Genomic DNA, 72,089 nt, shown 5'->3' on the forward strand with positions numbered 1-72,089 from the left:
TAAACACTTAGGCGAGCACTGGGCTGCAGCTAAGCCTCCGAGTGGGAGGTTTGCTCTCCACTCGGTAGGATTTTTAAACACTTAGGCGAGCACTGGGCTGCAGCTAAGCCTCCGAGTGGGAGTCTGGCTCACCACTCGGTAGGATTTTTAAACACTTAGGCGAGCACTGGGCTGCAGCTAAGCCTCCGAGTGGGAGTCTGGCTCACCACTCGGTAGGATTTTTAAACACTTAGGCGAGCACTGAGCTGCAGCTAAGCCTCCGAGTGGTGAGCCCTAGAGGCAATAATAAAGTTATTTTTTATTTCCTTATTTCATGATAAATGTTTATTATTCATGCTAGAATTGTATTAACCGGAAACATAATACATGTGTGAATACATAGACAAACAGAGTGTCACTAGTATGCCTCTACTTGACTAGCTCGTTAATCAAAGATGGTTATGTTTCCTAACCATAGACAAAGGAGTTGTTATTTGATTAATGGGATCACATCATTAGTTGAATGATCTGATTGACATGACCCATTCCATTAGCTTAGCACCCGATCGTTTAGTATGCTGCTATTGCTTTCTTCATGACTTATACATGTTCCTATGACTATGAGATTATGCAACTCCCGTTTACCGGAGGAACACTTTGGGTGCTACCAAACGTCACAACGTAACTGGGTGATTATAAAGGAGCATTACAGGTGTCTCCAAAGGTAGATGTTGGGTTGGCGTATTTCGAGATTAGGATTTGTCACTCCGATTGTCGGAGAGGTATCTCTGGGCCCTCTAGGTAATGCACATCACTTAAGCCTTGCAAGCATTGCAACTAATGAGTTAGTTGCGGGATGATGTATTACGGAACGAGTAAAGAGACTTGCCGGTAATGATATTGAACTAGGTATTGGATACCGACGATCGAATCTCGGGCAAGTAACATACCGATGACAAAGGGAACAACGTATGTTGTTATGTGGTCTGACCGATAAAGATCTTCGTAGAATATGTAGGAGCCAATATGGGCATCCACGTCCCGCTATTGGTTATTGACTGGAGACATGTCTCGGTCATGTCTACATTGTTCTCGAACCCGTAGGGTCCGCACGCTTAAGGTTACGATGATAGTTATATTATGAGTTTATGCATTTTGATGTACCGAAGGTTGTTCGGAGTCCCGGATGCGATCACGGACATGACGAGGAGTCTCGGAATGGTCGAGACGTAAAGATTAATATATTGGAAGCCTATGTTTGGATATTGGAAGTGTTCCGGGTGAAATCGGGATTTTACCGGAGTACCGGGAGGTTACCGGAACCCCCCGGGAACCATATGGGCCTAGATGGGCTTTAGTGGAAAGGAGAAAGGGGCAGCCCAAGGTGGCCGCGCGCCTCCCCCTTCTCCCTGGTCCTATTAGGACTAGGAGAAGTGGCCGGCCCCCTTCTCTCTCTTTCCCCATTGGGAATCCTATTTGGAATAGGATTGGGGGGGGAGTCCTACTCCCGGTAGGAGTAGGACTCCTCCTGCGCCTCCATAGCGCTGGCCGCACAGCATGTCATACTTTGGTTCGGCTTTGGTTCGGCGGCATTGTTGGACGAGACGACCCGGACCAACATTACGCGTACGCTTACACGAGACCGGTTTCCCCGACGTGCTTTGCACACAGGTGGCTTGCGGGCGACTGTCTCTCCAACTTTAGTTGAACCAGGTGTGGCTACGCCCGGTCCTTGCGAAGGTTAAAACGGAGTCTATTTGACAAACTATCGTTGTGGTTTTGATGCGTAGGTGAGATTGGTTCTTGCTTAAGCCCGTAGCAGCCACGTAAAACTTGCAACAACAAAGTAGAGGACGTCTAACTTGTTTTTGCAGGGCATGTTGTGATGTGATATGGTCAAGGCATGATGCTAAATTTTATTGTATGAGATGATCATGTTTTGTAACCGAGTTATCGGCAACTGGCAGGAGCCATATGGTTGTCGCCTTATTGTATGCAATGCAATCGCGATGTAATGCTTTACTTTATTACTAAGCGGTAGTGATAGTCGTTGAAGCATAAGATTGGCGAGACGACAATGATGCTACGATGGAGATTAAGGTGTCGCGCCGGTGACGATGGTGATCATGACGGTGCTTCAGAGATGGAGATCACAGGCACAAGATGATGATGGCCATATCATATCACTTATATTGATTGCATGTGATGTTTATCTTTTATGCATCTTATCTTGCTTTGATTGACGGTAGCATTATAAGATGATCTCTCACTAAATTATCAAGTGTTCTCCCTGAGTATGCACCGTTGCCAAAGTTCGTCGTGCCCAGACACCACGTGATGATCGGGTGTGATAAGCTCTACGTTCAAATACAACGGGTGCAAAACAGTTGCACACGCGGAATACTCAGGTTATACTTGACGAGCCAAACATATACAGATATGGCCTCGGAACACGGAGACCGAAAGGTCGAGCGTGAATCATATACTAGATATGATCAACATAACGATGTTCACCGATGAAACTACACCATCTCACGTGATGATCGGACATGGTTTAGTTGATTTGGATCACGTGATCACTTAGAGGATTAGAGGGATGTCTATCTAAGTGGGAGTTCTTAAGTAATATGATTAATTGAACTTAAATTTATCATGAACTTAGTACCTGATAGTATCTTGCTTGTTTATGTTGATTGTAGATAGATGGCTCGTGCTGTTGTTCCGTTGAATTTTAATGCGTTCCTTGATAAAGCAAAGTTGAAAGATGATGGTAGAAATTACACGGACTGGGTCCGTAACTTGAGGATTATCCTCATTGCTGCTCAGAAGAATTACGTCCTGGAAGCACCGCTGGGTGCCAGGCCTGTTGTTGGAGCAACACCAGATGTTATGAACGTTTGGCAGAGCAAAGCTGATGACTACTCGATAGTTCAGTGTGCCATGCTTTACGGCTTAGAATCGGGACTTCAACGATGTTTTGAACGTCATGGAGCATATGAGATGTTCCAGGAGTTGAAGTTAATATTTCAAGCAAATGCCCGGATTAAGAGATATGAAGTCTCCAATAAGTTCTATAGCTGCAAGATGGAGGAGAACAGTTCTGTCAGTGAGCATATACTCAAAATGTCTGGGTATAATAATCACTTGATTCAATTGGGAGTTAATCTTCCGGATGATTGCGTCATTGACAGAATTCTCCAATCACTGCCACCAAGCTACAAGAGCTTCGTGATGAACTATAATATGCAAGGGATGAACAAAACTATTCCCGAGCTCTTCGCAATGCTGAAAGCTGCAGAGGTAGAAATCAAGAAGGAGCATCAAGTGTTGATGGTCAACAAGACCACTAGTTTCAAGAAAAAGGGCAAAGGGAAGAAGAAGGGGAACTTCAAGAAGAACAGCAAACAAGTTGCTGCTCAGGAGAAGAAACCCAAGTCTGGACCTAAGCCTGAAACTGAGTGCTTCTACTGCAAGCAGACTGGTCACTAGAAGCGGAACTGCCCCAAGTATTTGGCGGATAAGAAGGATGGCAAGGTGAACAAAGGTATATGTGATATACATGTTATTGATGTGTACCTTACTAGAGCTCGCAGTAGCACCTAGGTATTTGATACTGGTTCTGTTGCTAATATTTGCAACTCGAAACAGGGACTACGGAATAAGCGGGCACTGGCAAAGGATGAGGTGACGATGCGCGTGGGAAACGGTTCCAAAGTCGATGTGATCGCGGTCGGCACGCTACCTCTACATCTACCTTCGGGATTAATATTAGACCTAAATAATTGTTATTTGGTGCCAGCGTTGAGCATGAACATTATATCTGGATCTTGTTTAATGCGAGACGGTTATTCATTTAAATCAGAGAATAATGGTTGCTCTATTTATATGAGTAATATCTTTTATGGTCATGCACCCTTGAAGAGTGGTCTATTCTTATTGAATCTCGATAGTAGTAATACACATATTCATAATGTTGAAGCCAAAAGATGTAGAGTTGATAATGATAGTGCAACTTATTTGTGGCACTGCCGTTTAGGTCATATCGGTGTAAAGCGCATGAAGAAACTCCATACTGATGGACTTTTGGAACCACTTGATTATGAATCACTTGGTACTTGTGAACCGTGCCTCATGGGCAAGATGACCAAAACACCGTTCTCCGGTACTATGGAGAGAGCAACAGATTTGTTGGAAATCATACATACAGATGTATGTGGTCCGATGAATATTGAGGCTTGTGGCGGATATCATTATTTTCTCACCTTCACAGATGATTTAAGCAGATATGGGTATATCTACTTAATGAAACATAAGTCTGAAACATTTGAAAAGTTCAAGGAATTTCAGAGTGAAGTTGAAAATCATCGTAACAAGAAAATAAAGTTTCTACGATCTGATCGTGGAGGAGAATATTTGAGTTACAAGTTTGGTGTACATTTGAAAAATTGTGGAATAGTTTCGCAACTCACGCCACCCGGAACACCACAGCGTAATGGTGTGTCCGAACGTCGTAATCGTACTTTACTAGATATGGTGCGATCTATGATGTCTCTTACTGATTTACCGCTATTGTTTTGGGGATACGCTCTAGAGACGGCCGCATTCACGTTAAATAGGGCACCATCAAAATCCGTTGAGACGACACCTTATGAACTGTGGTTTGGCAAGAAACCAAAGTTGTCATTTCTAAAAGTTTGGGGCTGCGATGCTTATGTGAAAAAGCTTCAACCTGATAAGCTCGAACCTAAATCGGAGAAATGTGTCTTCATAGGATATCCAAAGGAAACTATTGGATACACCTTCTAACACAGATCCAAAGGCAAGACTTTTGTTGCTAAATTCGGAAACTTTCTAGAGAAGGAGTTTCTCTCGAAAGAAGTGAGTGGAAGGAAAGTAGAACTTGACGAGGTAACTGTACCTGCTCCCTTATTGGAAAGTAGTACATCACAGAAAACTGTTCCTGTGACACCTACACCAGTCAGTGAGGAAGTTAATGATAATGATCATCAAACTTCAGAACAAGATACTACTGAACCTCGTAGATCAACCAGAGTAAGATCCGCGCCAGAGTGGTACGGTAATCCCGTTCTGGAAGTCATGATGCTAGATCATGATGAACCTACGAACTATGAAGAAGCGATGATGAGCCCAGATTCCGCAAAGTGGCTTGAAGCCATGAAATCTGAGATGGGATCCATGTATGAGAACAAAGTATGGACTTTGGTTGACTTGCCCGATGATCGGCAAGCAATTGAGAATAAATGGATCTTCAAGAAGAAGACTGACGCTGATGGTAATGTTACTGTCTACAAAGCTCGACTTGCCGCAAAAGGTTTTCGACAAGTTCAAGGGATTGACTACGATGAGACCTTCTCACCCGTAGCGATGCTTAAGTCTGTCCGAATCATGTTAGCAATTGCCGCATTTTATGATTATGAAATTTGGCAGATGGATGTCAAACTGCATTCCTGAATGGATTTCTGGAAGAAGAGTTGTATATGATGCAACCAGAAGGTTTTGTCGATCCAAAGGGAGCTAACAAAGTGTGCAAGCTCCAGCGATCCATTTATGGACTGGTGCAAGCCTCTCGGAGTTGGAATAAACGTTTTGATAGTGTGATCAAAGCATTTGGTTTTATACAGACTTTTGGAGAAGCCTGTATTTACAAGAAAGTGAGTGGGAGCTCTGTAGCATTTCTGATATTATATGTGGATGACATATTATTAATTGGAAATGATATAGAATTTCTGGATAGCATAAAGGGATACTTGAATAAGAGTTTTTCAATGAAAGACCTCGGTGAAGCTGCTTACATATTAGGCATTAAGATCTATAGAGGTAGATCAAGACGCTTAATTGGACTTTCACAAACAACATACCTTGACAAAATTTTGAAGAAGTTCAAAATGGATCAAGCAAAGAAAGGATTCTTGCCTGTGTTACAAGGTGTGAAATTGAGTAAGACTCAATGCCCGACCACTGCAGAAGATAGAGAGAATATGAAAGATGTTCCCTATGCATCAGCGATAGGATCTATCATGTATGCAATGCTGTGTACCAGACCTGATGTGTGCCTTGCTATAAGTCTAGCAGGGAGGTACCAAAGTAATCCAGGAGTGGATCACTGGACAGCGGTCAAGAACATCCTGAAATACCTGAAAAGGACTAAGGATATGCTTCTCGTATATGGAGGTGACAAAGAGCTCGTCGTAAAAGGTTACGTTGAAGCAAGCTTTGACACTGATCCGGACGATTCTAAATCGCAAACCGGATACGTGTTTACATTAAATGGTGGAGCTGTCAGTTGGTGCAGTTCTAAACAAAGTGTCATAGCGGGATCTACATGTGAAGCGGAATACATAGCTGCTTCGGAAGCGGCAAATGAAGGAGTCTGGATGAAGGAGTTCATATCCGATCTAGGTGTCATACCTAGTGCATCGGGTCCAATGAAAATCTTTTGTGACAATACTGGTGCAATTGCCTTGGCAAAAGAATCCAGATTTCACAAGAGAACCAAGCACATCAAAAGACGCTTCAATTCCATCCGGGATCTAGTCCAGGTGGGAGACATAGAGATTTGCAAGATACATACGGATCTGAATGTTGCAGACCCGTTGACTAAGCCTCTTCCACGAGCAAAACATGATCAGCACCAAGGCTCCATGGGTGTTAGAATCATTATTGTGTAATCTAGATTATTGACTCTAGTGCAAGTGGGAGACTGAAGGAAATATGCCCTAGAGGCAATAATAAAGTTATTATTTATTTCCTTATTTCATGATAAATGTTTATTATTCATGCTAGAATTGTATTAACCGGAAACATAATACATGTGTGAATACATAGACAAACAGAGTGTCACTAGTATGCCTCTACTTGACTAGCTCATTAATCAAAGATGGTTATGTTTCCTAACCATAGACAAAGGAGTTGTTATTTGATTAACGGGATCACATCATTAGTTGAATGATCTGATTGACATGACCCATTCCATTAGCTTAGCACCCGATCGTTTAGTATGCTGCTATTGCTTTCTTCATGACTTATACATGTTCCTATGACTATGAGATTATGCAACTCCCGTTTACCGGAGGAACACTTTGGGTGCTACCAAACGTCACAACGTAACTGGGTGATTATAAAGGAGCATTACAGGTGTCTCCAAAGGTAGATGTTGGGTTGGCGTATTTCGAGATTAGGATTTGTCACTCCGATTGTCGGAGAGGTATCTCTGGGCCCTCTCGGTAATGCACATCACTTAAGCCTTGCAAGCATTGCAACTAATGAGTTAGTTGCGGGATGATGTATTACGGAACGAGTAAAGAGACTTGCCGGTAACGATATTGAACTAGGTATTGGATACCGACGATTGAATCTCGGGCAAGTAACATACCGATGACAAAGGGAACAATGTTGTTGTTATGTGGTCTGACCGATAAAGATCTTCGTAGAATATGTAGGAGCCAATATGGGCATCCAGGTCCCGCTATTGGTTATTGACCGGAGACATGTCTCGGTCATGTCTACATTGTTCTCGAACCCGTAGGGTCCGCACGCTTAAGGTTACGATGACAGTTATATTATGAGTTTATGCATTTTGACGTACCGAAGGTTGTTCGGAGTCCCGGATGCGATCACGGACATGACGAGGAGTCTCGGAATGGTCAATACGTAAAGATTAATATATTGTAAGCCTATGTTCGGATATCGGAAGTGTTCCGGGTGAAATCGGGATTTTACCGGAGTACCGGGAGGTTACCGGAACCCCCCGGGAACCATATGGGCCTAGATGGGCTTTAGTGGAAAGGAGAAAGGGGCAGCCCAAGGTGGCCGCACGCCTCCCCCTTCTCCCTAGTCCTATTAGGACTAAGAGAGGTGGTCGGCCCCCCTTCTCTCTCTTTCCCCCTTGGGAATCCTATTTGGAATAGGATTGGGGGGGAGTCCTACTCCCGGTAGGAGTAGGACTCCTCCTGCGCCTCCATAGGGCTGGCCGCACCCCTCCCCCTTGGCTCCTTTATATACGGAGGCAGGGGGCACCTCTAGACACACAAGTTGATCCACGTGATCTATTCCTTAGCCGTGTGCGGTGCCCCCAGCCACCATATTCCTCGATAATACTGTAGCGGAGTTTAGGCGAAGCCCTGCTGCTGTAGTGCATCAAGATCGTCACCATGCCGTCGTGCTGACGGAACTCTTCCCCGACACTTTGCTGGATCGGAGTCCGGGGATCGTCATCGAGCTGAACGTGTGCTCGAACTCGGAGGTGCCGTAGTTTCGGTACTTGATCGGTTGGATCGTGAAGACGTACGACTACTTCCTCTACGTTGTGTCAACGCTTCCGCAATCGGTCTGCGTGGGTACATAGACAACACTCTCCCCTCTCGTTGCTATGCATCACATGATCTTGCGTGTGCGTAGGAAATATTTTGAAATTACTATGAAACCCAACATCTGGCTCACCACTCGGTAGGATTTTTAAACACTTAGGCGAGCGCTGGGCTGCAGCTAAGCCTCCGAGTGGGAGGTTTGCTCACCACTCGGTAGGATTTTTAAACACTTAGGCGAGCACTGTGCTGTAGCTAAGCCTCCGAGTGGGAGGTTTGCTCTCCACTCGGTGGGATTTTTAAACACTTAGGCGAGCACTGGGCTGCAGCTAAGCCTCCGAGTGGGAGTGTGGCTCACCACTCGGTAGGATTTTTAAACACTTAGGCGAGCACTGGGCTGCAGCTAAGCCTCCGAGTGGGAGTTTGGCTCACCACTCGGTAGGAATTTTAAACACTTAGGCGAGCACTGAGCTGCAGCTAAGCCTCCGAGTGGGAGTCTGGCTCACCACTCGGTAGGATTTTTTTTTACAAACTTAGGCGAAATGGATTCGCAGCTAAGCCACCCACTGGGGGATTTCACATGCAAACAAAAGCGACAACAATTATAGGAAAATTTGTAACACTCTTGTCTTTGATAAATAGACTACAGAAGTTTTTCTTATTACATCTCATCCGAGTGAGAATTCAAGTGTGAAAGGGGCGGAGCAGTTTTGCATTCCAAGCTCGTGGCTCATCGATCTGGCGATCAACATTGTAAAGGTGATATGCTCCATTGTGGAGGACTCTGGTGACGATGAAGGGGCCTTCCCAAGTAGGAGGGAGCTTGTGTGGTTTCTATTGATCCACTCGGAGGACCAAATCTCCTTCTTGGAAGGCTCGACTCTTCACATTTCTGGCATGGAATCAACGCAAGTCTTGCTGATAAATGGTCGATCGGATCATAGCCATTTCTCTTTCTTCTTCCAGGAGGTCGACTGTGTCTTGCCGGGCTTGTTCTGCTTCATCTTTGGTATAAAGCTCGACTCGGGTGCATTGTGAAGTAGATCACTCGGCAGGACTGCTTCCACTTCGTAAACCAGAAAGAACGAAGTTCTTCCAGTCGACCGATTCGGGGTGGTCCTCAATCCCCACAGAACTGACGGAAGCTCGTCGACCCAAGCGCCTGCTGCGTGCTTGAGATCACGCATCAGCCGAGGCTTTAGTCCTTTGAGGATTAGACCATTTTCCCTTTCTGCTTGTCCATTCGACTGGGGGTGGGCGACCGATGCGTAGTCGACTCGTGTGCCTTGAGAGGCGCAAAAAGCTCTGAACTTGTCTGAATCAAAGTTTGACCCATTGTCGGTGATGATGCTATGCGGGACTCCATATCTGAATGTTAACTCTCTGACGAAACTGATAGCAGTGCAAGCATCAAGATTCTTGATAGGCTTAGCTTCAATCCATTTGGTAAACTTGTCGACTGCCACAAGCACATGTGTGAAACCACTCCTGCCTGTTCTCAATGGGCCAACCATGTCCAGTCCCCAAACAGCGAAGGGCCAGACGAGTGGAATGGTCTTCAGGGCTGATGCAGGCTTGTGCGACATGTTGGAGTAGAACTGGCACCCTTCACACTTGCTGACTATCTCTTTTGCCATTTCATTCGCTCTTGGCCAGTAAAATCCCGCTCGGTATGCTTTAGCCACAATGGTCCGAGAGGATGCATGATGACCACAGGTCCCCGAGTGGATATCATCAAGGATTACCTGACCTTCTTCCGGTGTTATACACTTCTGATCGACTCCAGTCGCGCTTTCTCTATACAACTGTCTCTTTATGACTGTAAAGGCCTTGGATCGACGAATGATCTGTCGAGCCTCTTCTTCGTCCTCCGGGAGTTCCGTTCTCAGGATATACGCGATGTACGGTATCGTCCAGTCAGGGGTGCTTGCCAAAACTTCCATGATTAGGTCGACCACTGCCGGAATTTCAACTTCAGTCGGATCTGTGGCACTCTTTGGCTGCGGGGCTTCATCTGTAAAAGGATCTTCTTGGACTGATGGCGAGTGGATGTGTTCCAAAAACACATTGTTGGGGATGGCTTCTCTCTTGGAGCCTATCTTTGCCAAATCATCAGCCGCTTGATTTTTTATTCGGGGATGTGATGAAGCTCTAACCCCTCGAATTTCTTCTCTAACTTTCTCACTTCATTGCAATAACCAGTCATAGCTGGACTTCTGACGTCCCATTCTTTCATCACCTGATTAACCACCAAATCTGAGTCGCCATAGACCATGAGGCGATGGACGCCGAGTGAAATGGCCATGCGCAACCCATACAAAAGTGCTTCATATTCTGCTCCGTTATTGGAGGAATCGAAGTGAATCTGGAGAACATATCTGAGCTTATCTCCTCGGGGGGAAGCCAATACTACCCCAGCACCGGAACCATTCAGCATCTTAGATCCATCGAAGAACATGGTCCAGTGCTCCGAGTGAACTTGAGTTGGAAGTTGCTGTTCGATCCACTCGGCAACGAAGTCTGCAATTGCTTGGGACTTGATAGCTTTCTTTGCCTCAAACTTGATATCTAGGGGAAGAAGTTCAATCGCCCATTTGGCCACTCGACCAGTTGCATCTCTGTTGTGCAAAATCTCTGATAGTGGAGCGTCGCTGACGACTGTAATGGAATGATCAGAGAAGTAATGTGCAACCTTCTTCGTGGTCATATAAATCCCATATACAAGCTTCTGGTAATGAGGATATCTTTGCTTTGAAGGAGTCAAAACTTCAGAAACATAATATACTGGGCGCTGAACTTTGAAGGCCTTTCCTTCTTCTTCCCGCTTGACCGTGAGTACTGTACTGACAACTTGTCCTGTGGCTGCAATGTAAATCAGCAAAGGCTCCTTGCTGATTGGGGCAGCAAGCACCGGCTGGGTGGAGAGCAGAGCTTTGAGCTCTGTAAACGCTGCATCAGCTTCTGGAGTCCACTCGAACTTGTCGGACTTCTTCATCAGTCGGTAAAGAGGCAATGCCTTTTCACCGAGGCGAGAGATGAATCGACTTAAAGCTGCCAAGCATCCTGTAAGCTTATGGACGTCATGCACACGCACAGGATGTTTCATCTAGAGTATAGAACCATTTTTTCAGGATTGGCGTCGATTCCCCGTTCGGAAACGAGAAAACCGAATAACTTCCCACCTGGAACTCCGAACGTGCACTTTGACGGATTGAGCTTGATATCATACCTCCTGAGGTTGGCAAAGGTTTCAGCAAGGTCAGTCAGCAGGTCGGAACCCTTCCGTGACTTGACCACAATATCATCCATGTATGCCTCCACATTCCGACTGATTTGAGTGAGCAAACACTTCTGAATCATCCTCATGAACGTGGCTCCGACATTCTTGAGGCCGAACGGCATGGTGACATAACAGAAGCACCCGAATGGAGTGATGAAAGCTGTTTTGATCTCGTCGGGCCCGTACAGACGGATCTGATGGTACCCGGAATAGGCGTCTACGAAAGACAAACGCTCACATCCCGCGGTCGAGTCGACTATCTGGTCGATGCGGGGGAGAGGAAAATGATCTTTCGGGCAGGCCCGATTGACATGCTTGAAATCAATGCACATGCGAAGTGACTTGTCCTTCTTGGGGACCATGACAACATTGGCGAGCCACTCGGAGTGGTAAATTTCTCGGATGAACTCCGCTGCTAAGAGCCGAGCCACCTCCTCGCCAATGGCCTTCCTCTTCTGGACGGCGGACCGTCGAAGATGTTCTTTCACAGGTTTAAATTTTGGGTCGACTCTTAGACGGTGCTCAGCCAGCCCCCTGGGAACTCCAGGCATGTCAGCAGGCTTCCATGCGAAGATGTCCCAGTTCTCACGGAGGAACTGGATGAGCGCTTCTTCCTATTTGGAGTCGACCGTCGTTGAGATGTGAGTCGGAGTAGCGTTTGGATCGGTCGGGTGAATGTGAACTGCCTTCGTTTCACCGGACGACTGAAAAGCTGATTCTGAAGCGGGCTTCTTAGCTCGTAGCAACTCACTCGGATCTGCAGTCTTCTGATACTCTTGCAGCTCGACCACCGCCATCTGAGCATCAACAATCTTTGAGCCTTTCTGAAAACACTCTTCTGCTTTCTTCCGATTGCCTGTAACAGTGATCACACCTTTGGGACCAGGCATCTTCAATTTGAGATACACATAACATGGTCGAGCCATGAAGCATGCATAAGCTGGCCTGCCCAAAATAGCGTGATAAGCACTTTGGAAATCCACAACTTTGAATGTCAACTTTTCCTTGCGGTAATTCTTGGAATCACCGAAAACCACATCAAGAGCAATTTGGCCGAGTGACTCGGCTTTCTTCCCAGGAATGACTCCATGGAAACTCATGTTACTGGTGCTGAGCCTGGACATCGGAATGCCCATCCCTTTCAATGTTTCTGCATACAGTATGTTCAAACCGCTGCCTCCATCCATCAGGACTTTGGTCAGTCGAGTGTCTTCGACAACTGGGTCGACCACCAGAGCTTGCCTCCCAGGGGTGGCAATGTGCGTAGGGTGATCAGACTGGTCGAATGTGATGGCAGTCTGGGACCACTTCAGATAATTGGGTGTTGCCGGAGCAACCATATTTACCTCACGGTTAATAACCTTCAGTCGACTTTTGCTCTCAACATCAGCAAAAATCATCAGGGTGGAATTGACCTGGGGGTACCCATCGTCACTATCTTCCTTGTCCTCAACTTTGTCCGACTCCTTTTCCTTATCTTTGGACTGCTTGCCCTGAAACTGCTGGATCAGAAGCCGACACTGTCGAGTGGTATGCTTTGGGTAAATGAGTTTACCCTCTTCATCTTTCTTGGTGTGGATGTGACACGGTAGATCCAAAACATCATTTCCATCTTGGTCTTTAACTTTCTTGGGGTTCCAAGGTCCTTTGGGTTTTCCCTTAAATTTTCCCTGGGTTACGGCCAGGGCCTCCCCAGGAGCGGCTGGCTCGGCTTTCCGCTTCTGTTTCCGACTGGAATTTCCTCCGGTTTCCTGGGCGACTGCTTTATGCTTGCCACTCTGGAGTCGATCCTCATCTTCACCATTAGCGTATTTGGTGGCAATCTCCATCATCCGATTCAGAGACATCTCTCCGGTTCGACCGAACTTCAGATCAATTCTCTGTACTTAATGCCTTCTTTAAAGGCACAAACTGCTTGATGATCTGGTACATTTTCAACCGTGTGATGCAATGTGATCCACCTTTGGATGTAATCCCTCAGAGTTTCATTCGGTTTCTGCACGCAAGACCGCAATTCCGTAAGGCCTGCAAGTCGCTTGCATGTTCCTTCAAATGTGGTGACAAACACTCGGGAGAGATCCTCCCAAGTGTAAATGCTGTTGGGTGCTAACTGATTCAGCCACGCTCTGGCCGAGTCTTCTAACATGAGAGGCAGGTGTTTCATGGCTACCTCGTCATTCCCACCGCCAATCTGGACAGCCACTCGGTAATCTTCGAGCCAAGTATCGGTCTTGGACTCACCGGTGAACTTACTAACTCCAGTCGCCAACCTGAAGTTGGGAGGAATTACAGCGGATCTGATGGCTCGACTGAAACACTCCGGCCCTGAAACATGTACTCTCCTACTGGTAGGCGCATCTCTGTCATGGCCTTCTCAGTGAGCTCTATTCCTGTCGACCAAACCTTGAACGAGAATGGATCTCGCATCAAAGCCTGGTTCCCTGGGGTCGACTGGAATTCTCCGCCCAACACTATGAGGGCGTCTGTCCACCTGCTGTCGAGGCACATATGATCCACTCCTCGGGGGAGGGGTTGGCACTCAACGTCGATCATAACGATCGAATCGGTGATCATACTGCTCATTCCTTATGTACTGATCACGCCGGTCTCCATGTCCCTCACGCCTCGAAGGCGATCTTGGGCTGTGAGCCGACTGGACTGTATCCGCTGCAACGGATCGACTGTGGATCCTGTTCCGCGACTGAGAAACAGCGGAATTCTGGTATCCCGCTGCCCGGAGCAACGCTCTGATTTGCAACAAGCCCCTGCCAGCCTCTGACTGGGAGGGCTGAATCGACTCTGCTACACGGGCCGCAGCCGCCAAATTCTGAATCGGAGTACGATATACCTGCGGGGGCGGAAAGATTTGACGTCGACTGGATTCTGGAGCCCGTTGACGCGCTCGCCCGTCGAGTATTCGCTGGAGATTTTCTAGTCGAGTGTGCTTGGCCAAGTTAGCCAAGCGCGCGTCCTCCAAGGCTCGGGCCTCGGGGGTTTCTCCAATGATAGGAGTGTGGATTGCATCCATGTTCCGGCGGTGAAGTTCCTCCCGCTGCAACGACATGAGAGGCTCGGGGAGATACTCCTCGTGAGGACGCGACGGGTCGCCCCCATCCGCGCCTTCGTCGGCGCGGGGGAAACCGGGAGGACTGTGTGGCCCATCGATCACCAGAACCTCTGCAGCTGGGTCACTGCTGTCGCATTCGGATGCGGTCTCTGCGGAGCCAGTCGACAGGTCAAACAGGCCGTAGAGGGATTCGTCGGGCTCGATTGCCGTGACTTGTGGGGTGGCCGACTGGCGGGCCACCGCATGCCTCACCCACCTCTGAAGCCTCGACCGATCGGAGCGCTTGCGCCGGCGAGAAACAGGGCGGGAAGATGCCACGGGAGCCGACTGATACTGGGTCGACGGTGCCGCAGGAGGACACCACGGACGCATGCGCGAAAGTGCGTCGCCCCACGAACGAGGAGCGCGTCGACGTCGAGTGGAGCCTCCGGAAGCCAAGCAGAGTCGTCGGCAATGAACGTGAGCGCGCCGAGACGGATCTCGCAGCCCTCCACCAAAGCTCCACACGAAACCATGATCAAGGAGATCGAAAAAAATCGCAACTTCTCCAACTAGGCGCTAAGACTCCTAGCCCCATGGTGGGCGCCAACTGTCGTGGTTCTAACTCTGACAGTGATGCAGGGGGGTAAGTATGGAGAGGCGAGGTCTTAGCTATGGAGAGGTTGTAAGGACGCAAGGTTTACGAGTTCAGGCCCTTCTCGGAAGAAGTAAAAGCCCTACGTCTCGGAGCCCGGAGGCGGTCGACTGGATTATGTGTGTATGAGTTACAGAGGTGCGAACCCTTGTCTCGGAGGAGGGGGGTGGCTTATATAGAGTGCGCCAGGACCCCGGCCAGCCCACGTTACGAAGGGTTCAATGTACATTAAGGTAGGGCGTTACTGATAACGCTAGTAATAAAGTGCTATGATGACCATAAAAGCTACTTAATGACCGACCGTTAGCGTGCGGAGTGACTTTAGGTCTCCTGGCCGTCGAGTGGTTGGATCTTGGTCGAGTAATTGCTTCTTGGTCGAATGTCTTCGAGTCTGTCGAGTGGAACACCTCCAAGTCGATTGAAAGGTGATTTTTTCTAGAGGTGTCCTTGGGTAGGGCAGTTAGGACAGGTCCGTGACCCTACCCTAGGGACATAGCTTCATCACCGGGCGTAGCCACACTCGGTTCAACTAAAGTTGGAGAAACTGAGACCCGCTAGTCACCTGTGTGCATAGCACGGCGGTAAAACCAGACTCGCGTAAGCGTACGCGTAATGTCGGTCCGGGCCACTTCATCCAACAATACCGCCGAACCAAAGTGTGACATGCTGGTAAGCAGTATGACTTATATCGCCCACAACTCACTTGTGTTCTACTCGTGCATATTACATCAACGCATAAAACCAGACTCGGATGCCACTGTTGGGGAACGTAGTAATTTCAAAATTTTCCTATGCACACGCAAGATCATGGTGATGCATAGTAACGAGAGGGGAGAGTGTTGTCCACGTACCCTCGTAGACCGAAAGCGGAAGCGGAAGCACAACGCAGTTGATGTAGTCGTACCTCTTCATGATCCGACCGATCCAAGTACCGAACGCACGGCACCTCCGAGTTCGGCATACGTTCAGCCCGTTGACGTCCCTCAAACTCCGATCCAGCTGAGTGTTGAGGGAGAGTTTCGTCAGCACGGCGGCGTGGTGACGATGTTGATGTTCTACCAACGCAGGGCTTCGCCTAAGCACCGCTACAGTATTATCGAGTTGGACTACGGTGGAGGGGGGCACCGCACATGGCTAAGAGACGATCAACTTGATCAACTTGTGTGTCTAGAGGTGCCCCCCTGCCCCTGTATATAAAGGAGCAAGGGAAGAGGTGGCCAGCCTAGGAAGAGGGCGCGCCAAGGGGGGAGTCCTACTCCCACCGGGAGTAGGACTCCTCCTTCCCTTGTTGGAGTAGGAGAGAAGGAAAGAGGGGGAGAGGAACAAGGAAAAGTGGGCTGCACCCCTTGTCCAATTCGGACCAGAGGGGGGCGCGCGCCTCCTTCCTTTTGGCCTCTCTCCTCTATTCCCGTATGGCCCAATAAGGCACATATACTCCCCAGCAAATTCCCGTAACTCTCCCGTACTCCAAAAAATACCCGAATCACTCGGAACCTTTCCGATGTCCGAATATAGTCGTCCAATATATCGATCTTTACGTCTCGACCATTTCGAGACTCCTCGTCATGTCCCCGATCTCATCCGGGACTCCGAACTCCTTAGGTACATCAAAAATCATAAACTCATAATATAACTGGCATCGAAACCTTAAGCGTGCGGACCCTATGGGTTCGAGAACAATGTAGACATGACCGAGACACGTCTCCGGTCAATAACCAATAGCGGAACCTGGATGCTCATATTGGCTCCCACATATTCTACGAAGATCTTTATCGGTCAGACCGCATAACAACATACGTTGTTCCCTTTGTCATCGGTATGTTACTTGCCCAAGATTTGATCGTCGGTATCTCAATACCTAGTTCAATCTCGTTACCGGCAAGTCTCTTTACTCGTTCCATAATACATCATTCTGCAACTAACTCATTAGTTGCAATGCTTGCAAGGCTTAAGTGATGTGCATTACCGAGAGGGCCCAGAGATACCTCTCCGATAGTCGGAGTGACAAATCCTAATCTCGAAATACGCCAACCCAACAAGTACCTTCGAAGACACCTGTAGAGCACCTTTATAATCACCCAGTTACATTGTGACGTTTGGTAGCACACAAAGTGTTCCTCCGGTAAACGGGAGTTGCATAATCTCATAGTCATAGGAACATGTATAAGTTATGAAGAAAGCAATAGCAACAAACTAAACGATCAAGTGCTATGCTAACGGAATGGTTCAAGTCAATCACATCATTCTCCTAATGATGTGATCCCGTTAATCAAATGACAACTCATGTCTATGGTTAGGAAACATAACCATCTTTGATCAACGAGCTAGTCAAGTAGAGGCATACTAGTGACACTCTGTTTGTCTATTTATTCACACATGTATTATGTTTCCGGTTAATACAATTCTAGCATGAATAATAAATATTTATCATGATATAAGGAAATAAATAATAACTTTATTATTGCCTCTAGGGCATATTTCCTTCACTTTCGATCCTGCAGCATCGGTACATACTCTGAAGATGGATCGGTGGAAGATGGCGGCGACAGCCTCTGAGAGGTCGCCGAACCGGTGAGTGCCCCAGAGCATGTGGCTTAGTTGGGGCCTCAGGTTTTAGATGTTAGGCTTTGGTGTGAGGTCTGTTTGGTATTTGGCCCGGACTCTCGGCACCCCCTTCATCAGTTAGATAGGAGTAACGACAGATGTTGCGAAGATGGTAGCTTCAGACTTATTGATGTATCTCTTTGTAAGGTCTTTGTAAATAATCAATAAAATGACCGCATGCATCTTCCAGGTGCAGAGGCCGTGAGTCATCCTCCTTTTCTAAAAAAAATCTTCTCATTGGGTGCATGCTCGTCCGCATAACTTGGCATGCGACACTTTCTTTGTGCCAGATCATGGTGGCGCCCTCCCCCCCCCCACGATGGAATGGTGGACTTCTTCGAATGGTGGTCATCGGCAATGAAAGCCTCCCCAACATCCCTGCGCAAAGGTCTTGGCTCCCTTGTAACCCTCACACCTTGGGCAATCTCGAAGCATCAGAACGCTTGCATCTTCGACAACGAGCAACCCTCGGCTTCGCTCCTAATTAACTATATCAAAGAGGAGGCAAGACAATGGGTGACGTCATGTGCCTCCGCCGGCTGGATCATACGAGGACCCTATAGTCCGCACCGCCAAGCAGCAGTCGCTGGCCTCCAAGTAGCCGAACGTATGGCGTCGCCGCCAAATCAATGTCAAGACCCTTGCCGAGGGCATTGAAGTGTCGTGCCTCGAAGCAGAGAAGAAGGCAGAAGAGGATGCATGTGCCTGATTCCTCGCGAAGCGGCAAGCCAGGCCGCCAGTGATGTTTGCAAAAGAGCAAGCCCAGGTTGTTCATGCCTTCGCCAAGCTGCCCCCAAAATCAATGAGAACATATACAGTGCCTCCTCCGACACATCCAGCTCTGAAGGGCAAGCACATCTACCTCGACCCCTAACTCGCCTTCGAGCGCTACTTACTGACAATGACGGAACGGGGCAAGAGTGGCCATTGGTGGGCTTTCTCTATCTAGTCTTAGTTTATTTATGCTATTGAAGTATCTAGTCTTAGTTAAATGTTGTCTTATGTTATCAAAATATCGAGTTGTATGAACATCTTTTTTAATAATTTAATAAAGGGTTGTGGGGCTTTTGCCTCACAATATCCAGTCAGAAAAGGGTATCTAGTTGTAGTTAAATGTTTTCTTTTGTTGTCCTATGTCTTCCGCTATTTGAAATATGTCCTATGTATGCTATTTACGTATATTAATGATGTTGCATGATTTGTATGGATTTGAGCATTTGGCTACAAGGGGGGGTGACTGCGGGGATGGACAATTAGGGGCCACGCCCTCCAGTCCATAGACACGTCGGCGGACAAATGAGAGGTCAAAATAGGCCAGTCCGATTGGCAAGGAAAATATAACCTTTGAAAACATTTTAATACACATGCTTCAAAACGTAGGCATGTTTCCCGTAAAAAAAAACATAGGCATGTTGCTCGTCCTCTCACGCGATGCTAAAACAACCTTCGGGAAACAAGGGAAACCATCGACTAGGGTTCTTTCAGTGTTGTTGCTCTTCACATATGACATTTGTTTCAAATGTTTTTGAGAAGAGTCCTACGGATGCCACTTTAACATGTACTAACTATAACTATACTCAAAAAAGTTCACTCGGCATGCAATTATGCATGGAGAAAATAACCCATCTTAACATTCAACCATGCATACTATTAATTCAAATGTTCATAGTCACATAAATATTTAACAGTGTACAATAATCAGATACAACAAAACAACAGTATTTATGCATTTCCCTTGTAATTCTTATATATTATTTTTTTTCGTACAAATAACTGTACAATAATCAATTATTTTTTGCTCTAGTAAGTTTTGAGATATCTTTTTAGTTTTGTCATGTAGGTCCTTACCTGGCTTGTACTTTGCTTTTTATAATATGAATAAGACACGTGTTACCATGCAAGAAAAAACTTCATGGGCTTGTTGTTTTATTGAATCTCGCAACCTCCACGGGAATCTGAGCTTTATTGAATCTGCGGTTACCTTCCTGGGCTTTTCCTTGCTGGGCTAGCTAAGAATCTTTGGGAATCAACATTCACAAAAAACACATAGGCGTCAGAAACCCCCGCCGATTTGTATAAACCGCGGCCCGCATAGCGACCTTCTTTTCTGTTTTCTCCCTTTACCTTTTCCAGGTTTTTATCCTCCTTTTGATTGAAAGCTAGCACAGCCTGTGTGTGCGTTAGGCTTTCGATGTGTTTGCCTTAGGGAGAGGGACAGCGGAGTAGTTGTCTCAAAGCGACAATGCTCAGATCTGCTTTTCATGCTGCTCCGTGCAGCTCCTTCTTGTTCTTATCCTGCTAAACAAAGTATAGTCAATTCCACTAGTTCTTTTTTTTTTATAATCGTAGGTATGTCCATGGTTGAACACATAGGAGTAGATGCATGGACACTGGAGCATTTGGGACCACGGCTCTGCCCTCTTGCTCTTGTTTTCGCTCTTTCCACTTTCTCAACTTTCAAGTTTGAACAAAAGATGCAGCTCTAGGTACCACGCGAGTAGCCATGTACTGCGTACTGTAGCTGTGTAGCAGTTAGCAGATGAAATAGTTTTACAAATCCGAACAGTACGAGGCATTTGACCGGGTTTACTGCACATGGTGGGCTATACTTGTTTGTGTTTGCGCGTTGATCCACGGCTCAGCTCGCTTTGGTACTCGGTCGTGCGATTCATTTCAGTAGTGGCGAATCAAACAGATGATCGAGATCGTCTTTTGTATGCCCAAAGGAAAAGGTGCACGTACAGAGCTACACGTACAGTGATTTCTGCAACAAGTGGCATAAACCGAGAAGAATGGCGCAAGTCATGCCTGTCAGTCAGGGGATGTTCCTGGCCCTGGCCGTGGTCGGTCCGTTGGCCAGACCTCAATATAGATGTGTACTGTACTGTATACAACATTGGGGGTGACAAGCCTGCAGCTGGTAGGTGCGCTCTGAAAGTGTCTCAGACTCTCAGCTCTGGACTCCATCTCGGCTTGGAATATTGTTACGGCCAGCTACGCGAGCACGTGCATGCATGCACGCACCTGTAAGCAGGAGCTCACAAGGGAAAGCGCGTCATCTCTAGCTACGTACGTGCATGTGCATGCGCTTCGATCGATGGCCGGCGAACAATACAATGTGGCTTTGGCGCGCCCGGTGGCCGTGGCGCCGTCGAGGCATATTCGATCCTGCCCGTGACCGCTACTGCGTGCCAATGGACACAACAAGCTAGGCAGCGCAAGAATGGAGCACATGCCCGCGTCAGATCACGGGCGGCCCTATCACCGCGCCATATAAGGCATCGGCCACGCCGATCAAATCACAGCACCACACACACCAAGCCGCCCAGATCCTACCTGCGCGTACGCACCTAGCTCTAGCTCGATCCGAGACGATGGCCGGGAGCAAGGTGACGATGACCAGCGCGGTGGCCGTGGCGCTGCTGCTGGCCATGGCGATGGCGGCCGCGTCGGTGTCGGGCACGGTGTGCGGCGTGGACCTGGGCAGCATGAAGGACGCGTGCGGGTCCTACTGCGCGAGAGGCAGCAGGGAGGCCCGGCCGAGCGGCCAGTGCTGCGGCGTGCTGAGGAAAGCCAACCTCCAATGCCTGTGCAAGCTGAAGCGCAGCTACGGGAGCTTCGGCAGCATCGACCACTGGTGGAAAAAAGGCCTTTGGTCGCGGTTCGCAACTGTCATTAGTCGCAGTTGCGCAACCGCGATCAAATAAGCGCGACTAAAGCCCCCCACGTTTAGTCGCGGCTGCTTAAGAACCGCGACTAACGGCCCGTCCACGTGGGCGCCAGGCGGCCGTCGGGGCGGAGGACCTTTAGTCGCGGTTCTTCTGGCCAACCGCGACTAAAGGCCGCCACAGGTTTAGGGTTTTAGCCCCCCCCCTAAACCTGTTTTCTGTTTAATTTGTATTGTTTTATTTCTTTTGTGCTTTATTTTAATTTTGAAGGAGTTTCATATATTCTACGGTACTACATACATGCATATGAATGTACAATTTCAAATAAATTTGAAATTAGAACCAAAAAGAATTCAAGAGGAATATACAATATATATTCAATATCATCGGATGACCATATACAATTTTGAACAAGTTTCCATACATGATTTAATGCATATAAAGTTCTACGTCCTCGTAATAGTGTTCTCCTTTAGGATGGAGGACTTCCCTGCTGAACCATCCAGCTAGTTCCTCTTGAAGTGGTCGGAAGCGAGCTTCTGGACTAAGCATCCACCGGAGGTTATTCCTCTGAGCATTGGTATCACTCGGAACCCGCTCAGAGGTGTATCTCCGGATCATCTCACAGACATAGTATCCACATAGATTGGTCTCCGGTGGCTGAATATCCCCAGCATTCTTAGCCTTTAACATTTTGAATTCTAGCTCTTTTTTGAATTCACCGACCTTTGTATCTACGAACCGTCTCCAAACCCTACGAGGCAAAGAAAATTAAATGAACAAGAGAGTTATTAATTAGTTACTTGATATTAGGAAATGAACGAAATAGGCCGATCGATATAGAGCGCAAATGAATGAAAATAATTACTTCTGCAGCATTCTTCTCATGCCGCCCCAAAGCTTTGGATCCATATTCACAGAGTCGTGGACGAGACATTCTGAGGTGTTAACTTTAATTACTAGCAGAATCTAGTGGAACCTGCGGACACGATGCATGCACAGTACGTCATGCATAACTCATCGATTAGCCGGCCACATACCATGCATGGAGTAAACAAAAGAGAATGTGCTCAAGACAGAAACACTCACTCAAAATGGTAAGGAAATAGAATATCACTTTTGAGTTCCTGCTTTGTAAGAAACTGCCACAGGTCTGCCTCCACGTCGGCGGGGTGACGCTCCAACACATGTCCATTAACGATGTGTGGGTCAATGAACCCAACATCATGGATGTTCCTTACTCTGCATTCCTTAATCTTCATTCTGCATGTATAATAGCGGACACAACAATATAGTTAGGACATATATATAGTGCAGGCAATATGAACGAGATGGGGTAGAAATTAATAAATCACTTACAGAACGTAGCAACTGATGATAGATTTATCGAGCTCGCGCAGATTGAAAAGCTGGAACAATTCACTCAGTTCAATTTGTACATAGTAATGTTTGAAGTGATGCTCATGTCTAACTTCCGCATAAATATATTCTTTGGCGTTTTTATTTTTTATGTAACCCTTGTACCATTTCAGCAGACCTTTCATTTGTGGAGGTAGATCCTTTTCCTGCGCAGGCTCGACGAGAGGCCCATTCTTGACATATGTAATTACTACCTCCTTCACTGGCGCCTCATCAAGGCCTAACAGTTCACGAAGAGTAATACCTAAGTTGGCCGCTTGTTCTCTGGCACTCGTTACAGTCAATCCCTGTGCTGCCGCAGCTTGTATGATCTCGGGGGCATCCGGACAGAAGGCTTCCACTATAAGCGGGGCAATCGATTGTTTACTTTGTTCCCCGAGCTGGGCAACTTGTTTCCCGCTTTTTTTACTTTCGGCCTTCTCCCGCTCTTTGTTCTCCTTGAACATGAGTGCCTGCCTGCGAAGTTCACGTGCATAGTCGTTAGGCAGATTCTTCGCGGCTTGGGACGGTGTGCTCAAAAATGACTTAGCCCACTTCTTTTGCTCATCAGAAAATACTGGCTTGGGCTCGGGCTCTCTTTTCTTCTTGCAGTCCGCCTTCCATTTCTCCAAATCAGCAGCCGCGGCCGCGTCGACTTCCTCGGCACTACGTTCCCAAGGCCTTGTGGGGAGAGGCTTCAGTGATGGCTCCGGTACCTTTGTGGTCTTAGGTACATAAGGGTCCGGGTTAATAATCCAGGACTGCTTCTGCTTCTTTGCCGGAGGTGGATTGGGGGGCGGCGTCTGATCACCCGCCGGACGAGGACTGGGGGGCGGCGGCTGATCACCCGCCGGACGTTGTGGACTGGGGGGCGGCGTCGGCTGACGTGACGGAGGTGTAGGTGAACCGCCACCACCACCACCACCACCACCGCCACCGCCACCACCACCACCGTAGGGGGGTGGACTTGTTGTCCTTGGCGCCTCGCTTGGAAACTTGATAAACTTCTTTTGCCATAGAATGAAATGGCGCTTGACATCTCCAAGTCTTTTCTCCCCTTCAGGTGTAGCAATGTCAATCTCCAGGTCCTCAAACCCTTGGACTATGTCCTCCACCGTGACACGAGCATAGCCATCTTGAATGGGGTTGTTGTGGTGGAGTGCTCCAGGTAAACATGGTAACGCACTGCCGATGGCTACCTTCATGGACATGTTCCCGATAGGATAATACAGATGACATTCTTTCATCTCCTTTATATCGTCCACGGGGTAGCGAGGAGGCTCCGGTGAAGTAATTTCGACCACCAGAGGCTCCGGTGCAGTAATTTCGACCACCAGAGGCTCCGGTGCAGTAATTTCGATCGTCGGTGCATCTGCACCAGCCGGTGGGGCCTCCGTGGAAGCCACGCTGCTTCTCCGCTGCTGGCTTCCGAGATCCGCTGGATGATCTTCATGCTGCACCCGAGCTGCATCTCTTTCGGCTACTAGTACACTCATGGTTTTCTTCATCACATCCATTTCCGATGCCAACCGCGCCACAACATCTGCTTCCCGATCCATCTTTCTCTTACGGCTTCTGTAACCGTACGGGTCATCGTTCTGGGGGAACCCTATTTTCCACGGAATGTGCCCCATGCCTCGTACACGTCCTCCGTGTTCAGGATTCCCGAGGGCTTTTGTCAGCGCGTCGTTCTCTCTGTTGAACTTGATCTTCCCCTGTTGAGCATCCCTCATTGCGTTAATAAGGGCTTGGGTGGGTTTAATTAATTTGCCCCGGTAAACACACTCCCCTGTCTCCGGGTTCAGCGTTCCCCCATGCCCGTACCACCAGCTTTTGGCCCTTGGGTCCCATCCCTCCGTACCTGGACGGATTCCTCGCGCCCTCAGCTCGTTCTCCATCTTCTCCAACCTAGGCACCCAAATGCGATACCCTCCTGGCCCCATAACATGATTGTACTCCTTCTTAGCCGCATTTTCCTTATTTTTTTCGATATTTGAATGAACTGCTCCGATTTCTTTTGCTTCACAAATTCTGGCCAATCATGTTTCAGTTTCTCATATTGTCCTTTGAAATCCGGAGTCTTGTTCTGCTTGACAAAGTCATGGGCTAGATTTTGCTTGAATTTCCGGAATGCGTCGGCCATCTTATGAAGAGCGAACTGTTTGACTAGCCTCCTCCTCTCCTTGTTTTCCTCAATCTTGTTACCCTCCTCATCGAATTTGTTGTATTCCGGAGGTAGAACGAAATGTTCCATAAGCTTCTTGAAGCAATCTTTTTTTGTTCTCTTATCGACAAAAGTGAAACCATCAATTCGTGCCTTCTTTGGCTCATTCCACTCCTGGACGGTGATCGAGACGTTGTCTCTAACAATGGCTCCGCATTGGCTGACAAACTTGGTGGCGTTCTTGCGGGGCTCCAGCGGCCTGCCGGTTGCACTGTCGACAACCTCGATGGTGCATGTTTCTCCTTGTTTCATCGTCTTGGTTGCGCCACGCTTTGACGACGTACTCGATTGTTTCGATGATCCGGCCGAGGGCTAAAATAAGAAAGAGTCGCGCGCGTTAGTACACACATATTTATTCAAATCAGTTAGTTTGTATCACCAGAGGCTCAATGTATATATATACCTCGGCGCCGGAGGTGGTTGCTACTTCCATTTGAAGATCGTCGTTTATCGACGTTTGTTCGGCATCATCTTGCTGACGGCGCCCTTCATCTTCACCGTCAAGGTTCAGATAAGAAGAGATATCATCTTCTTCTTCTCCGGTCGGCACATATAGAATATCGCCGTTTATGATGCCGAACATATGTGCTTCACCGTCCGGATCATAGTTGTCCATAATCGGGTCAGCTCTATCGTCCGCCATTATGTCAGTCCTGAAAACATGTAGTAAAAACAAATTAATTAAGTGAAGAAGGGGGGCGGTGGCGGTGGCGGTGGCGAAAGGGCGGTGGCAAAAGGAGGGGGCGAGGAAGGGGTGGGAGAGGGTGTCGCGGTAGAGCGCGAGACGGGGCGGCAGACGACGGCGTCACGGAGAGGGGAGGCGAGGACAACACATTTATAACCCTCGCCGTCCCCTCTCGATCCCTAAAAAAACACCGCGCGCATCGCCGCCCCCCTCGCCGCCCCTCTCCGTATATACGTTTTTTTTGTTAATTATCAAATTTTACGTGTTTTTTTGTTAATTATCAAGTTTTAAGTTATTTATCGTTTTTGTTAAACTAAGATATTTACCGTTTTTGTTAATTATCAAATTTTACCCTTTTTTTGTTAATTAACTAGTTAAAAAATTCTCTCTCTCTCTCTCTCTGCTCTCTCTCTCTCTCTCTCTCTGCTCTCTGCTCTCTCTCTCTCTGCTCTCTCTCTCTCTCTCTCGATCATCGCTCTTTCTCTCTGCTCTCTGCTCTCTCTCTCTCTCTGCTCTCTCTCTGCTCTCTCTCTCTCTCTCTCGATCAACGCCAGCGTTGAGGGCGGCGAGGCCGGCCGCCGGCGTTGAGGGCAGCGAGGCGGCGCGGTGGGCGAGGGAGGCCGGCGGGCGGCGTACTAGGGCGAAAGGGGGCGGCGGGCGCCGTACGTGGGCGAGAGGGGGCGGCGGGCGACGGCGGGCGGCGTCGAGGGCGCGGGCGACGGCGGGCGGCGTCGAGGGCGAGGTCGACGGCGGGCGGCGTCGAGGGCGAGGGCGGCAGGCCTTCGGCGCGGCAGAGAACGAGCGGAGAAATGGAGGCGACGGGTCGGGCGGTTGTATTTATAGCCCCCCCCCCTTTAGTCGCGGTTGGGGAGGCGACCCGCGACTAAAGGGCCTTTAGTCGCGGTTGGGGAGGCGACCCGCGACTAAAGGGAAACCTTTAGTCGCGGTCGGGGAGGCGACCCGCGACTAAAGGTAACCTTTAGTCGCGGTTGGGGAGGCGACCCGCGACTAAAGGACTTTTTTGGCGGGTTTTTCGTTCCCGCGCGCAACCACCTTTAGTCGCGGTTGGGCAGGCCAACCGCGACTAAAGGTATTTTCCAAATACTTTTTCTTTTTCAAAATCTTAAAAATACAAATAATATATCAAAAAATTCAGAAAAATAAAACTAATTCAATTCAAAATTCTAAAAATACAAATAATATATCAAAAAATTAAGAAAAATAAAACTAATTCAATTCAATATGTTAAAAATACAAATAATATATCAAAAAATTAAGAAAAATAGAACTAATTCAATTCAATATGTTAAAAATACAAATAATATATCAAAAAATTCAGAAAAAAAACTAATTCAATTCAAAATGTTAAAAATACAAATAATATATCAAAAAATTCAGAAAAATAAAACTAATTCAATTCAAAATTCTAAAAATACAAATAATATATCAAAAAATTCAGAAAAATAAAACTAATTCAATTCAAAATTCTAAAAATACAAATAATATATCAAAAAATTAAGAAAAATAAAACTAATTCAATTCAAAATGTTAAAAATACAAATAATATATCAAAAAATTCAGAAAAATAAAACTAATTCAATTCAAAATGTTAAAAATACAAATAATATATCAAAAAATTCAGAAAAATAAAACTAATTCAATTCAAAATAATATACCAGAGGCCGGTCGTCGGCTATGGTGGTACGGCCGGACTCTGCAGAGCGTCATGGACTACATCACTCCAAATTTCATGTATCATTCGAAAATGGACACCAAACACATCACGGGTAATATAATTCACATGATCCATTCAACAAAGTTTGGTACAATAAATTATTACACATCATTTCTTCCCTTGTGTCCCTGCTTGCTTACGATTGTGCCGTATCCATGGAGCATCCTCATCATTTAACTTAATGCTTGGGTCGGTGTTCACTTTGAAGGGCGGAATTTCAGCAAACATATTATAATCTTCTGACATGTCTGTCTTGTCCTCCACTCCCACGATGTTTCTTTTCCCTGAAAGAACAATGTGGCGCTTTGGATCATCGCATGATGTACTGATCGTTTTCTTATCTTTCCGTTTCCTCGGTTTGCTACTCATGTCCTTCACATAGAAAACCTGAGCGACATCTTTCGCTAGGACGAATGGTTCGTCAAGGTAACCAAGATTGTTGAAATCCACCATTGTCATTCCGTATTGCTGGTCCACCTTTACCCCACCTCCTGTTAGCTTGAACCATTTGCACCGGAACAAAGGGACCTTAAAGGAGGGTCCATAGTCAAGTTCCCATATCTCCTCTATGTAACCATAATATGTGACCTTTTGCCCATTCTCGGTTGCTGCATCAAAGCGGACACCACTGTTTTGGTTGGTGCTCTTTTTATCTTGGGCGATCGTGTAAAATGTATTCCCATTTATCTCGTACCCTTGGAAAGTCGTTATAGTCGAAGATGGTGTCTTGGCCAACATGTACAGCTGATCTACAACATCATTGTCATTCATTAAATGTTTTCTCAACCAACTGCCGAAAGTCTCCATGTGGGCCTTCCTAATCCAGGATTCAGGCTTCCCCGGGTTGTCCGAGCGTAAAATATTCTTGTGTTTCTCAAAGTACGGAGCCACCAAGCTGGAATTGGTCAGTACAGTGTGGTGTGCTTCAGTCAGAGAATGGCCGTCCATACATATCGTTGATTTCCTTCCGATCGTGCCTTTTCCACTTAGTCTCCCCTCGTGCCGCGATCGAGGAAGACCAATCGGCTTAAGGTCAGGAACAAAGTCAACACAAAACTCAATTACCTCCTCATTTCCATAGCCCTTGGCGATGCTTCCTTCTGGCCTAGCACGGTTACGAACATATTTCTTTAATACTCCCATGAACCTCTCGAAGGGGAACATATTGTGTAGAAATACAGGACCGAGAACGAAAATCTCTTCGACTAGGTGAACCAGGAGGTGCGTCATAATATTGAAGAAGGATGGCGGGAACACCAACTCGAAACTGACAAGACATTGGATCACATCGTTCTGTAACCGTGGTAGAACTTCTGGATTGATTACCTTCTGAGAGATTGCATTGAGGAATGCACATAGCTTCACAATGGCTACTCGAACATTTTCCGGCAGGAGCCCCCTCAAAGCAATCGGAAGCAATTGCGTCATAATCACGTGGCAGTCGTGAGACTTCAGGTTTTGGAACTTTTTCTCCGCCATGTTTATTATTCCCTTTATATTGGACGAGAATCCAGACGGGACCTTCATACTGCTCAGGCATTCAAAAAAGATGACCTTCTCTTCTTTGGTCAGAGCGTAGCTGGCACGACCTTGAAACCATTCCGGATGCCGGTCATCAGGGTCTTTCAAACGTTGCTGGTCCTGCCGTGCTTCCTTTGTATCATTTGTCTTCCCATACACGCCCAAGAAGCTTAGGAGGTTCACGCAAATATTCTTCGTAACGTGCATCACGTCGATTGCAGAGCGGACATCTAGGACTTTCCAATATTCTAGCTCCCAGAATATAGATTTCTTCTTCCACATGGCTGCGTGCCCGTCAGCTCCCTTCGGAACTGATTGTCCGCCAGGACCCTTTCCAAAGATGACTTTCAAATCCTTGACCATATCAAATACCTCAGCACCAGTGCGTTCCGCAGGCTTCGGCCGGTGATCTGCCTTGCCGTTGTAATGCTTGCCTTTCTTTCTTACTGGATGAATTTTCGGAAGAAATCGACGATGCCCAAGGTACACGTTCTTCTTACAATTTGGCAAATGTACACTTTCAGTCTCATGTAAGCAGTGCGTGCATGCATTGTATCCCTTATTTGACAGTCCCGAAAGGTTACTAAGAGCAGGCCAATCGTTGATGGTTACGAAAAGCAACGCTCGTAGGTCAAATTCCTCTTGTTTGTGCTCATCCCACACACGGACACCACCCCACAGCTGTAAAAGTTCATCAACTAATGGCCTTAGGTACACATCGATGTCGTTGCCGGGTTGCTTCGGACCTTGGATGAGCACTGGCATCATAATGAACTTCCGCTTCATGCACAACCAAGGAGGAAGGTTGTAGATGCATAGAGTCACGGGCCAGGTGCTATGGCTGGAGCTCTGCTCGCCAAAAGGATTCATGCCATCCGTACTTAGAGCAAATCTTATGTTCCTTGCGTCAGCTGCAAAATCTTTGAACCATCTGTCGATCTTTCTCCATTGCGTTCCATCTGCGGTGTGTCTCAACTCCCCGTCCGACTTACGGTCCTCTTTGTGCCATCGCAACAACTTGGCATGCTCTTTGTTCCTGAACAGACGTTTCAACCGTGGTATTATAGGAGCATACCACATCACCTTGGCGGGAACCCTCTTCCTGGGTTTCTGGCCCTCAACATCGTCACCAGGGTCATCGCCTCTGATCTTATAACGCAATGCAGTGCATACCGGGCATTCATTCAAATTCTCGTATTCACCGCGGTAGAGGATGCAGTCGTTGATGCATGCATGTATCTTCAGAACCTCTAAACCTAGAGGGCAGACAACCTTCTTTGCTTCGTACGTACTGGCGGGCAACTCGTTATCCTTTGGAAACATATTCTTCAACATTTTCAGCAAGTTTTCAAATGCCGAGTCAGCTACACCTGCCTCTGCCTTCCATTTCAGCAAATCCAGTGTGCAGCCCAGCTTTTTCAGACCATCATCGCATCCGGGGTACAGCGCCTTTCTGTGATCCTCTAACATGCGATCCAAATTCTCCCTCTCCTTTTCAGTTTCGCAGCGTCTCCGTGCATCAGCAATGGTCCGACCAAGATCATCAACGGGATCATCACGTGCCTCTTCTTCACCTTCCCCTTCACCTTCAGCATCCTCCATGAAAGTATCACCGAAATGAGCAAGATAGCTTTCATCGATGAAATCATCCCCTTCTTCATCTTCTTCCATTATAACCCCTCTTTCTCCATGCTTGGTCCAACAATTATAGCTTGGCATGAAACCGTGCCGAAGCAGATGCATGTGAACATCTCTTGAGGAAGAGTAACCCTTCTGATTCTTACAGATAACACATGGACAGATAACAAAACCCCCCTGCTTGTTCGCATTAGCCACTACGAGGAAATCTTTCAAACCCGTAGTGAACTCGCCGGAGAGTCGGTTACCGTACATCCATTGCCGATTCATCTGCATTATTATAATATAAAATATATAATTAACCATCATGCATTTGTTAAACTAACTAGCTACAAACAATATAAATTAAACAATGAACTGCACACATGCATATTTTATCAATGACACATCAAAGGTTCATCAAGTTGCTAACCGCGATCGAGGAGTGTGGCTCCAACACTTCATGTCATGTTTGTTTCATGCTCTTGGGGCATTTCATCAAACACCTTATGTGCATAAGAGGAACCAAAAGCAAACCTACACCCACTTGTGAAGAGAATGGCTCCAAATGGCTAAGTGTTGGCTGCTGGATGGGTATATATAGGGGAGGGGCTTTAGTTGCGGTTGGCCTGGCAAACCGTGACTAAAGGTGCCCGAAGGCCTTTAGTCGCGGTTGTCCTGGCCAACCGCGACTAAAGACCCTCACGTGCGCCAGCTGGCCACCGAGCGCCCTGGGCCCAGGCCTTTGGTCGCGGTTCACCTCCAGAACCGCGACTAAAGGTCCCATTAGTCGCGGTTCCTACAGCTTCGCGACTTATGGGGCTGGACGGAAGCCTGTTTTTCCACCAGTGGACGCCGGCCGCGCCATGCAGATCCCCGGCAAGTGCGGCATCGGCGGCGTGCCCAGCTGGTGCTAGATCCATCTTCGCACCGGCCGGCGATCCATCCTTCCACAGGCGCACGCATGCATGCATTTGGGCGGGCGGTCGATCGGTCATGTGTGACGATACTTCCTTTATAATTTGGGGTTTTCGATTTAGATTGAGTTTCCGTACGTCCGTGTGCTTTCGTACGTGTATCCTCTTGTGAGTTAGTCCTTTATTTTGCACTGTAATTCTGTACCGGTACCGTACGTGTGTGATGCAGAATCACATACGTATATGCTTCCTGTGCATCGTTATGGATCAAATAATATGATCAATTATTATCACATCAGCTGCATTTTCTCTTGGCAAACAGAAAGCCCTCAAAGTGGGCTAAAATTTACGGCATTATTTAGCAACCTAAACAGTGTGCGGAAACTAGTTTCCCCATGGTAAAAGAGATGACTTCAAAAGCCATTTTGGAATTACATGTAGAGGCTTTGCTGCATAAGAAAGTGCAACTAGAGGATGATCTACACAAGAAAGGCCTTTTTGCTAGAGTATGAGCGATAAGATTCTTAAGCCTAGGAATGTGCTTGATCCTGCATGGACGGAGACTTAGAAGTGAGGTTGACGAAATCTGCTAGAGCATGCCTGTGATCACCCAATGCCCTGGGTGCTCAAGTATATTCTTGGCTTCAGCGGTTTCCACCAATGTCCTGCAATCAGAGAAGGAGACTGCATTCCAGTTCAAAGCCTTGACAACTGTTGCTGCAATAAGTAATCCCAGAGCTTCTGCCGGTAAAACTGAATGTATATTTGTGGATGCCGCTTGTATGAATACAGAATGGCTATTTAGCTCATTCTCTAAGAGAAGCTTCATCAGCTGCCACACCAAGATTGGATGCCACATCAACATCTGCTACGCCATCTATTCCCGGCCGTGTTGCCACTATCTCCACTTTTCGTACCTCCTCCCGCCACCAGCACTGAGCAAGAGGTCGAGGCCACCGCCACACTATCCCCCCACCCCTCCCCGCGAGCACGCCTGGTGCGCGCAAGTTGATCGGCGAATGGGCCAATTTTTTTTCATTCTTTCAATAACAATGTAAAAATATATTTGAAATGAGATATTGTAAATGAAAAAGGAGATGAGAACCAGTGAAAGAGAAAAAAAATAGGAGTTGAGTTTAGGGAATCAACTAATTCACATGCTCATGATACTTAAACAAAAAATGTGCATGCTGAATTTTGAATAAATAAATTTTGAAAGTTAAGTAAGGATGAAAACAAACAGAACTAAGTGTTGCCGCATTTGTCTTCATTATTTGTAAAGTGAAAACGAATATAAAAACCCCTAAATGAATACGAAAATACATACTACGAGAAAAAATACGGTGCACACGGGATGCAAAACCGGATGTGATGTTTGCACACGTGGACGCAAAACCGGATGTGATGTTTGCCAAACCAAAAGACCTCTTGAGCCATTTAGCTAATTAGCAAACTATTTCAATTGATATGGCTAAAAGACCCCTTTGGTCGGTGGCACGAGCAATGCTACACACACAAACAGGTTATTACGGGATTTACGAAGGTGCATAGATGGGACGGCTTGATTGGATAAAAATTCAGCAATTTGCGTCTATTGAATGTGGGGACTATTTGTGTCACATGAGAGGCCTCACTCGCTATAATAAATAAACCAATTTAGAGCATCTCTAGCAGACCTATCCTAAAAGTGCTAAAGCTTTTCCCTATCTATGAAAGTCAGATCTTTTAAGAGATTAAACTTTTTCTCGGCTAGCAGATCCCCTAAACTTAATTCCCCCAACCAACTCGGTCCACATGGAAGCCTGCATCATCTTCCTCCTTTTTCTTTCTTCCACGTGGCCAGCGGCTATTCCTCGGCACTAGATGATGTCCATGATCTAGCTAGGGCCTAAGATTGATGATCCATGGGCCACGCTTTGGGCACTTTTTTGAGGATTCGCACATCGTACACATGTGACGAAGGGTGTGAAATCGGTCCTCCATGGGCCACGGTTTGGGCACTTTTTTATCTGAATGGGTGCTTCTCATTTTTCATTTTCTACTAGTGGCGCGATGGTGTGGTCCGAAACGCAGCGAATCATTGGAATCGGCTATTGCTGGTTGATACCCATGGTTCTCTATCCTCTATAGGTGATCGTCCGCCGCAGTGCAGCTTTGCTCGTGGCCGAGTACGATGTGGAGGAGTGCCGCCGGGCCGGGGATTCTTGGGATAAGCATGGTTGTGGCCGGGGACGGTGAGAAATACAATTTTATTTTAAAGAAACAAGTCCGCTGGTATCTCATTGGAGACAGCGGGGGCGAGGAGGTGCCATGGGTGGCGGGGCGGGCCGGGGATAGCCGACGCCCAACGGTGAGGTGCACAATGGTGGCGGTGGCCATGGGCAGCACGACGGTCTTCGTAGTATTAGGAAGAATGGCCTCCTCTAGACTAAATTTAGTAAATTTATTATAAGTGGGAGAAACTTTTGAGGACATAAGGGCATCTCCTAGGCTGGCCCGCAAATATCCTCAGCATGTCCGTTTTTACATCTGGGCGTGGTCCGCGAACATGATGCGGGAGGGAGTCATCCAATGATCATCATAAAGTATGCGGTTGGGAGGAGAAAAGGTAGGCAGGGACCATGCATATGTGGTAGGATATTTGTGGTTTAGTGTCCGATTGAAAGAAGAGAGAAAGGAGAGGGGGACCATGCATTTGCGGTTGGGAAGAGAGAGAGAAGAGAGGGACCATGTATATGATTGGTCAAGTGGATGTCCGGACTACGCAAATCCCCCCCCCCCAGTTTTTTTAGAAAAGGAGGAAGACCCCCGACCTCTACATCTGGACGATGCATGCAGTCACTTTATTAATTCATAAAAGACCTTACAAAGAAATACAGCAGTAACTCTAAAGTCACCGTCTAGGCAACATCTGTAGCTATTCCTATCCAGTTGATGAAGGGATGCTAATAGTCCGGGCCTAACACCATAGACCTCGTAGCCAAGCCTAACATCTAAGACTTGAGGCCCCAACCAAGCCACTTGCCGGGTATGGGGCACACACCGGTCTGGTGCGCTCTCAGAGGCCGCCGCCTCCAACTGCCATCACTCCATCTTTAGAGTTGTACTGACGCACCATCCTTGCTCGGTCAAGTTGTCGTCGATGCCACCACGGTGCCCAACATCACCACCTCCCTACGTGCGAACTGCTGAGCACGTCGCGGTCGCCGCCGATACACCTCAGCACCATGCCGCCAAGTACCATCAGCCGACACAGCTTGAAGTCTCTGAAAGATCTGTCGTGCGTAGCACCTACCGTCAGGCATGACAAAGCGTAGCACCAGTCGGCCAGGCATGACTTGACATCTCCACCGAAGGTCCGTGCAAGACGAAGCCGCTCCACCTCCTACCTCTAACTTCCGCGCTGCTCCACAAATGATGCTCCCAAGAGAGAAACGACACTGTAGTGCCACTATTGTCTGATCTGGAAAACCAGATCCTAGGGTTTCCCCGAGTAGCATGAGTGGGTCGATAGTAGTTACAGGACAATGCCTTCATCAAGGTAACGGCGCAGAACGCCGCCATCATCCGCCCTCGGTTTTCACTGGCAACTATGTCTCCCCGACTCGTTGCCGAGACTAGATTACAGATCTCGAGATCTGATCACCCAGCCTCAGGCCGACCACCTCTGACGTAGGAGATGTCCACCACCGTCATAATCCTCGTGATGCGATGCAGAGCCGGAGTGCTTCAGCGAACCGTCGCCAAATCCGATAAGATGCAGCAGTTTGAGGACGTAACGGCAGCCGCCCACCTAGACCCGAAGGTCCTAGATCGAGCCCGGGACGCGCCCCGGTCGCCGCTGCCGCCATCTCCTACTAATTCCGCCGGCTGCAGCCAAGCCCCCCGTCCTCCACTGCCCGCCATCCTCGTTGCAAGGAGATCCAAGTCAGGCTGCCGCCACCTCAGATCTCGGGACGCTAGAGGAGGTCCGCCGCCGCCACACCACAGGGCCTTCGCCCAGCGACGTTGCCGCCGGCGGCGGAAGGAGGGAGATGTGTGGGGAGTCGAGGGGAGGTTGGGTGGTGGCCGCCCAGTGCGGCCCGACGGCGGCCGTACGGGGTCGGGAGTGTATCGGATGTTCGTACACGTTTGTCTCTTGGATATCGAAATCCATACGTTCGGACTGCTAAGCGGACATACAAAGGTCCTTCTTGAATGATAAAAATGATCCAAACATTGTGGTCCGTAGGTGAACATGTGAGCGTCCACCTTGAAGATGCACCAAGACGAATTCCTGAAAATGATTTTCTTTGGTTCAAATATAGCTGAGGGATCTGTTAGATGTGATCTTATACCAGCCTAATAGACAATCCCAGATGACTCTCGTCCGACGAATGCGTAACAAATGCAAGATTACTAGTAACTAGCAAAAGACCCATGCATTGCAACGGGAGAAAAATATATATCATAATCTCTAATGTAATTATGTAACACTTTTTAATTCAATTTTTGCAAACATCAAAAATAAAGTTACATTGAGTATTTCTTTTTGGACTATGGAATTTGGACGTATCATAGCAATGTCTGTCATGACCCATTTTAGCTCTTCGATGGAAGAATCTTTCAATCATTTTTATTTTTGATGTTTAGAAAAAACATGAATATATATTTAATTTGAGAAGGTGTTTTATCTAATTTTTGAGAATATTTTTTAAATGGAATCATTTTTGTGGTGACTAACATTTTTTTGGAATATTATGTTTCATTTGTAATAGCTTTTGTGAGAGCATCAAACTATGATGCATCCTAAACATAATTTTAAAAATGATTAACATGCAAGATAACGGCATATTTAAAATCTACATATATACATACATACATATATATATATATATATATATATATATATATATATATATATATATATATATATCATAATCTCCAATGTAATTATGTAACATTTTTTAATTCAATTTTTGCAAACATCAAAAATAAAGTTACATTGAGTATTTCTTTTTGGACTATGGAATTTGGACGTACCATAGCAATGTCTGTCATGACCCATTTCAGCTCTCCGATGAAAGAATCTTTCAATCATTTTTATTTTTGATGTTTAGAAAAACATGAATATATATTTAATTTGAGAAGGTGTTTTATCTAATTTTTGAGAATATTTTTAAAATGGAATAATTTTTGTGGTGACTAACATTTTTTTTGGAATATTATGTTTCATTTGTAATAGCTTTTGTGAGAGCATCAAACTATGATGCATCCTAAACATAATTTTAAAAATGATTAACATGCAAGATAATAGCATATTTAAAATCTACATATATATATCATAATCTCCAATGTAATTATGTAACACTTTTTAATTCAATTTTTGCAAACATCAAAAATAAAGTTACATTGAGTATTTCTTTTTGGACTATGGAATTTGGACGTATCATAGCAATGTCTGTCATGACCCATTTCAGCTCTTCGATGGAAGAATCTTTCAATCATTTTTATTTTTGATGTTTAGAAAAACATGAATATATATTTAATTTGAGAAGGTGTTTTATCTAATTTTTGAGAATATTTTTTAAATGAAATCATTTTTGTGGTGACTAACATTTTTGGGGAATATTATGTTTCATTTGTAATAGCTTTTGTGAGAGCATCAAACTATGATGCATCCTAAACATAATTTTAAAAATGATTAACATGCAAGACAACAGCATATTTAAAATCTACATATTTTTCTGAGAAATTTTCATATATAACATGTTGGATTTGAAGTTAGAATTTGACAAATATCAATATTTTTTAAATATATGAATTTGAAAAAAGAAATTAAGCAAAGAGAAAAAAGCAGGTTGGGTCGAGCAGCGATGCAAGTCACAAGCTGCAGCCAGCACGCTAGGCACGTATTCTTGCAAAATGTGAGAGTGTTGCGCTATATGAACCAAATGCAAGGTGGATGCGGCCGGAAAATTTATTTCTCACTTACCGGTGGCATAGCGGGTAATTGGTGCGAACATCGGAGGCAATTTTCCTGACGGACGACCAGAAGCACTATTTGCTTTCTTATATATATATATATATATATATATATATATATATATATATATATATATATATATATATATATATATATATATATATACATATATATATAGCGCTATTCGTCATCCTGGTTGAGGAATAGTTATTCTTCACCCCCTTTATTTTACCATCAATCCACCGTAATTTTACGTTCCGTAAGTTTTTTCTTATTTTCGATGTAAAAAAAGACCGTAAGAAAATATATAATCACCGTAAAAAATATTTTATGTTATGTAAAATTACAAACGTAAAAACATAGTCTAAAATACACATAAACTACAAATTTTCTTGTCTTATGATCTATATTTTTATTTTTTTATGTCAAATTTTACGTAGTGAATCAATAGGAATGTAACTATTTGAATTCTAAACATAATTTAATTATGAAATGATCGTAAGATTACCTCGAGTGAAGAAATTCTTATTCTGCACCCTGGATGATGAATAGTAACACTATATATATATAGTGTTACTATTCATCATCCAGGGTGCAGAATAAGTTATTTTCACTCGAGGTAATCTTACGGTCGCTTCCAAAATAAATTACATTTAGAATATGAATAGTTACATGCATTTTGATTTAATATGTAAAATTTGATATAAAAAACAAAAATATAGGTTATAAGACCAAAAAAATCACATTTTATATATGTTTTATACTATGCTTTTACATTCGTAATTTTACGTAACATAAAATATTTTTTACAGTGAGTACATGTTTTCTTACATTCTTTTTTTATATATGAAATAAAACAAAATTTATAAAACGTAAAAATACAGTGCATTGATGTTAAAATAAAGAGAAGGTGAAGAATAATTATTCCTCACTTAGGATGACGAATAGCGCGACCCTATTCGTCCTCGAAGAAGCTTTACCGGTTGTTTTGTTCGTGAGCGCTGGGGCCAAACTGGGTCAGTGGGGCACGGTCACGGACCGACGATCCTGCGACTGGGAGTGCTCCTATTTACCGTTTTTTTCTTTTTGAGCGGGTTCTATTTACCGCTTAAGGAGCCAAGATCCCTCTGTAGTGCGCACTGGCCGCGGCTCATTTTTCATTTTATAAGGGGAGGCTGCGGTCCATTTAATCTCGCTAGATTGCTCGTCAAATCACGGGAGCAACTAGTTAACGAGCGCTCCTTCGGGAGCCTCGCAACGATCAGCGTCACTTGGCGCGCTCTCAGTCATTCGTCACGTGTCGCGCTCTGAACGCTTCATTCGGGTTTTTTTATTTTTTCGCACGCGTTTTCGGCTTTTTAAACGGTTTTTTTTCGGGTTTTTTCGACGTTTTGGTTTCCCCATGGTCTTTCTTAGCTTTTCAATCAAAAATATTTTTTGCGCGAAAAAACGTTTTTTTTTATTTTCCTTTCGCGAAAGTCACGGTTTTTCTTTCGCGAGAGGCACGGTTGTGCTTTAGCGAGAGTCGCGGACGTGCCTTTCGGAAACGAACAAAAACGCCTTTTCTGTTTTTTTTTCTTTCACGAGAGTCACGGTTTTGCTTCCGCGAGAGTCACGGCCATGCCTCTCGGAAAACGGAAAAACAAAACACATTTTCTATTTTTTTTTCTTTCGTGAGAGTCACGGTTTTGCTTCCGCGAGAGGCACGGTTGTGCTTTCGCGAAAGTCACGACCGTGCCTCTAGGAAAGAGAAAAACAAAACGCGTTTTTATTTTCTTTTTCTTTCGTGAGAGTCAAGGGTTTTGCTTCCGCGAGAGGCACGGTTGTGCTTTCGCGAAAGTCACGGCTGTGCCTCTAGAAAAGGGAAAAAAATATCCGTTTTCTGTTTTTTTTTCTTTCGTGAGAGTCATAGTTTTGCTTTCGCGAGAGGCACGGTTGTGCCTTCGCGAGAGTCACGGTCGTGCCTCTCGGAAACGAAAAAAACGTGTTTTTTGTTTTTTTTCCTTCCACGAGAGTCACGGTTTTTGCTTTCACGAGAGGCACAGTTGTGATTTCGCGAGAGGCACGGGCGTGCCTCTTTCGGAAAGGGAAAAAACCGTGCTTTCGGTTCGGTTTTTCCGCCCGATTTTTTTCGTCCGGTTTTTTCATCAAAAAAAAAAGTTCGTCAAAACCTATCAACATAGGATCTAGTTTTGAAGAACTCGACACGAGGAATCCAATGGTGAAAACGGTTCGAGATTTGGACGCACGATTTAAGAGATAAAACATTTTGAATAAACGGATCTATGAAAAAAGGGAAAACTTTCAGGTTGCGACAAATGGTGCACTGACCTGGAAAAGCGAAGTGTTCTTTGCAACTAATACTCCTTAATTAGTGATTTCGTCAAATCACTCACTGCGTGGCTATATGTCTCGCTGCGAGAGCGTCTCCTCGCCCTTCGGAGAGCGCAAAGTGGGATGGTACAGTAAGGTTCGTTCGTTAGGTTACCATCTGTCCTTAGTTACGTTTGTCTTTTCTTTCCTATTTTCCTTTTATTTTGTATATATTAGTGTTCACATTCTGAAATCTTCTATATACATTTATATCAAAAACTAATTTAGTTAAAAAAATTTAAGTGTTCATCGGAAATTCAAAAAATGGGCATGCCGTCCAAAACAATGTTTGTGCAACTTTTAAAAAATGTCTATAGCATTAAGAAAATGTTTATGAAATTAACAAACCGTTCACATGTTTCAAAAAAATTATAAGATCTTAAAAAATGCTTATAAAACGTAAATAAATATTCGTGAAATTTAAAAAAGTGTCTATCCCAGTAAAATAAATTATTAATGACATTTATAAAATAATCACATGTTTCTAAAAATGTTTCTGACATTTTAAATAAACTGAATATGAAATATATGAAAATATCACGTAATAGATATAAAAATAGTATCATTCAGAAAATGTTCGTGATATCTGAAAAAATATGTTCACGCGTTTCAAAAATATGTTAGTAAATTTTACTATTTTTTATACAATGTAAAAAAATTGCATAATTTTTTTATGAATATTTCATATCATTCAAAAAAGTTAAATATGCATTAAAAGAATGTTTAATCTATTTAAAAAATTAAAACATATATTATAAAATTAATCATCATTTATTTGATAATGCTCAAAGAAATGTTCCACGTGTATAAAAAATGTACAACATGTATTAAAAAATTAGACATGTCTTGTCTAAAAAATGAACTGGAAAATAGAAGAACAAAAACAATGGTTGATGAAACGTATAAATGGAAAACGAGGAAAACCAGAGAAAATGGTACAGAAACACAGAAAAACCCTGCATGGAACGTTCTGAGATCGGTCTAGACCGATATGTACAACCTTTCCAAAACTGATTCAATGGCGAGAGACAAGGTGGGGCGAGCCCAAATCCTATTTGGCGCACTAAGAAGAGAGCGCACCTAGCGTGTCAGAGGCGAGGCCATGGGCGGAGACAGGGAGGGGGCAGCAACTAGCTGAGGATCGCTCGTTCGCAACCCCTCCAAGGGTCATTTGGAGTGGGCTGAGAAAGCACCACTTGGCGCGTTCTGAGCGGCCGCCATTTGTTGCGCTTTGGGCGCTCTTCACGGATTATTTTTTTGCATGTGTCTTCAGCTTTTTATATTGTTTTTTTTTGTTTTTTTACTTTTCAGCTTTACACCAGTCTTTCTTTGCTTTTCAACCAATTTTTTTAAAAAAAATTGCATGAAAAGCCACGTATGTTTTTGCTTTCGTGAGAGACACAGTTGTGCCTCTCTGAAATGAAAAAGAATGCGTTTCTTTTTCTCCTTCCGCGAGAGGCACGAATTTGCTTTCGCGAGAGGCATCGGAAATGAAAAAAACATATATTTTTTCTTTCTTAAGAGGCACGGTTTTGCTTCCGGGATAAGCATGGATTTGCTTTTGTCAGGGGCATGGCCGTGACTCTTGAAAACGAAAGAATATTTTTTTCTTCCGTGAGAGGCATGATTTTTTCGAGAAAATAAAGTTCGTCAAAACCTATCAACATGGGATCTAGTTTTGAAGATTTTGACACGAGAAATTTAATGGTGAAAACGGTTCAAGATTTAGATGCACAACTTAAGAGATAAAATGTTTTAAATAAAAGATCTAGAAAAAAGAAAAAAAGAAATCTCAGGTTGTGACAAGTGGCGCATATGCGGTGCACCACTTGTCGCAACCCGGGGAGGACGGAGTGACTTTTGGAGGAAGTACTCCTTACTTAGTTTTTTTAAGGCAAAGTACGAAGTGCACACCCTCCGACCGACACGGGCGCGTTTTTTGGCCATTTTTTCTGTTTTGTTTATGTCCGTTTTTAGTTGATTTATATTTTATTTTATTTTTCTTTCTGCCTTTTCTCTCTCTAATTCCCATTACAAAAATCTGTTAAAATTCGTGCACTTTTTTCAAACTTGAAAACCTTTTCCAGATTCATGAACTTTTTTAAATTTGTGATTTTTTCCTTAAATTTATGAGGTTTTTAAAATTGAATTATTTTTTATATTTGTGAATCCTTTGTAAATTCTTGAATTTTTTTAAAAAATTGAACTTTTCTCAAATCCGCAAACTTTTTTTCAAATGCACATTCAAGTCCATGAACCTTTTCAAACTTGTGATTTTTTCCAAATCAACAAACTTTTTACATATTTGTGAACTTTTTTTTGCAAATCTATGATTTTTGTTTTCAGAATCCACATTTTTTAAAATTTACGAACATATTCAAAATCCCAAAAACTAGTGGCCAATCTTTTTCCTAAACCTACATCACAACACAGCCGAGGAAAAACCGTAAGCGTGCAAGCCGAGTTGAGCAAGCGAACGAGAAGAAGCAAAGCGAGAGCGAGCGAATCTTAATGGGCTGCGGCCCGCTCAAATTCGTGCGAGTGCGAGTTCTTGTTTTCGGCGCTATAATATGTAGTTGTAATGTACATGCCTAACAACCACAACCAATTGCATAACTAGCCCATATCTCTACTACTTATGAAAGAGCAAACATAAATTACCCTAGAGCCATACCGAACAATGTACACAGGATTACCCGAAGGGTCCTATAATTCTAGCTAAATCACATCCAACGGTGCATATCACATCAGGGGCCTCACACGTAAACTAACACCCTACATTAAATGTTCTGTCAGACCAGACTACCCGGCGCACCCAGCACCCCTTCGTCTTGAATTAGTGGGGATTACTATCCTGTAATTTTCTCGGGCCTCACAACACCTTGCCGCTCCACCTGTGTTGCCCATGGACGCAAGCATGGATAACTGTTGCCCCACGTCGCTCTTCCTTTGTTGCCCCGTGGGCACGAGCGAACAGAGCCAACCACCCGAAGCGACTGGAGCGGCGGAGGAAGGGAGACCGCGTCGGCGGCTGCCGGGGAGGAGACGGTGCGGGTGTTGCACCTCCTCATCAAGCACGAGGGGTCCTTTCCGAGGGTCGGGTCATCTCTGCCACGACACTGCCGATGTCGAACTCGCCGCGTGGCACTCTGAATGCTCCTTCCTCCGATGCGGCGGTGACCAAGTTATGCCGCCACTCGCCCCGCCTGCCCACTTGATGTCTCTAATTTTTATCACTTTTAGTAGAGGGGTTTGACTTGGTTTCTATCAGGTTTTCACCATTTCTCGATTATTACTAACACAAATCCTTCGAGCGAGAAGGAAACTCGGTTTTCCTTTGATTGGCAAGAAAATATACTTTTGGAAGGCAACCAATCAAGATTACACCAAATCAAGCAGCCTCCAAGTTGGTAAAATATGCACCATCACCACTAGAGGAGAAGGCGACCACTGGTATGTGGGCAAGCACTCGTACCAGGCATCGATGCCCCCCCCTCATCTGTAGGAACAAACTTCGTAAAGGGACATTGATGACCCACAAGTATAGGATCAATCGTACTGCTTTCGATAAGTAAGAGTGTCGAACCCAACGATGAGCAGAAGGGATTAACAAGTAGTTTTCAGTAAGGGTTCACTGCAAGTGATGTAAGATAGTTTTGATATATGGTTTGACAACAAGATAATTTATAACAAGAGTAAATAGGTTCAACAAGTGGCCCAATCCTCATGAGCGCTAAGGACAAACCGGAGGTGTTTCTTATAGTAGCTAAAATGCTCTTGAGGACACACACGGTAATCTCGCTAAGTTACTTTCATCATGATTCATTAAGTTATCGTTCATTGATTCAATAGGTGTTGTGTGGGTGGATAGGAGCTAAGATATTGTCTTAACTTGAACAAATACCTACTTATGATTATACTCTCATGCAAACATATGCAACTACAAAGATAAATAATTAAGATACATCTAACCATAGCATTAAACAGATTGATCCAAAACAGCCCCTCACGAAACAACTCATAAACCGGGGTTTGGGTTTCTACCACTCCCGCAGCTCGTCATCTACAAACTATTTTCACAACACATTCCCCTAGGCCAAAAGATGGTGAAGTGTCATATAGTCAACGTTCACATAACACCACTAGAGGAAGAACAACACATTATTTCATACCACGGTGATTACCTGCATTGTTGAGGTTCCACGAGGTTCATCTGGACGAGAAACGGGGAAGTGGTTCGGACAAGGGGAAACAAGATGCACCACTTGCGCGACAAGTCCCTCCAAGCTTCCTCGGCACGGGCTCTACACATCCGCACCCGCACATTCCTTCCCCATCTTGTTCATTATCGTATGTATAGGGGGTGCCCAACCGAGATCCAACAGTTCACACGGCTCCAAAACAGTCATAAAACGATGCCATTTGGCTCTCCACCCTCTTTGTCCGAGAGAAGTGCTCATGTTGCCATAAGGCCTCGTTGAAGTCTCCACACACCATCCATTATTATGAAGAAACAACCCACAATTTTGTGAGGTGACCCCACATACGATACCACGCGACTCTCCACCCGCGGCTCTCCATAGACAAACGTAGCATGCCAAGTTTTATCATTAGCAACATCCATAAACCATAGTCTATGTACCGCACACAAGAATCCAACAGTGTAACTTGGTAGATTTTCATCCCAACAAAGAGTAAATCCACCACTACTTCCATCACTTCCAACACCGGCGAACCCCTTTAGTCCTTGTCTCCACTTTAGCCGCTCCATTTTGGAAGAGGCTTGTCTAATTTCACATAAGAAACCGAGTCTGGGGGAATTGTTTTTTGAGAGGTCCAAAACATTGCAAACTGTCTCGCGCCCCCCGACAGTTCCAAAATAATAGACTCATTGCGTCCGACGGTCCTCCTTGAAGGAGGTCGTCGATGTATCTCCAGAGACACCAAGGTAGTCAACTTTTGTTGTTTGATCTATTGCTAGGAGATTCACTCCCCTGAAGGTCTCCTCCCTTACCATCTGTTATATCTAGTGTTCCAACCGATGCACGACTACCCTCCTTCCCGTGATTACCTTCTTCGCCCTCCATATTCAATCTTTTCCTTATAGCAGAATCAATTTGCATGGGGGCACTCTCAGGCTTGAAGGGACTAGATGTTGTGTCCACAACTGTTGGGTCCTCTTTTGCTTTCCTAGACCCTCTCCCGGCCGGTGTTGCACTACCAGCCGGCTTGCTTCCCTGCCGACCTGGTAAACTTGTCATCGGTACGTGTCTGCTTTGGCGCATTTGTATACAAGCATGACCCAAACTTCTTGCTCTTCTCCTCATGCGCTCCGGTACCCCACTCCTTAAATTCACGCCCAACCAGCCTACACACGCTGCAGAACCTTGCGAGTTTCTCGTACCGGACCAAGAAGACTTGGCGGTTATTTGCTCTAACTATGCTCATAAATTGCATCAGTGCTTGCCTCACATCATGGCACACACGTATTCTCACATAATCCCCACGGGGGTTCCCGTTCAACCTCATGTCCAAGATCTCACTTGCGTTCTTCACGAGTTGTTCCATGATTCCCTTCTTGTAGAACGGATCCGACGACTTATGTATTTGTAACCAAAGCGCATAAAACACAGTCGGCACCTCCCGAGCCTTGCGGAAACCATCATACTAACACATTAAAACAACACAATTTCGAAACAACCCCGAAACAAGAAGCTTGTACGACAAGACGGAAGCGAATCGCCTGCGCTGGATTCCACGCGGCACGCATGTCCCGGTAGAAAAGTCGCCTGGCTAAGCGACTTGTCTATATGAACCCTAGCTAGGGCTAAGAATCTCACACTTTCCCAAATCTCCGGATCATCCTCGACAATCTCCAAATCATCAAACGCTTCTGAAAGAACATGCGGTGCCCCCATGTTTGGTTTTGGTAATTGATGACAATCTCTATGGACTAATGGTTTCCTTGAATTATATTTGAAGGTTTTGTCCATAGGCTTTTCTTGGAGTGCATGTGTTGATTTCAAGGAGAGTTTGTGTCGACCAAGGTGTTATTCAAGGAATTATCCAAAGATTGGTCATGTGAGATTTGAGCTTATTGCAAGCATGTCTTGAAGAAGAAGATTGTGTGATCATTCATGTCTACCTTCAAGACATCATTCAAATGAAGAGAATTGGAAAGGTTCAAGGTTGATCAAGACTAAGTCAAGAGTGAATCAAGTTGATCAACTCACAAAGCGCAGAAGATGTACCGAGAGGGATCAAGTGATCCCATGGTATGGTAAGAATTGTCAATTACGCTTTGTGTACTAACCCATGGTCTTCGTGAGAGTTCTTTGTGGGGTTAGGTTGCGGTGTGCAAGTTCAAGTGGAGGATCACGAAGAGATCAAATGCTTGAAGCTTACCGTCCTTTGTGGTGATAATGGACTTGTGAAGATGTGCGGAAGAGTGGCTCACCCATAGTGGAGTATGGGGGAGCAATCAACTAGTCTTCATCGAGTCAACACAATCAAGAAAGGTGGTCCAACTTGAGGGAGTCAAGATTGTCATCATCTAGCTCAAGTGGACCATGTGCAAGGCAAAGGTTTGCCCTTGATAGGTTTTCTATTTTACCGGTCTCATGATGGTAGTTGGGAGACCGGGTTATAGGATCGATTGCCGTACTATCAAGGGGGGCTCTCGATGAGTAGCTTGATCGTATCGTTCGTAGAGAGCTCAAACCATTGCATCCTTACATCATATTTCTTGGTTCTTGTTTGGTTCTCTTTGTGAGTCTTAGAGCTTATGGTCATCTTGATGACAAGCTTGAGTTCATCGAAAACGGAGTTCGCATGCATCTTCTATGATGTTTTCGACGTTGGAGGTTTTGCTGATTCTTCTCGGTTGGAGGTTTCACTCCTCTTTTTGTTAGGCATACCTCCCCTGCCTCTTCTTACTATTACCAGTCGCTGTTTTGATGCTACTCGTCGTCTTGTTTCCAACAAGCTTGAGTTTGCTCAATTCGGAGCTCATATGCAGAAGTTATGACAGTTCTTGTTTTCTTGGAAGTGGTTTTTGTCTGGTCCCAGTGGTAGTACCACGAGCCCCAGCGGTAGTACCGCTTGGAGCTCTCAGCCGTTGTACCGCTGATTCCGGACGGTGGTACCGCTATCTTGCTCAGCAAAGACTTGGGCGGTTGTTCCGGCCAGGCACCGCCCAAGTACCGGTCAGGCCTCTGTTTTGATGCGGTACTCGGGCGGTGGTGGCCCGGTTGGTCCGGTCGTACCGATTGATGGGGTTGTGTACCTAGGGTAGGATCATGGACCTGATCCAAGTAACTTACCCTAGGACATCCTTAGAAGAGGTCGCCTTCCAGTCGACCAACGAGGATTCACTCGACTGGCCTGAAGGACTCGACCACGAAGACTCACTCGACCACCAGGAGGTCAAGAGGCACTCTGCACTGCAACGGCCTGTAATCAAGTAGACTTTATGATAGTAAAGGCACTTTATGTGGGGCGTTACCAGTAACGCCCCAGACTTAACTCACCTTAAACCCTCTCTTGCATGGGCTGGCTAGGGTCCTGGCGCACTCTATATAAGCCACCCTCCTCCACAGGCAGAGGGGTTCGGCACCTTGTAATTCATACATTCATAATCCACTCGACCGCCTCCGGGCTCCGAGACGTAGGGCTGTTACTTCTTCCGAGAAGGGCCTGAACTCGTACATCCTTTGTGCTTACAACCTCTCCATAGCTAGGACCTTGCCTCTCCATACCTACCCCCCACTCTACTGTCAGGCTTAGAACCACGACAGTTGGCGCCCACCGTGGGGCGGGTGTTTTAGCGATTTTGTGGAGAAGTTGCGATTCTTCCGAGTACTCTCATCATGGTGTCTGCTGGAGTTTTGGTCAAGGGTCAAGAGATCCGTCTCGGCACTCTCACCTTCATCGCCGACGACTCCGCATGGCTCCAGGAGGCTCCACTCGACGTAGACGCGCTCCCCGTCCGCGGTGCGACGCATTTTCGCGCATGTGTCCGCGGCGTTCTGCTGCGGCAACCGTCGACCCAGTATCGGTCGGCTCCTCCATCGTCCACCCTCCCGGTCTCCCGCCAGCGCAAGCGCTCAGGCCGGTCGAGGCTTCAGCGATGGGTGAGTCACGCGGTGGCTCGCCAATCGGCCACTACACAAGTTGCGGCAATCGAGCCCAACGAATCTCTCTACGGCTTGTTCGATCAGTCGACTGGCTCCGGAGAGACTGCATCCGAGTGCGGAAGCAGTGATCCAGCGGCGGAAATCTTGATGGTCGACGGGCCCCACAGCCCTCCTGGCTTCGCCCGTGGTGGTGGAGCAGGTGACGGCGGCGACCCTGCACGAGACTACGAAGAGTACCAGCCCGAGCCACTCGACTCTCTGCAAAGAGAAGAGCTTCGCCGCAGGAACGAGGATCCCCTGCGTATTCCCATCGCAGGAGAAACCCCCGAGGCTCGTGCCTTGGAGGAGGCGCGTCTGGCCAATTTGGCCGAGCGCACTCGACTGGAGAACCTTCAGCGAGCACTCGACGAGCGCGCGCGGCAACGAGTTCCCGACACCAGTCGACGTCAACTCTTCCCGCCGACTCAGGTATATCGAACCCCAATTCAGAATTTAGCAGCTGCGACCCGTATAGCAGAGTCCATTCAGCCTTCGCAGTCGGAAGCTGGCAGAGGTTTGCTGCAGATCAGGGATCTGCTCCGGGCAGCAGGAGATCAGAATTCAGCCGTGTCTCAGTCGCGCAACAGAATTCACAGTCGATCTGTCACTGTGAATACGGTTCAGTCGGCTCACAGCCCCAGATCGCCTCCGCGGCGCGAAGGGCGTGAGAATCGGCGAGATCAATATGGCGACAGACTCGACCGAGATGATAGGCGTCGAGTGCCCTATTCCCCTCCGAGGGGTGGGTCTTACGCTCCTCGGCAGCCAGATGATAGGCGTCAGTACAGTACAGGGCGTAGGGTTCCAGTTGACCCCAGAGAGCCAGGCTTCGACGCGCGATCCATTATCGTGCAAGGGTTGGTCGACCGGAACAGAGCCCATCGAGGCGCACTCGACAGAGATGTACCCACGAGCAGTCGAGTACATGTTTCTGGTCCTGAATGTTTCAGCAGAGCTATCAGAGCCGCAGTTATCCCCCCCAATTTCAGGTTGGCAACAGGAGTCAGCAAGTTCACTGGTGAGTCTAAGCCTGAAACTTGGCTTGAAGACTACCGAGTGGCAGTTCAGATCGGTGGTGGGAACGACGAGGTGGCCATGAAGCATTTGCCCCTCATGTTGGAAGGTTCTGCCAGGGCATGGTTGACTCAATTACCTCCTAGCAGCATTTACACTTGGGAAGATCTGTCCCGAGTGTTCGTCAGAACGTTTGAAGGGACTTGCAAGCGACCAGCGGGATTGACAGAGTTGCAAGTCTGCGTGCAGAAAACTAATGAGACTCTCAGAGAGTATATTCAGAGGTGGATCACTTTGCACCACACTGTGGAAAATGTCTCTGATCATCAGGCAGTATGCGCCTTCAAAGACGGCGTCAAGAACAGAGAACTGAGTTTGAAATTTGGTCGAACCGGTGACATGACCTTGAGTCGGATGATGGAGATTGCTACCAAGTACGCCAACGGCGAAGAAGAAGACCGACTCCGAAGCGGCAAGCACAAGCCGAGTCAGTCGGAAAAAGGAAACACCAGTCGGAAACAGAAGCGGAAGGCTGAACCGGCAGCTCCTGGAGAGGCTCTGGCCGTGACTCAAGGAAAGTTTAAGGGGAAACCAAAAGGATCCTGGAACCCCAAGAAGGTAAAGGATAAAGAAGGGAACGACGTGATGGATATGCCGTGTCACATTCACACGAAGAAAGATGAAGAGGGGAATATCATTTACCCAAAGCACACCACTCGCCAATGTCGACTCCTGATCCAGCAGTTTCAGGGAAAACAGTCTAAGGACAAGGAGAAGGAGTCGGACAAGGCCGAAGACAAAGAGGACAGTGAGGGAGGATATCCGCATATCAACTCCACTCTGATGATCTTTGCAGATGTGGAAAGCAGAAGTCGACTGAAAGTGATTAACCGAGAGGTGAACATGGTTGCCCCAGCAAAGGCAAATTATCTGAAGTGGTCTCAAACACCCATCACATTCGACCAATCTGATCACCCGACTCATATTGCCACCCCCGGGAGGCAAGCTTTGGTGGTCGATCCAGTTGTCGAAGGCACTCGACTGACAAAGGTGCTGATGGATGGTGGAAGTGGGCTGAACTTATTGTATGCAGACACATTGAAAGGTATGGGCATTCCGATGTCCCGACTGAGCACTAGTAACATGAGCTTCCATGGAGTTATACCAGGGAAGAAGGCCGAGTCACTCGGCCAGATAGCTTTGGACGTAGTGTTTGGTGATTCGAAGCATTTTCGCAAAGAAAAGTTGACGTTTGAGGTCGTGGATTTTCAAAGTGCATATCATGCCATTTTGGGGAGACCAGCCTATGCACGGTTCATGGCTCGACCATGTTACGTGTACCTCAAATTGAAGATGCCCGGTCCCAAAGGTGTGATCACTGTCACCGGTGATAGGAAAAAGGCAGAGGAGTGCTTTCAGAAGGGCTCCAAGATTGCCGATTCCCAAGTGACAGCGGTCGAGTTCGAAGAATACAAGCAAAACGCAGATCCGAGTGACTTGCTGCGATCCAAGAAGCCCGCCACAGAGTCTGCATTCCAGTCGTCCGGTGAGACGAAGCCTGTTCACATTCACCCGACCGACCCCGAAGCAGCTCCGACCCGCATCTCCACAACACTCGACCCAAAATAGGAAGAAGCGCTCATCCAGTTCCTCCGTGAGAACTGGGACATTTTTGCATGGAAGCCCGCTGACATGCCAGGTGTTCCCAGGGGACTGGCTGAGCATCGCCTAAGAGTCGACTCGTCTGCAAAACCAGTCAAAGAGCATCTTCGGCGGTCCGCCGTCCAGAAGAGAAAGGCCATCGGTGAAGAAGTGGCTCGACTGTTGGCGGCAGGATTTATCCGAGAGATATACCACTCCGAGTGGCTCGCTAATGTCGTCATGGTTCCTAAGAAGGACAAGTCGCTCCGAATGTGCATTGATTTCAAGCACATCAACCGGGCCTGCCCGAAAGATCACTTTCCTCTCCCTCGCATAGATCAAATTGTTGACTCGACCGCGGGATGCGAGAGGTTGTCTTTTTTAGATGCTTACTCCGGGTACCACCAGATCCGTCTGTACGGGCCCGATGAGGTAAAAACAGCTTTCATCACTCCATTCGGGTGCTTCTGCTATATCACCATGCCATTCGGCCTCAAGAATGCCGGAGCCACATTTATGCGAATGATTCAGAAGTGTCTACTCACCCAAATCAGTCGGAATGTGGAAGCTTATATGGATGATATTGTTGTCAAGTCACGAAAAGGTTCCGACCTGCTCGCTGACCTCGCCGAAACATTTGCCAACCTCAGAAGGTATGATATCAAGCTCAATCCATCAAAGTGCACATTTGGAGTTCCTGGTGGCAAGTTACTCGGTTTTCTCGTTTCCGAACGGGGAATCGACGCTAACCCAGAGAAGATTGGCACTATTCTCCGAATGAAACGCCCTGTGCGAGTGCACGATGTCCAGAAGCTTACTGGATGCTTGGCCGCATTAAGTCGATTCATCTCACGACTCGGTGAAAAGGCACTGCCTCTTTACCGACTGATGAAGAAGGCTGACAAGTTCGAGTGGACTCCAGAAGCTGATGCAGCGTTTGCCGAGCTAAAAGCTCTGCTCTCCACCCAGCCGGTGCTTGCTGCTCCAATCAGCAAAGAGCCTCTGTTGCTCTACATCGCAGCCACAGGACAAGTCGTCAGTACTGTGCTAACGGTCGAGCGGGAAGAAGAAGGAAAAGCTCTCAAAGTTCAGCGCCCAGTGTATTATTTGTCTGAAGTCTTGACTCCATCCAAGCAGAGATATCCTCATTATCAGAAGCTTGTGTATGGAATATACATGACCACAAAGAAGGTTGCTCATTATTTCTCTGACCATTCCATCACAGTCGTCAGCGACGCTCCACTATCAGAGATTTTGCACAACAGAGATGCAACTGGTCGAGTGGCCAAATGGGCGATTGAACTTCTTCCCCTTGATATCAAGTTTGAGGCAAAGAAAGCCATTAAGTCCCAGGCGATAGCAGATTTCCTCGCCGAGTGGATTGAACAACAGCAGCCGACTGAAGTTCACTCGGAGCATTGGACCATGTTTTTCGATGGCTCTAAGATGTTGAATGGTTCCGGTGCTGGGGTTGTCCTGGTTTCCCCCAGAGGAGATAAGCTCAGATATGTGCTCCAGATTCACTTTGATTCCTCCAACAATGAGGCAGAATATGAGGCCCTCCTATATGGGTTGCGCATGGCCATTTCACTCGGCGTCCGTCGCCTAATGGTCTATGGCGACTCGGATTTAGTGGTCAATCAGGTGATGAAAGAGTGGGACGTGAGAAGCCCAGCCATGACTGGATACTGCAGTGCAGTGAGGAAGCTGGAGAAGAAGTTCGAGGGGTTGGAGCTCCATCATATACCCCGACTGAAAAATCAAGCAGCTGATGATCTAGCAAAGATAGGTTCCAAGAGAGAAGCCATTCCGAGTGGTGTGTTCTTGGAGCATATACACACTCCGTCAGTCAAAGAAGATCCTTTCACCGAAGAAACTCCGCAGCCCAAGAGCGCCACAGATCCGACTGAAGTTGAAGTCCCAGCGGTGGTCGACTTGATCATGGAGGTTTTGGTGGTCATTCCCGACTGGACGATTCCGTATGTCGCATATATCTTGAGGAAAGAGCTTCCGGAGGATGAGGAAGAGGCTCGACAGATCGTCCGTCGATCTAAGGCCTTTACCGTAATCAAAGGACAATTATACAGAGAAAGCGCGACTGGAGTCGGTCAGAAGTGCATAACACCAGAAGAAGGTCGACTCATCCTCAATGATATTCACTCGGGGACCTGTGGTCATCATGCGTCCTCTCGGACCATCGTGGCCAAAGCATACCGAGCCGGATTTTACTGGCCCAAGGCGAATGAGATGGCAAAAGAGATAGTAGATAAGTGCGAGGGATGTCAGTTCTACTCGAATATGTCGCACAAGCCTGCGTCAGCTTTGAAGACCATCCCACTCGTCTGGCCTTTTGCAGTTTGGGGGCTGGACATGATCGGTCCTTTGAGAACAGGACGAAGTGGCTTCACGCATGTACTGGTGGCAGTCGACAAGTTCACCAAGTGGATCGAGGCTAAACCAATCAAGAGCCTTGACACCGGTACTGCTGTTAGCTTCATCAGGGAACTAATATTCAGATATGGAGTCCCGCACAGCATCATTACGGATAATGGGTCGAACTTTGACTCAGAGGAATTCAGAGCTTTCTGCGACTCCCAGGGCACACGGGTCGACTACGCATCAGTCGCCCATCCGCAGTCGAATGGACAAGCAGAGCGAGCTAATGGACTGATTCTCAAGGGACTGAAGCCTCGACTGATGCGTGATCTCAAACACGCGGCTGGAGCTTGGGTCGACGAACTTCCATCTGTACTCTGGGGACTGCGGACCACGCCTAATCGGTCGACCGGAAGAACTCCATTCTTCTTGGTCTATGGAGCTGAAGCAGTCTTGCCGAGTGATCTTCTCCACAATGCTCCTCGAGTTGAAATCTACAACGAAGCAGAAGCTGAACAAGCGCGGCAGGACGCAGTCGACCTTTTAGAGGAAGAAAGGGAGATGGCTCTGATCCGATCGACCATCTACCAACAAGATCTGCGCCGTTTCCACGCCCGAAATGTGAGAGGTCGAGCCTTCCAGGAAGGGGATTTGGTTCTCCGAGTGGATCAGCACAAACCACACAAGCTTGCTCCTTCTTGGGAAGGCCCCTTCATCGTCACCAAGGTTCTCCACAACGGGGCGTACCGTCTTTACAACGTCGAGCATAATATCGACGAGCCCCGAGCTTGGAACGCGGAGCTACTCCGCCCATTTTACACTTAAGTTTTATCACTCGGATGAGTTGCAATAAAGTACTTTTGTAGTTCATGGACCTCAAAATAATAGTGTCATAGTTCCTCCAATATCTGTCACTTTTTATTTTTTTCCAATAAAATTCCCCTCAGTGGGTGACTTAGTTGCGAATCCGTTTCGCCTAAGTTTGTAAAAATCCTACCGAGTGGTGAGCCAGACTCCCACTCAGAGGCTTAGCTGCGAATCCGTTTCGCCTAAGTTATCAAAATCCTACCGAGTGGTAAGCCAGCCTTCCACTCGGAGGCTTAGCTGCAGCCTCGTGCTCGCCTAAGTTATAAAAATCCTACCGAGTGAAGAGCAATCCTCTCACTCGGGGGCTTAGCTGCAGCCATGTGCTCGTCTAAGTTATCAAAATCCTACCGAGTGGTAAGCCAGCCTTCCACTCGGAGGCTTAGCTGCAGTCCAAGCACTCGCCTAAGTTGTGAAAATCCTACCGAGTGAAGAGCAATCCTCTCACTCGGAGGCTTAGCTGCAGCCTCGTGCTCGCCTAAGTTATCAAAATCCTACCGAGTGGTAAGCCAGCCTTCCACTCGGAGGCTTAGCTGCAGCCTCGTGCTCGCCTAAGTTATAAAAATCCTATCGAGTGAAGAGCAACCCTCTCACTCGGGGGCTTAGCTGCAGTCCAAGCACTCGCCTAAGTTACAAAAATCCTACCGAGTGAAGAGCAACCCTCTCACTCGGGGGCTTAGCTGCAGTCCAAGCACTCGCCTAAGTTATAAAAATCCTACCGAGTGAAGAGCAACCCTCTCACTCGGAGGCTTAGCTGCAGCCATGTGCTCGCCTAAGTTATAAAAATCCTACCGAGTGAAGAGCAACCCTCTCACTCGGGGGCTTAGCTGCAGTCCAAGCACTCGCCTAAGTTATAAAAATCCTACCGAGTGAAGAGCAACCCTCTCACTCGGAGGCTTAGCTGCAGCCATGTGCTCGCCTAAGTTATAAAAATCCTACCGAGTGAAGAGCAACCCTCTCACTCGGGGGCTTAGCTGCAGTCCAAGCACTCGCCTAAGTTATAAAAATCCTACCGAGTGAAGAGCAACCCTCTCACTCGGAGGCTTAGCTGCAGCCATGTGCTCGCCTAAGTTATAAAAATCCTACCGAGTGAAGAGCAACCCTCTCACTCGGAGGCTTAGCTGCAGCCCTGTGCTCGCCTAAGGTATAAAAACCCTGCCGAGTGGAGAGCAACCCTCTCACTCGGGGGGCTTAGCTGCAGCCCAGTGCTCGCCTAAGTGGACTAAAGAATAAGTCGATTGCAGTACAGGCACCTTGCTTTGAACCTGCAAAAGACATTCCGAGCCGAAGGCAATCATATTCAAGCGCCAAATTCAAGTTTGAATCGATATCTAAAGGAACCGAAAGTGCTCAGGCGTCAAGCCCGTTAAGGTTTGTCGGTTACAATTCCACTCGGCATACCGAGGCAAATTTAAAGCGTCGAGCCAGAAGAAGTTTTTTACCCCTCCTGTGGAGGGCTGGAAGGTGCAACAAATTCATCAAGGTCAATCCCGTCGGCGATCCGAGTGGCAGCTGCAAGGAAAGTTTCCATAAAGGATCTGAAGTCGTGCTTCTTGGTATTGGCCACCCGAAGGGCCGCCAGCTTCTCTTCTCGCGCATCTTTGCAGTGGACTCGGGCCAGACACAGAGCGACATCTGCACCACACCGAGCCGAGGACTTCTTCCACTCCTGCACTCGACCAGGGATCGTGTTCAAGCGGGCCATCAGCGACTCAAGGTCATTCTGAAGTGTCTCCTCAGGCCAGAGCGTCGAGTCGATGCGAGATGTGGCGGCCTTCAGCCTTGCGAGATAGTCCACGACAGCTGCAACACGAGACTCCAGTCGGAAAACATCCATGGCAACTTCGTCGTTCACCGGAGAATTGACGGGGTCAAGGTTTGGCTCCAGTCGGCTGGTTTCTTCTTCAAAGTTTTGACAAAATTCTGCAAGGGTGATCACTAAGTCAAGGAGATAGTCGAATGGAAAAAGCCACAATTGGAAATATTTGCCAAACATGGAGGTTTACCTTCAAGCATAAGGAACAACTTCTTGGCAAGGCCACTCAGGAAGGCCTCCAGTTCAGTTTTCTTCTCAGTCAATTTGCTGACTTGGTCGGTCAGGGCAGCTTTGTCAGTTTTCAGTCGACTGACCTCCTTGTTGGCAATCCCAAGAGCAGCTTTCAGATTGGTATTGTCTTGTTCGAGCTTGGTGACTGAAGCTAACTTCTCGTCAGCAAGCTTGATCTTCTCAGCTAGCTCAAGGTCTTTCTTCTGCTGGGCCTCCCTTACCTTACCTGCAAGTTACAGCAAGATCAGATGTTGAAACAAGCAAGGGGAAAAGCAGTCGTCAGGGTCTCACCAAACATACCTTCGGTCTCCTCCTTTGCCTTTGTCAGCTTCTCCTGAACCAGCTTCAAGCTCAGCTCGACTTGAGTATGTTTGTGTTCCAGCTCTGAGTAGCGAGCCACAAGATCACAAGAGTTCTGCGAAGAACCAATCGACTAAATGTCAAATATAATTCACTTCCGAGTGAAAAAGGGAAAAACACACGTTTCTAAGACTACAGCCGAATACAAGCATTCGACCGTAGTCTCGGGGACTACACCCAGTGGGTGCACTCAGCGTGCCCCCACTAATCCTGTTGAAGACAAAGTCGACCAGTCGACCTCAAAAAAAAAAGTGTGCGAGATGCATTCTCTAAGACTGTGATCAACTGCAAGCAGTCGACCACAGTCTCGGGGACTACACCCAGTGGGTGCACTCAGCGTGCCCCCACCGGTTTGTGAAATCCAGTCGACCAGTCGACTGACAGAAAGATTGACATTATAAAGCCTAAGGCCGACTGCCAGCAGTCGACCTTAGCCTTGGGGACTACACCCAGTGGGTGCACTCAGCGTGCCCCCACCGGTTTGTGAAATCCAGTCGACCAGTCGACTGACAGAAAGATTGACATCATAAAGCCTAAGGCCGACTGCCAGCAGTCGACCTTAGCCTTGGGGACTACACCCAGCGGGTGCACTCAGCGTGCCCCCGCTAACACGGAGTTTATTCGACACACCCAGTGGGTGATTACTATAAATTCCGGAAAAGAAAAGTTTTTGGTAGCATATCCAACAGAACAAACAGCGGTCGACTGACCTGGACATTGCTTTGGAGGGCAGAGCTGGCGTCATAAGCTGCCTGGCTCGCGTCCCGGATGGTCTTCAGCTGCTCCATCATGAGTCCCGCCTGGCGTATTGCCTCCTTCGCTGCGCCAGCTTGGTCCTCTGGGACGTGGTGCGTCGTGAAGAGGGAGGGCTGCTGAGCACTCGTCAGTGGATTTGCGAAGGACACCGTGTGTCGAGTGGTGTTCTCTTCCTCCACAGTCAGAATCTCAGGCGCCGTCACATCCTGAGGCACCTTACTGGCGGACGCTTTCCGACTCCTCCTGCGTGTCAGTGGTTCTTCATCCTCGTCGTCGTCAGGGAGATTGATAACAGTATTGGGTGGAGCTGCGGAGAAGGATCAGGATCAGAGATCGCGAGTCAGTCGACTAAGAACGGTGTTAAGAATACAGTACCTGGGTTCGAAGTTGCTGCATCCTCCATCTCGTGGTCATCAGCCCGGGCCGAGGTCTCAGAAGTAGCAGCACTGCAACTCCAAAGGATCAGTCGACTAACTTCAGCGTCGACCAGAGATAAAGTTCACACAGAATAAGAAAATATGAGCAGCACAATTACCCTGATATGATGGGGATGGACACCTTCATCTTCGGCAGGAGCTTGGTCGGCTTTGGCGGAGCCCCCCTAGGCTGCTTCGGCGCCTTTTCAGTCGGCGCTGGAGAAGTGGTCCTAGGGCGCTTGGTCGACTGCGTCGCAACCCCCTTGCCACGTTCAGTCGAAGGGTCGTGGACGAGCTTCGACCGCCTTTCCGAGCGCGGTGGCACGACCTCCTCCTCTTCCTCCTCGTCTTCGGCGTCATCATCATCGCCGTCGTCATCATCATCGTCGTCGTCGTCCCCTGCAACGTCCGAGTCCCATTCCTCCTCGTCCTGGCTCTCGCCCCCACTCGCCTCACCCTCCTCAGTCGGAGTTTGTGCCCCATTGGGCATCGAGTACAGCTCGGTGAGGGCCTAGCAGATATCAAGACAATGATCAGTCGACCAGTCGGCAGAGTAAACAGAGATGAATGCGACAAGAATGCAGTGGAGAGCAGGGCAAGTGTACCTTATTTGGATCACTGTTGTGGTCGAGTGGAGGAATCCTTCTGGCTCCGCGTGGGTTGTCCTTGTTTCCGGTGACGGCTACCATCCATCTTTCCAGAGTGACATCGTCGACTGCTTCTGGATGGACTCTAGTCTCGTCTTCGGTCCCACAGTACAACCACATGCAGTGGCTCCGGAACTGGAGAGGCTGGATGCGACGCCTGAGGAAAACCTCCAGGAGGTCCATGCCCGTCACTCCCTCCCGAACCAACTGCACCACGCGCTCCATCAACATCTTCACGTCAGCTTTCTCCTCCGGAATCAGCTTCAGAGGGGAAGGCTTGTTCACTCGGTCCATGGTAAACGGAGGGAGTCCACTCGACTGCCCTGGCGTCGACTGGACCTGGCAGTAGAACCAAGTCGACTGCCAGCCTCTGACGGACTCGGGAAAGGTCATGGGCGGGAAGGTGCTCTTATTCCTCACCTGGAATCCCCAGGCCCCCACACATTTGGACGACTCGGGTTCTCTCATCACCTGGGCTCGCCTTCTTCACGGTCTGAGAGCGACACGTGAAGATATGTTTGAACAAACCCCAGTGCGGTCGACAGCCCAAGAAACCCTCACACATGGACACGAATGCAGCAAGATAGGCAATGGAGTTTGGGGTAAAGTGGTGAAGCTGCGCTCCAAAGAAATTCAAGAAGCCACGGAAGAAAATACTTGGCGGCAAGGAAAACCCACGATCAACATGAGTGGCCAAAAGCACACACTCACCCTCTTCTGGCTGTGGCTGCCACTCCTTCCCCGGCAACCTCGCAGCTCCGTGAGGGATCAAGCCCTCGTTGGCCATGTCGAGGAGGTCCTTCTCTGTGATGGTCGACTGGATCCAGTCTCCTTGGACCCAGCCTTCGGCAGGCGGGATCTGGACGAGGACCCTCCGCGGCTGGTGGATCTCCCCTTCGCCTTCTCCGACGCCGACGCCTTCTTGCACGCTCCAGCGCCGCCGTCTTCTCCTTGGCCATGGTCGCCGGTGAGATGCGCGAAGGGAAGTGGTGCGGGGGCGAGAGCGAGCACGCTGAGCAGGGAGGAAGGAAGCAGAGAGAGAGAGGGAGAATGCTGAGGCGCAGCACAGAAATCCTCGCCGGGCGCATTTATAAGGTCCCTTCCGAGTGGCTGACATGTGGGCCCGGTCGATCTAATCATATCTGGGAGCAGTTATGGAGACTGGATACGTGGCGAAAAAGGCGGCGCGGAGATCGAGGCGTCTATGCCCCGTCCCATCCGAACGCCGCGGTCTGCCCCGCTTCGCGCGCGCCCCCAAATTTCGCATCCCGCGGAATCCGCGAGCAACAAATCAGTCTGTCAGACGCGGTGTTTCCGGCGATCCGTCGCTCGGAGATCGTCGAAGCCCGAAAGATCACTCGACGCAAAAACAGAATGGATCGAGTCGACTGAAGGCAAATTGCTCCCTGTCAACGAAGAGATTCTTTGGTCCAGAACAGCGCACAACTAGAGCGCAAAGGTCAATCGGAAACGACATCAACTCCTTCTTCACTCGAAGCCTCAATCCATTCGGGGGCTAATGATGGGGTTATGTACCTAGGGTAGGGTCATGGACCTGATCCAAGTAACTTACCCTAGGACATCCTTAGAAGAGGTCGCCTTCCAGTCGACCAACGAGGATTCACTCGACTGGCCTGAAGGACTCGACCACGAAGACTCACTCGACCACCAGGAGGTCAAGAGGCACTCTGCACTGCAACGGCCTGTAATCAAGTAGACTTTATGATAGTAAAGGCACTTTATGTGGGGCGTTACCAGTAACGCCCCAGACTTAACTCACCTTAAACCCTCTCTTGCATGGGCTGGCTAGGGTCCTGGCGCACTCTATATAAGCCACCCTCCTCCACAGGCAGAGGGGTTCGGCACCTTGTAATTCATACATTCATAATCCACTCGACCGCCTCCGGGCCCCGAGACGTAGGGTTGTTACTTCTTCCGAGAAGGGCCTGAACTCGTACATCCTTTGTGCTTACAACCTCTCCATAGCTAGGACCTTGCCTCTCCATACCTACCCCCCACTCTACTGTCAGGCTTAGAACCACGACACTGATACCACCGGTGTCCGGAGCGGTTCTACCGCTCAGGACTTAGCCGCCCGAGCGCTCAAGGCCATGCGGTTGCACCGGCCCGGTACCGCTCGACTACCGCACTCAGGGGTGACTCTCTTCTGTTCCTATGCGGTGGTTGAGCGGTGGCTGGGCGGTTGCTCCGGTTGTTCTTCTCAACCGGTGCTACCGCCTGGTCGCCCGGTTGTACCGCCTGGTAGGGTTCTGCACGTATACTGTGAGTCCCGGTTGTACCGGGACCAGGAGCGGTAGTACCGCTCGTGTGCGGGCTGAGCACATAACGGTTGGATTTCCCCCCTCCTATAAAAGGGGTCTTCTTCCCCAATGAACCCGATCTCTTGAGCTCGTTTTTGCCCCCATTGTTGACCTTCTTTGAGCTTGCTAACTCTCAATCCCTCCATGGATTCTTGCTAGTTTTTGAGGGAAAAGAGAGAGGAGATCTAGATCTATATTTCCACCAATCACTTTCTCCTCTATGTGAGGGGAACCCCTTGGATCTAGATCTTGGAGTTCTTGGTGTTCTCCTTCTTGTTCTTCCTCTTATTTTCCTCCCTAGCATTAGTTGCTCTGGTGGGATTTGAGAGAGAAGGACTTGTGCACTCCGTGTGCCCTTGCCATTGCATTTGGTGCATCGGTTTGAGTTCTCCACGGTGATACGTGGAAGTGAAGTTTGAGAAGCTTATTACTCTTGGGTGTTTGGGCACCCTAGAGCTTGTTCCTCTTGGGTGCCTTGGCGCCCTAGACGGTTGGTGTTGTTCGGAGCTCAATCATTGTGGTGTAAAGCTCCAGGCAAGCGTCGGGGTCTCCAATTAGGTTGTGGAGATCGCCCCGAGCAATTTGACGGGTACCAGTGACCGCCCCCAAGGGTTGCCAAAGTGTACGGGTTCGGTGACCGCCCCCAAGGGTTGCCATTTGTACGGGTTCGGTGACCGCCCTCAAGGGTCACTTAGTGGAATCACGGCATCTTGCATTGTGCGAGGGCGTGAGGAGATTACGGTGGCCCTAGTGGCTTCTTGGGGAGCATTGCGCCTCCACACCGCTCCAAACGGAGATTAGCATCCGCAAGGGTGTGAACTTCGGGATACATCGTCGTCTCCGCGTGCCTCGGTTATCTCTTACCCGAGCTCTTTACTTATGCACTTTACTTTGTGATAGCCATATTGTTTCTTGTCATATATCTTGCTATCACCTAGTAGTTTATCTTGCTTAGCATAAGTTGTTGGTGCACATAGGTGAGCCTAGTTGTTGTAGGTTTTGTGCTTGACAAATTAACCGCTAGGTTTATTCCGCATTTGTTCAAGCCTAAACCGTAATTATTTTAAAAGCGCCTATTCATCCCCCCCCCCCTCTAGGCGACATCCACGATCTTTCAGCTTTGTCACCCAGGTCCATTTGTACAAAGAAATCTCCTAGATCGGCTTTCATGGCCCTGTATTGCTAGAGGGAAAAATAGCGTGCAAGCCAAGACAGGCTGGATTCGATCCCGCCAAACGCTGAATTGAAAGCTAGGGAATACGATATCCAATTTAAGCTTTTCAATCGAGACATCCAAACGCAGCATTACAAACAAAGTTAGTTCATCAAAGGAAACAAAGTCATTGCATTGCACCATATCCTGACTAGACTGTACACATCCTTCCACCGATGCGGCCACGCCGATCTCATGGGGCCACTCGTGTACCGCGAGCGTCGGCCGTGGTGTCCAAGTCCAACTAGATCATCGATGGCGCGCGTTGTTGCGCCCATCCATTTTTACAATAAAATGGTAGGAAGGAATTCTGTAAATATGTGGAGACAGACAACATGATAGTAATATTTGCATAAACATATATGATTGAGGGTATTTTGTGTTGGCTAAAAAATAAACAATAGTGAAACCATATTGGAGCTTAGACATTGGTTGCATTAATCATTTCCCAATCTTTGAAGCAGAATTGATGCAACAATGAAACTACATATGCTTAGAACATAAAGGCACTTGAAGAAATAATAGTAGAAAGATCATGAGATGTTATGTCTCAAACCCACTTCATCATCCATAAATATTTTTGATAGAGCTAAAAATTCACCGGATCATATTCTTCCCTAAGAAAGCCTAGTAGGAATTTTAGCCCAGCCAATATTAGAAAAGAAAGGTAAGACATCAGTCTAATATAATAGAGTTTCTATCATCCCGGATCACATGGGAAAAACAGAGATACAACGATAGTTCCACTGATAAGAACATGGAATGGAAATTGAATAATTGAGATTCATTGGCTATGAATAGTTTGAGAAAACTTTCAGGAAGAGAAACACAATATTCCAAGTATACTTCTTCTCCAAGAAAATTGTGGCAGATACCTCAGTTATAATATCTTCTCTCCAAAAGATTTATTTCCATAAGGTGAAGCCATGCCCTATAACTATTATACAGATTATCTTGAAGTGGCGTATACAAAGAACATACATTAAGTTCACAAAGGAGGAAAGGCCGAGTGCAAGAATTGGCAATCAACCTTTTTATGGCCCTGTTTGGTTCAGCTTTTATCGACGGATTCCGCTACCGTGCAGCAGAATCTGAACCAAAGGGCGAACCCAGCAGAATCCAATTCCAGAAATCCGCTGCCAAAATCTGAACCAAAAGCGGAAGCAGCCCAGGACGTGCTTTCCAAAATCTGATTCCGCTGCGGGCCAAAATCTGAAAAAGCTGTATCAGCTGGTTTGCCAAATGACCTACATCTTTTTCACATGAGATTTTCCACAACTGTTTTTCCACAACAGATTTTTCACAGCTACTTTTAGAAATCCACAGCCGAACCAAACGGGGCCTATACCTTTTGTGTTTGTGTTACAGATTATATACCAACACACACATGTGGGTTAAACCACGGTCATATTTTCCACAGTATGCAGTGTAAGATTATATACTGATGAGATGACACCATGTACGAGTCTAAATCTGAACATGACTATTTAACTATGTCATCTGCGACTTCTCTTCATTCCACTGAGGCACGTCAACTACATCGGCAAGTTCTGAACTAGAGATAATATGGCAGACCACAAATCAACTCTGCCATAATGTTAAAAATTGGGAGTCAAGTAGTGAAGGTATCCGTGAAATCAACTGGAGATAATATGGACATAATGTTAATTTCCATGGAAGAGATCACAAACACAATTAGAATTACCAACGTCATCATGGTATGCGGAATCAAGTAAGAGATTTGAGTATGTACGCACAAAACAAATACTCGCATAGTTCTCAAGAGTATGCAAGTCTGAACATGAATATAAAATACCAACAGTGTGATTAGAATGATAGGCAAATTGGACACAAAAAGAAAAAAATGACAGAAAAACTATTGTATTACTTCTGTCAAAGCAGTTCAGATTCATGTGTACCCATCAATCAGTTTGCATTGGTACAACTACATGAGCAGGACTCAGGACCATTGACCTACTAACCTTTTGCAATGCAGTCAGAGGCTCTAAGTTGTTTCCCTTCAGACCGCAGTATATTAGCCGGTACTAGCCAAATCATGTAATCTGAACAAGAGAAGAAACTTTTTACACCGCCAAAAAAAGAAGAACCTTTTTAATGTAGGATTTTACACAGGAAGACATGATAAGGATTGACGAAAATATCATTTGGTCTGACCGACCAGGTAGTGAAGGCCGATCTGATTCAATGGGTACACATGCTCCTTTCATTCTTTGAGCTGCCAGCACGTCATTGTCAATCCACATTTGCACATCGGCACTTGTGACAGCAACTAAGAGATCTAGGCAACAAGGAGATCTCTTCCTTTCAGTAAGTATTGCTAAACAATATTGTATTGTTGCAAAAAAGATAGTCTCATGAAACAGGCAAACCTTGATTGGGTCGGCCGCCGCCGCGCCTATGCCCCCAGGCCGGTGGCTACAGAACCATGTTGCTCGCTGAATTTCCATGGAAATTCAGTGCTCTCGCCAATGGTGGAGGGCCTTCGCCACTATGCCTGCGCCCCCTGGCCACCAGCTGCTTGCTGCATCTCCATGGGGATCCGGTGCTCCCACCAGTGGAGATGTGGCATGCGCGCCACTTGTCTCCATGGGGATTCGGCGCTCCCACCAATGGAGGAGAGGCCGCATGCGCGCCACTTGAGGGCGGCGACATGCCTAATGGCGTCATACCCATGAATCGACTGGAGATAATATGGACATCATGTTAATTTCCATGGAAGAAATCACAAACACAATTCAAATGTACATCATGGTCTGGGGAATCAAGTAAGAGATCTGAGGATGAACGCACAAAGTAGATACTCCCGTGGTTCCCAAGAGTATGCAAGTCTCAACATGAATATGAAATACCAACACTGTGATTAGAATGATAGGCAAATTGGACATCAAAGGAAAAAAAGAAGATGGTAGAACTATTGTATTACTTGGCATCAAACAGGGGCACATAAGTAGCTACTAAAGTGGGATGTTTGTCCATACTTTCAGACTGATAAGATTTTTTCATGGTTTCGGAGTGCAAGTTGTCAAAATAAATACTACAAATAACTACCCAAGCCAGAAAATCACATCCCAGACTTGTCAAATCAACTGTTAGATCAGAAATGTTGAAATTCTAGAACAATGTAAGGATCGATGGAGTCCAGTGATGAACCATCTAGTCTTAATTGGAGAGGCCTTGTGTTCCCTATTTCAGATTCAAATGCTGAGCATAGGACATATTAGGACTAATATAAATATAGATGGACTAATGGGCATCCCAAGCCGATATGTTTGGTCACTTGATGCAGATGATGAGAGACTTGAATACAGCATATTGGATGACGCCTTGTGTTCCCTATTTTAGATTCAAATGCTGAACGTAGGACATATTAGGACTGATATAAATATAGATGGACTAATGGGCATCCCAAGCCGATATGTTTGGTCACTTGATGCGGATGATGAGAGACTTGGATACATCATATTGGATGACCTTTTACCAACATGTGCAACATCAGGGGCACCGTTGTCCACACTTGCTTCAGGAAACTTCAGAGTATTACCAAAATTATGGATATCTAGCCTGCAAGAATCCCCCAAAGCAACAGATCAGAACCAGCCAGGGGCATTTGTGGTGCGGGTACCTTCAACAATTGAATGGCCCTTGTCATCTGGATCCCCTCATCGGCTGGATCGGCTCACCTCGCGCGCCTTGGCGATGCGCGTCGTGCTGGATCACCTCGCTCGTCTCGGAGGTGCTTTCCTACCCTGGTAGCGGGCGCCTCTCCCGCCATCACCGGTGAGTTCCGAGGCACCGCAGTTCGGCCTTGCCCCCTTAGGTGGTATACCTGGAAAGCTGGCGTGGGCTTCATATGGGCGACAGCGCGGAGGCGGCATCCCCGGTGTCGAGGGTGTGCCTACAGCGGGATTAAGGGCGCGGCCAGGCAAGATGATCTTCTTTAGGGCTTCTGCTGGCGCCAGGGGTGGGTGCAGAGGAACAGGCAGAGTACAGATCAGATGAAGCAGTTAAAGAAAGGCTTTCTTTGAGCGCGATCGGGATAAATGGGCTTTCTGTGGGAGACAAAGTCCAATCAACCACAAACCTGCAAATCGGCCACCAGAATAGCTGCCTACATAACAGCCCGTTTGGTTTTGAGCAGATGGCAAATCGTATGGCCAAAAACGCTCTAGACATGTCATTTGACGGTTAAAATCGCCAAGTGTGTGAGAGGACAGGGATTAGGCTGTTCTTAATCGAAAATCTGTTTTTGTGCTCGAGCTTAGATGCTCCCGATATCTATGCCGGTGGTCCGCGACGAGATCCGTGCGTCATTTTGTATTGCATGACCGTATATGGATCCCCCCGCGCCGCAGTCGTTCATTTATTGAGACGCGTCGTTGCGTCGCCGTAGTGGATCAGGAAGGCTAGCGATGGCTCGGCTCATTTCCTGAGCCATCATGAGCCGTGACACGGCCTCACCGAATGACGTCGCCCATTCATAAATGCCCCCAGCTACTCGCTCGCCATCCGCCCACCGCATCTATTAATTATACAGGCATCCTCTGCTCGTCATCCGCTTAGCTACTCGCTCATCCATCCCCATCTTCAACCTCGTCCTCTCCGCCATGTCTGCCTCCTCGTCAACCTCTCTCCCCGCCCACCGGATTGGCCACTCCCTCTCATGACGTGCCATTTTGCGGTGACCAGGTTGTCACCAATGTAGCGAGATCCGACGGGCAGGCAGGGGATCGGTTCTACAAGTGCATGTTGTACGATGTAAGTTTTTGTTCTGAATCTCGAAGGCTTCGCATTCGACGCATCACTTTTTCCAAAGACGAGGCTTGCCTAATGCTTGTGGATATCATACCTTGTTCTTGTGCAGGCACGACAGTGTCGTTTCTTCGAGTTACAGCAAGCATACTGCAGGAGGATGACCCCTCACCAGATCGCCACTACTCGGCGGCAAGCCAGGATTAACCCAGCTGGCCAGGGATCTGGTGTCTACCAGGGCAACGGGGTGGCTCAGATGGTTCCTGTTGCCACCCAGGCCCAGATCCAGGCGCAAGCTCCACACCAAGTGCAGACACCCCCGCCGGCGGCGAGCAACCTGATTGCTGAAGCGGATAGGCCGGCCGCCGTAGCCGGAGCCGTCCTTGCAGGACAGGGCCTCGTTGTTGTCTCTATTCTCATGGTAGCTGTCAACATCATGCTTACTGCTCTCGTTATGGTGGTTGTTCTTGCTAAGTAGGAGGGAGGTGGGGCTGAAGCCGTAGTTTTCATTTTCTCCGCATTTTTTTCTATAAATGGCTCTGGACTAAGCTGTTGGGTTTCGTAGTAATTTCAAAAAATTTCCTACGCACACACAGGATCATGTGATGCATAGCAACGAGAGGAGAGTGTTGTCTACGTACCCAACGCAGACCGACTGCGGAAGCAATGACACGACGTAGAGGAAGTAGTCGTACGTCTTCACGATCCAACCGATCAAGCACCGAAACTACGGCACCTCCGAGTTCGAGCACACGTTCAGCTCGATGACGATCCCCGGACTCCGATCCAGCAAAGTGTCGGGGAAGAGTTTCGTCAGCACGACGGCGTGGTGACGATCTTGATGAACTACAGCAGCAGGGCTTCGCCTAAACTCCGCTACAGTATTATCGAGGAATATGGTGGCAGGGGGCACCGCACACGGCTAAGGAATCGATCACGTGGATCAACTTGTGTCAACTTGTGTGTTTAGAGGTGCCCCTGCCTCCGTATATAAAGGAGGAGAGGAGGGGAGGCTGGCCGGCCAAGGGGGGAGGCGCAGGAGAGTCCTACTCCCACTGGGAGTAGGATTCCCCCTCCAATCCTAGTCCAACTAGGATTCCTCGGAGGGGAAAAGAGGAGGAGGGGGCCGGCCACCTCTCCTAGTCCTAATAGGACTAGGGGAAGGGGGGGCGCGCAACCCATCTAGGGCAGCCCCTTCTCTTTTCCACTAAGGCCCACTATGGCCCAAATAGCTCCCGGGGGGTTTCGGTAACCCTCCCGGTATTCCGGTAAAATCCCGATTTCACCCGGAACACTTTCGATATCCAAATATAGGCTTCCAATATATCAATCTTTACGTCTCGACCATTTCGAGACTCCTCGTCATGTCCGTGATCACATCCGGGACTCCGAACAACCTTCGGTACATCAAAAATGCATAAACTCATAATATAACTGTCATCGTAACCTTAAGCGTGCGGACCCTACGGGTTCGAGAACAATGTAGACATGACCGAGACACGTCTCCGGTCAATAACCAATAGCGGGACCTGGATGCCCATATTGGCTCCTACATATTCTACGAAGATCTTTATCGGTCAGACCGCATAACAACATACGTTGTTCCCTTTGTCATCGGTATGTTACTTGCCCGAGATTCGATCGTCGGTATCCAATACCTAGTTCAATCTCGTTACTGGCAAGTCTCTTTACTCGTTCCATAATACATCATCTCACAACTAACATATTAGTTGTAATGCTTGCAAGGCTTATGTGATGTGTATTACCGAGAGGGCCCAGAGATACCTCTCCGACAATCGGAGTGACAAATCCTAATCTCGAAATACGCCAACCCAACATCGACCATTGGAGACACCTGTAGTACTCCTTTATAATCACCCAGTTACGTTGTGACGTTTGGTAGTACCCAAAGTGTTCCTCCGGTAAACGGGAGTTGCATAATCTCATAGTCATAGGAACATGTATAAGTCATGAAGAAAGCAATAGCAACATACTAAATGATCGGGTGCTAAGCTAATGGAATGGGTCATGTCAATCAGATCATTCTACTAATGATGTGACCTCGTTAATCAAATAACAACTCATTGTTCATGGTTAGGAAACTTAACCATCTTTGATTAACGAGCTAGTTAAGTAGAGGCATACTAGTGACACTCTGTTTGTCTATGTATTCACACATGTATTATGTTTCCGGTAAATACAATTCTAGCATGAATAATAAACATTTATCATGATTATAAGGAAATAAATAATAACTTTATTATTGCCTCTAGGGCATATTTCCTTTAGTCTCCCACTTGCACTAGAGTCAATAATCTAGATTACACTGTAATGAATCTTACACCCATGGAGCTTTGGTGCTGATCATGTTTTGCTCGTGGAAGAGGCTTAGTCAACGGGTCTGCAACATTCAGATCCGTGTGTATCTTGCAAATCTCTATGTCTCCCACCTGGACTAGATCCCGGATGGAGTTGAAGCGTCTCTTGATGTGTTTGGTCCTTTTGTGAAATCTGGATTCCTTTGCCAAGGCAATTGCACCAGTATTGTCACAAAAGATTTTCATTGGACCCGATGCACTAGGTATGACACCTAGATCGGACATGAACTCCTTCATCCAGACTCCTTCATTTGCTGCTTCCGAAGCAGCTATGTATTCCGCTTCACATGTAGATCCCGCTACAACGCTTTGTTTGGAACTGCACCAACTGACAGCTCCACCGTTTAATGTAAACACGTATCCGGTTTGCGATTTAGAATCGTCCGGATCAGTGTCAAAGCTTGCATCAACGTAACCTTTTACGATGAGCTCTTTGTCACTTCCATATACGAGAAACATATCCTTAGTCCTTTTCAGGTATTTCAGGATGTTCTTGACCGCTGTCCAGTGATCCATTCCTGGATTACTTTGGTACCTTCCTGCTAAACTTATAGCAAGGCACACATCAGGTCTGGTACACAGCATTGCATACATGATAGAGCCTATGGCTGATGCATAGGGAACATCTTTCATATTCTCTCTATCTTCTGCAGTGGTCGGGCATTGAGTCTTACTCAATTTCACACCTTGTAACACAGGCAAGAACCCTTTCTTTGCTTGATCCATTTTGAATTTCTTCAAAATTTTGTCAAGGTATGTGCTTTGTGAATGTCCAATTAAGCGTCTTGATCTATCTCTATAGATCTTAATGCCTAATATGTAAGCAGCTTCACCGAGGTCTTTCATTGAAAAACTTTTATTCAAGTATCCCTTTATGCTATCCAGAAATTCTATATCATTTCCAATCAGTAATATGTCATCCACATATAATATCAGAAATGCTACAGAGCTCCCACTCACTTTCTTGTAAATACAGGCTTCTCCGAAAGTCTGTATAAAACCAAATGCTTTGATCACACTATCAAAACGTTTATTCCAACTCCGAGAGGCTTGCACCAGTCCATAAATGGATCGCTGGAGCTTGCACACTTTGTTAGCTCCCTTTGGATCGACAAAACCTTCTGGTTGCATCATATACAACTCTTCTTCCAGAAATCCATTTAGGAATGCAGTTTTGACATCCATTTGCCAAATTTCATAATCATAAAATGCGGCAATTGCTAACATGATTCGGACGGACTTAAGCATCGCTACGGGTGAGAAGGTCTCATCGTAGTCAATTCCTTGAACTTGCCGAAAACCTTTTGCGACAAGTCGAGCTTTGTAGACAGTAACATTACCATCAGCGTCAGTCTTCTTCTTAAAAATCCATTTATTCTCAATTGCTTGCCGATCATCGGGCAAGTCAACCAAAGTCCATACTTTGTTCTCATACATGGATCCCATCTCAGATTTCATGGCTTCAAGCCACTTTACGGAATCTGGGCTCACCATCGCTTCTTCATAGTTCGTAGGTTCATCATGATCTAGTAGCATGACCTCCAGAACAGGATTACCGTACCACTCTGGTGCGGATCTTACTCTGGTTGATCTACGCGGTTCAGTAGTATCTTGATCTGAAGTTTCATGATCATTATCATTGGCTTCCTCACTAACTGGTGTAGGTGTCACTGAAACAGTTTTCTGTGATGAACTACTTTCCAGTAAGGGAGCAGGTACAGTTACCTCGTCAAGTTCTACTTTCCTCCCACTCACTTCTTTCGAGAGAAACTCCTTCTCTAGAAATGATCCATTCTTAGCAACGAATGTTTTGCCTTCGGATCTGTGATAGAAGGTGTACCCAACAGTTTCCTTTGGGTATCCTATGAAGACACATTTCTCCGATTTGGGTTCAAGCTTATCAGGTTGAAGCTTTTTCACATAAGCATCGCAGCCCCAAACTTTAAGAAACGACAACTTTGGTTTCTTGCCAAACCACAGTTCATAAGGCGTTGTCTCAACGGATTTTGATGGTGCCCTATTTAACGTGAATGCGGCCGTCTCTAAAGCATATCCCCAAAATGATAGCGGTAAATCAGTAAGAGACATCATAGATCGCACCATATCTAGTAAAGTACGATTACGACGTTCGGACACACCATTACGCTGTGGTGTTCCGGGTGGCGTGAGTTGCGAAACTATTCCACAGTTTTTCAAATGTACGCCAAACTCGTAACTCAAATATTCTCCTCCACGATCAGATCGTAGAAACTTTATTTTCTTGTTACGATGATTTTCAACTTCACTCTGAAATTCTTTGAACTTTTCAAATGTTTCAGACTTATGTTTCATTAAGTAAATATACCCATATCTGCTTAAATCATCTGTGAAGGTGAGAAAATAACGATATCCGCCACGAGCCTCAATATTCATCGGGCCACATACATCGGTATGTATGATTTCCAACAAATCTGTTGCTCTCTCCATAGTACCGGAGAACGGTGTTTTAGTCATCTTGCCCAAGAGGCACGGTTCGCAAGTACCAAGTGATTCATAATCAAGTGGTTCCAAAAGTCCATCGGTATGGAGTTTCTTTCATGCGCTTTATACCGATATGACCTAAACGACAGTGCCACAAATAAGTTGCACTTTCATTATCTACTTCTGCATCTTTTGGCTTCAACATTATGAATATGTGTATTACTACTATCGAGATTTAATAAAAATAGACCACTCTTCAAGGGTGCATGACCATAAAAGATATTACTCATATAAATAGAACAACCATTATTCTCTGATTTAAATGAATAACCGTCTCGCATTAAACAAGATCCAGATATAATGTTCATGCTCAACGCTGGCACCAAATAACAATTACTTAGGTCTAATATTAATCCCGAAGGTAGATGTAGAGGTAGCGTGCCGACTGCGATCACATCGACTTTGGAACCGTTTCCCACGCGCATCGTCACCTCGTCCTTTGCCAGTGCCCGCTTATTCTGTAGTCCCTGTTTCGAGTTGCAAATATTAGCAACAGAACCAGTATCAAATACCCAGGTGCTACTGCGAGCTCTAGTAAGGTACACATCAATAACATGTATATCACATATACCTTTGTTCACCTTGCCATCCTTCTTATCCG

At 46.9% G+C, this 72,089-nt stretch overlaps 2 protein-coding genes and 1 long non-coding RNA gene across 6 annotated transcripts; 2 read left to right on the top strand and 1 right to left on the bottom strand.

The window, feature by feature from the left end:
* Nucleotides 1-21,204: 21,204 nt before the first annotated feature.
* LOC123058998 (putative lipid-transfer protein DIR1) lies at nucleotides 21,205-31,951 on the top strand. The gene is made up of 2 exons (XM_044481665.1): nucleotides 21,205-21,520; nucleotides 31,591-31,951. Exons 1-2 carry the CDS (start codon nucleotides 21,263-21,265, stop codon nucleotides 31,651-31,653), a joined length of 321 nt encoding a protein of 106 aa, XP_044337600.1. The 5' UTR covers nucleotides 21,205-21,262; the 3' UTR covers nucleotides 31,654-31,951.
* A 29,966-nt stretch (nucleotides 31,952-61,917) lies between these two features.
* On the bottom strand, nucleotides 61,918-65,945 carry LOC123063037 (uncharacterized). Of its 4 annotated transcripts, none has more exons than XR_006430025.1 (5): nucleotides 65,522-65,944; nucleotides 64,211-65,402; nucleotides 64,000-64,119; nucleotides 63,803-63,883; nucleotides 61,918-63,032 (listed from the first exon to the last, which is right to left on the bottom strand). It is a non-coding gene; the product is annotated as an uncharacterized lncRNA (long non-coding RNA). The 4 variants fall into 4 exon arrangements; XR_006430024.1 differs by having other exon boundaries at nucleotides 61,918-63,883; nucleotides 64,211-64,521; nucleotides 65,313-65,402; nucleotides 65,522-65,927; XR_006430023.1 differs by having other exon boundaries at nucleotides 61,918-63,407; nucleotides 63,803-64,119; nucleotides 65,522-65,945.
* A 413-nt stretch (nucleotides 65,946-66,358) lies between these two features.
* Nucleotides 66,359-67,134, top strand: LOC123063036 (uncharacterized). The gene is made up of 2 exons (XM_044486751.1): nucleotides 66,359-66,596; nucleotides 66,703-67,134. Exons 1-2 carry the CDS (start codon nucleotides 66,585-66,587, stop codon nucleotides 67,066-67,068), a joined length of 378 nt encoding a protein of 125 aa, XP_044342686.1. The 5' UTR covers nucleotides 66,359-66,584; the 3' UTR covers nucleotides 67,069-67,134.
* The last annotated feature ends 4,955 nt before the right edge of the window (nucleotides 67,135-72,089 follow it).

This window comes from Triticum aestivum, chromosome 3A, assembly GCF_018294505.1.
Source record: "Triticum aestivum cultivar Chinese Spring chromosome 3A, IWGSC CS RefSeq v2.1, whole genome shotgun sequence".
Taxonomy (NCBI): domain Eukaryota; kingdom Viridiplantae; phylum Streptophyta; class Magnoliopsida; order Poales; family Poaceae; genus Triticum; species Triticum aestivum.

What these genes read in the sequence shown, in the direction of transcription:
- LOC123058998 (XM_044481665.1), top strand. Translation starts at nt 21,263, where the DNA reads ATGGCCGGGAGCAAGGTGACGATGACCAGCGCGGTGGCCGTGGCGCTG. An exon ending in GGAGCTTCGGCAGCATCGAC is followed by an intron (nt 21,521 to 31,590) that starts CACTGGTGGAAA and finishes CCACCAGTGGAC; the next exon opens with GCCGGCCGCGCCATGCAGAT.